This window comes from Trichosurus vulpecula, chromosome 8, assembly GCF_011100635.1.
Source record: "Trichosurus vulpecula isolate mTriVul1 chromosome 8, mTriVul1.pri, whole genome shotgun sequence".
In the NCBI taxonomy this organism is placed as follows: domain Eukaryota; kingdom Metazoa; phylum Chordata; class Mammalia; order Diprotodontia; family Phalangeridae; genus Trichosurus; species Trichosurus vulpecula.
The window spans coordinates 61,684,602-61,756,690 of NC_050580.1; positions in this window are offsets into that span (position 1 = coordinate 61,684,602).

The window sequence follows — 72,089 nt, forward strand, 5'->3', positions numbered from 1 at the left end:
GATGGAAGCTTTTCCAATGATGGCATGAAACCATCCAACTGGGGTCTGCATAGGAGTGTCATTTTCTACCCATGGCACATCAACATTTTCTACGGATCCCTCTAGCATAGGCAATCCAGAAAGATTGGGGCTAGGCACTTTCTTCTGAGTCTCTTATCCCGAAGAGCAGCCAAAATTCCCTCTCATTAAACCTCACTATTGCCAAGGTAAATCAAATTGAATTGTAACCTCACCCATCAGGAGAAGAAAATGGGCTCGGAGAAGTAGCAAAACCATCATTTACTTGATTATTTCAGACACAGGCATCTCACCCTAAGAAGCTGAAGGGCATTTGGAGCAGCTAGATGATGCAGTGCGTGAAACACTGTGCCCAGAGTTAGACAGACTCATCTTCCTGAATTCGAATCTGATCTCAGACACTTAATAGCTGTGTAACCCTGGGCAAGTCACTTAACCCTGTTTGCCTCAGTTTCCTCATCTGTAAGATAAGAAGGAAATGTCTAATAACTCCAATATCTCCGCCAAGAAAACCCCAAATGGGGTCATGGAGAGTCTAAAATACCTGAACAGAAACAACTGTAACATAGACCCGAGGCTCATGCTTTTCCTTGAACACTCCCATCTTCTCCATCCAGTGGGTGAAGATCAAAGTTCACCCACAGTGCTGACACGATGAACTGAACTGGTGAGAGAGGGAGGTCTCTTCCCCCTACTCTCCTCTTTTACTCCAGCTCTGAGGACATCATCCTCTTGTTTCTTTTGCCTCATAATATCATTCATTGTACTGAGACCTCTTTTTTTGTTCTTTATTTAGTTTTTCATTCTCTGCTAGATTGGATTTTGTTTTGTTTTGTTTTGGTGTTTCTTTGGTGGTGGAAATAGAGAATTTTTTCTCAAGGTCACTTTTCTTTTTGTTTTTACTTAATTGGTTGATCACCTACCTTTTGTTTTGAGATGATGGAGGGTGCTGACCTCAGACATGACTTTTTAGTCAGATATCTTGCCATAGGTCCCCCCCCCCCCCCCCCCCCCCCCCCGCCAATCTTGATAAGTCTATTCTTATTTTGATTACCCTATGCAAAGTCTGGGAGTCAGTTTGTAGAATGGAGAAGGGAATCTATGTGGATAAAGCATTGAATGAGTATAGCTATTCCCTATCATTAATAATTCACAGACGTGAAAGACAGTTAATCAGCCTATTAAAAGCTGGTGACATAAAGTAGCCACAAATGTGCTCAGTTATTGAGAGAACAGAATAAGTATATGTGGCTGATAGACAAAGAAAGTAAGGAAGGTGTAGATCACTGATTGTGTACCTGAAGATTGGTGAGTATAGGGGCGTAGGAAGACCCTTTGTGGACTCCCAGAGTCACTTCCACATTGAAGTAGAGCCAGGACACCCCCTGAGTTCAGAAACTTAGAGATGATTTTGTTTGGGTTCATGGAGAGTGATTCCAGACCTCGGTTGGTCTGGGCTCTGAAATTCGTGGATCTATCATGGCATTTCAAGGAGTTTGATGACATTAAGCCCTGGACAGATTTGCTATCTGAGAGGGTGAAGTATGAGTCTTGCAGGCTCCACACAAAGGGAATGAAAGATGTTCCATTAGATTGTGAGCTTCTTGAGGGCATGAAGTGTCTTTCTTTTTTTTTTAAGAATCTTTCTTTTTCTTATTTGCATCCCCAGCACTTAACATAGTGCCTGACATACAGCAGGCCCTTAATAAATGTGTACTGAATTGAATGATTGAATTGAATGTTCTGTGAGTAGCCGAGTATCCCAGAGCAGTTTATGGTCTGATTGCAGATGTTCTTAGCAAGTGCCTGGCACACAGTAGGCATTTAATAAATGTTTATTAACTGACAAGAGTGTCTTGGGACATGATGCATAACACATATTGTCTGGGCTATGCATGTTAGCATTTTATTATATTCAATTTGGTATTTGATATTTTTAAAGTGCAAATCTTGCCAAGTCTCCTCCTGCTCAATAAACTCCAGAGGCTCCCAATCGCCTCCAGAATCAAATATAAACTCCTCTGTTTGGCATCTAAAGCCCTTTTGCATCTAGCCCTTTCCTACCTTTCCACTCTCCTTGCACATCACTCCCCCCACCTCCCATGACATTCTTTCTATCCCGAAGCACCAGCCTTCTTCCCACTCTTCACACACAACTGTCCTCTCTCCACTCTTCCCTTCCACTGACTGTCTGCATGTCTGGAATGCTCTTCCCCCTCACCTCTACCTCCAGACATCCCTGGCTTCTTTCAAGACCGCTCAAATCCTACCTTCTGCAGGAGGCTTTTGTTGGTCTCCACCCCTACTCCTACTCCACTGCTAGGGCCTTCCTTCTAAGCTTCCCTTCCCTACACTGAATATATCTTGTATTGTACATAGTTATTTCAAGTTTTCTCCATTAGACTGGAAGCTCCCTGAGGGCAGGGACTGTCTTTTGCCTTTCTTTGTATCTCCAGTGCTTAACACACTGACTAGCATATAATATGTGATTAATAAATGCTTGCTGACTGACTCACTGTTGAATAGGACTTTCATTTTTGCATCATGTCTAACTGCTTCATTTGTCTTTCCTTGCCTTTTCCAAACAAAATCCCTATTTGTCTCACACAAGACTGGGCACAACTAGATTCTTATTAATGACCTGCTGAATTTAATTGTATAGAAAAGAAGACATCATACTCCTGCATACTATGAATACATATTTTTCATTAAAAAAAATCAGGAGGTGGGGCCAGGGAACACCTGGAGAAGCCTGGAGGGTTCTGACAAAGAGACCAATGGGAAAGTGATGAAGAGGAACAGCTGTCTGTCTCTGGTAATGCAATTAGGAGCTAAAATACTAAATACTTTAGTACAGAACATATATCTACTGCGTAATGAGCTGTCTGTTTGGAAAGCAGTCATTGTCCAGGCCAGGGGCTTGCCAAGTCTCTGATCCAATCATCCCTGCAAAGGGCAATAGGAGAGACAGGAAGGAGAAAGGGTTGGGTTAGTTGGTCAGGGAGGTGATATAGGGGAGAGGGGATAAGTATTTATATTAGGAACTACTATGTGCCAGGTGCTTTACAAATATTGTCTCATTAGATCCTCGTAACAACCATATGATCTAAGTGCTACCTTGGTTTTTCTTGGTCTGTCAAGGGGAAGCTAGTTCTCCACTGATGCCCACCTTCACAGAGGACAGAACAAGGAGGAATGAGCTTGAGTTGTGGGTAAAGGAATTTAATGGAGGCCTGGGGAATAACCACCCTATAGCAACCAGATCAGGCAAAAAAAGAAATAAGCATTTATTAAGCATCTATAATGTGCCAGACACTGAACACTTTATACATGCTGTCTCATTCACTCCCTACAATAATTACATGAGGAAGGTACTAGGATTATTCCCATTTTACAGATAAGGAAACTGATATTGAGAGATGTTAAGAGTCCTGCTAGTAAGTGTCTGAGGCAGGATCAAAATCAGATCTTTCTGATTCCCAAGTTAAATACGTTATCCCAGGGGTGGGCAATCTGTGGCCTCTTGTGGTCCATCCCTGCTCTATCCATTGATCCACATAGCAGAAAGGATTGAGTAGAGCTAGATTGAGTTGGTTTGCTTGGGAAAGCTGCAGTATATCCTTCTCCTGCCTTAAGAACCAAATATAGAAACCCATATTTTATCTGTTGAACCCCCAATAAAATTGAGAAGACAGCGATGTTTGTCACACTGCTCCCCCACCATCCCCTTCCCAAGCCCCTTCTTTATTTTTGCAAATCTTGCCCTCGACCTCAGGCAAATTATGTCCTCACATTCACTCTAACACTGCCTCCTCCCACAAAACAACATGCTCTCTGGAATAAGCTGATAGTTCTCAGTGGGCACAGGTGTAAGTGACTTAATGTGTCAACCTTGAAATCATACCTAATAGACAATTATGTCCTTGCATCACAATAGCCTCATGTAACCCAAAAATACCTCCCCTCCTCCCCCCGCACCACCACCTCTTGTTACTGACACCTGAAATCTCACCTTTTGCTTAAGGAAAGTGACCTGGGTGCCCTGTCTCTTCGACCAATCTCCCTGAAAATGATGAAACCAGCTTGGCCCCAGCATCTGATCTGGTGGCAGAGAAGGCAATATTCCATGGCGCCTGGCAAACCGTGGATTCCCTCGTTCTGTAGCTGATGAGACAAAAGTTGACAGTTCCACAAAGTGCTGGATTTGGAACCACAGGACCTGATTTCAAGCCTTGGCTTTGCCACTTGCTACCTGGATGACTTTGAGCAAACCACTGGACTTCTTTGAGACTCGGTCTCTTTTACTATGAAATGAGGGGGTTGGATGAGATGACTTCCAAAGACCCTTCCATCTGAAAACCTAACACTGTGATCAGTCAGTTGATCCTTCCCAACTCAACTCTTCACTCTCCAAACTTTTCCACCTTCTGGCTGGACAAGCACCTTCTCACCTTGGAAATTCCATCATTTCAGGAGGTGCCCAGGCCATGCTCATTTTCCTCCTAGCTCCACTCTTAAGTCTCCAGACTTTTCCACCTCCTTAGCAGCAGTATTGTCCTGGTGTAGATACCCTCCCCATCCTTCTTAACTCCCTGTTAGATGTTGTCTTCCCCCATTAGAATAGAAACTCCTTCAGAGGAGGGACTATCTTTTTTCTCTTATTTATATCCCTAGAATTTAGTACAGTGACTGGCACATAGTAAACATTTAATAGGTGCTCTATCTAGCAATCAACAAGAGTTCATTAAGTACCCACTAGGTGCCAGGCAATGCTGTGGGGGCAAATACAAAAGTGAAACAACCTGTGTCCTTATGGTCTTTACAATCTAGCAAAAGGAGAAAACATGAGCAAATATAAATATATGTAAACAGATACAAGATAATCTGGAGAAAAGAACAAAGCATTAGAATCTGAGGACATCAAGAAAGGTTCGATGTAGTGGAAGCTCTGCAACTGAGCCTTGAAGGCAGCTCCAAGACTTCTCATGAGAGCAAAATTTCTAGTCTTCCAAAACTGGAGGGAGGAGGAAAGGGGGTGGTTAGAGGGTAGTTTTATAAACATGAATTCTGGATACAAAGACAAAGTATGTTTGTGTTGGAAATTCAGCTAATATCACAGGAATTTCTCTGGGAGTCTTGAGGCATTCCTGGAAGGACTGTGAAGCCTGCCTGAGATGTGAACTAGTTGGCTTTGCTGAAAGCCTCTTTATCTCTCCCTCCCTCTCTCTCTCTCTCTCTCTCTCTCTCTCTCTCTCTCTCTCTCTCTCTCTCTCTCTCTCTCTCTCTCCCTCTCTCTGTCTCTTTCCCCCCTCCTCTCCTCCCATCATTTTTCCCTTCTTCTCCTTGCCCCTACTTTCTTCTCTCTTACCCCCTCCTCTCATATTCACCCTCCTTTCTCCTTCCTTCTTCCTCTCCTTTCCTCTCCTTCACCTCCCTACCATCATGCCACCCTTGCTATTCCAGAGAAGAAAAGAGCCTTCAGGACAAGCAGTCCAGCTTATTGTACCCACCCTTGAAGCTGATGCTATTCATTTGCAGTATCTCTAAGATCCACCAGTGTCAGGATTGGAGAACTTGGTTGGAGTGAAGGTGACACATTGAGCTAGTTGTATTATGCCCTGTAGATACTTTATCTATGATGTGAGGCAATGTCTGTGCCTGTACTGGTGCCTCTGTGTGTATGAACATGTGAGAGTGTGGGTGTTCTTGAGTATAAATATGTGTTCCCTGTGTGAACCTGTGTGTGTGTTCCTATGTGTGATAATGGGGATAACTGCTTCTGTGTGTGTGTATGAGCATTTTTGTACCTACATGCTACATGGGTGTGCAGGGCTCAAAGACCAAGTGTTATCTTGGCTTTTTTCTGCTCCATGGAGCACACAGAGTCAATGCTAAATGATAGAGAAGCCTCATTGATTCTTCTGGTCTGTGAGCTAAAACTGAGTCATCTTTGACTTTTCTCTCTCCTTTCATCCCCCACATCCCATTTGCTGCCAAGTCCTGCTGATCACTCCTCCCAAATGTCTCTTGGATTTTCCCTTCCCTTTCCATTCCAATGGCCACCACCTTAGCCTAGGACCTCATCAGCTCGTGTTGGAATTACTGCAACAGCTTACCAGTTGATCTCCCTGCCTTTTTTCTCTCTACCATAATATGCATGTTTCCAGCTTCCTCTTCCCAAAGCACCCCCTTTTTCACATTACTCCACTGCTCAAGAGCCTACAATCCCTCCCTATTGTTCGTCATATCAAATCTGAGGTTTCTGCATTCTTTTTGTCATATTAGTCATGCCGAAAATCACCTTACACTTTTTCTTCTCTTTCTTTTTCCCCCAAACAAGTAATGTAATGGATAGAGCTGAACCTGGAATTACAGTACCTGATTTAAATACCAGCTCTGCCAAATACTATCTCTGTGACATTTAGTAAGTCAGTTAATCTCTATGGGCCTCAGTTTCCTCATCTGTAAGATGAAGGACTTGGTTTGGGTGATTAATAAGGCTCCTTCCTACTCTATACAAATTATGCTATACAAGTCTCTTTTCTACTTTGCCTCTCTGGCCCCAGACTACCTTGCCAACCATACTTCCTATTTCTCTTTTGCTCTAACCCTCACTTTGCTCACCTTCAACTATCCTCATCGTATATCATGCTGATTCCTGCCTGAGTCCTTGGCTTATGCCATTCCTACTCCTGAAGGGAGTACATACTCCTCTCTCCTCATAAAAAAATCTATATATCCTTCAAACCTCAGCTCATATCCTATCATGCCCAGGAAGCCTTTTGTAATCATTCCAAACCACACTGTCAGGGCTATTCTAGGAATATTTTACTTGGAGGACAATTAAGTGCTAATGTTAATAATAATTGGCATTTATATAGTTCTTTAAGGTTTCCAAAACACTGGAGATATATATACATATATATATATGTATATATATATATATATATATATATACATATAATCCCATTTGAACCTCAGAGCAAATGTCTGAAGGGAGTTCTATTGTTATTCCAGTTTTAATGGTGAGGTAACTGGATCTGAGGGGTTAAGTGATGTGCCCAGGGTAGCACACTATGAAATATCTGAGGCAGGATTTGAATGCACATTTTTCTGAATCTATATACATTATGCCATGATCTTAATTTCTGCCTGAGCCTGTTTCATGTATGTCTTGTTTCTTTAGATAGACTATAAACTTCCTGAGAGCAAGGATATGTTTCATACTTCTCCATCACTCTAAGTGGCATAGTAGGGGCTTGATGTCTGACATTTACACAGCACCGTAAAAAGCACTTTTCTTACTACAACTCTATGAAATGGATTATTTTCCCATTTTACAGAGGTGGACAGCAAGATTCACCTAACCGCTGGGCTAAATGACTTGCCTGTAGTCAAATCACTAATAATTATTAAAGCCAACACTCAAAACCAGGTTTTCAGCATTTGTGTCCAATGATTGATAATAATTTCATTGTTGTTGTCGGGAGAAGGGAGAGATTAGGAAAGAGGAAGCAAACTAGAGGAAATGTCTTTGTAGCTGGGATCTTAAAAGGGAGAGTTCTATGCTATGAGGCTCTTTGGGTTCCATAAAAGGACTTCTCAAGCCCATTAGGCCACTGTCCAGTGACCTTTGGTGGGAATGTTGTGAGTTCTATTATCATTTTCCTACATTCTATACAAGTGTCTTATACAAGGCAGATACCTTCCCAATGCTTCAGTGCAGCTGCCAGCTAACCCTCAAAATCAAAGGAGCCCTAGCTCAGTGGTAAGCACCCTGCAAATCAGAGAAAGGACCAGAAAAGGGAAGGACATTGTAAAATGAGGGTTTGTATCATTATTGCTGGTTTGGGTAATATGGAAATATGTAAAGAGAAGTCACTCAAAACCGAGCAGACACCAAGTGTATATTGCTAGTTCTGGGCCTGATACTGAAAATATAAAAATGTAAATAAACAAAGCACTAGCTCTCCCAGGGTAGAATCAAGCCACAGTTGATCATTCCTTTTGCTCCAAAACCCGAAAGGCTCTCTGGTTTTGTCATTCCACAGAAATCTATAGAAGTGAAGAAAATCATGGTTGTTGAGAACCAGCACTAAATGGAGACATCTTAATTTCTCCCTCCCCTTTCTAAGAATGTCTGAAGGTAATGGCTGTTGGGTTAGTGAATAAATCTGTCAGAGCAGTGAGAAGAAATTCTCTTTCTCACAACATGAGGAGTCAAATTCTGGCTTTCTTCTTGGAGCTTTCTTCTTGATCATTAACAATGATGTTGCCCTCCCTCTTCTCACATGCTACAATATTGTTTACACTACGATATGTGTGATTTTTGCCTGAGTATGTTCCTTATAAGAGATAAGACATGCTAGACCCTGTCTTGCTTTACGTATGGCTTAGTGTCCTAAGCTCTGTATCTGTCTAATCTTGAAAATGTCCCCTCCTTCCATTTCTTTGCCCATCATCTCTCTTCCTTTAACTTATTCTTACTCCCCTAAAATTGCCTCTAAAATAATATAAATGAAATATATATTGTGTTTATTTTTCTGCAGATATAAGTAAAAGGGCCACTTCTGCCTATATAAGCATTGAAAGCAATTCCTTGTATTGGATCTATCAATGTATCCAATAAATAAATCCATGTATTAGATATAGGATGTGTTATTTACTCCTTTCCACAGAAAATTCAGAAAACACGTAAAGGACTCATAGCACCCTGTAAACAATATACACACACAACACACATATATGTTATATATAATCATAGTTATATATAACATATGCATGTGTATATATAGACATATGTTATTTATACTTATAATTACATATAAATTATATAATATATTAATTATAATTATATAAATTATATAATATATACACATACATACATATACATATATATATATAAACTCCTATGCTGAGTAACTATTTCACCCTAGAAATCTGTATAAACACCAAGCCTTTTGGTACTATCTAGTGATTTGCTCTTCCCCCATGACAACCACTGGAGATACTACACAGGCAACTTTCCAATATTCTTCTGAGTCCCACTTCTACTTCCAGAAACTCATGTTATCAGTCAGTCTCATGGTACAATGCTAAAGAACTTGGACTCCCACCCATTGGAAAGACATGAATTTGAGGTTTCTAGAGACAAATACCCAAATTGTTCTGAGTCCCACTTTCATCCCCAAGAGTCACACAGGCATCCAAGCTCATGACTGGACTTCTCTTTGAAGCGGAACATTCTTCAAGCTTCTAGAGAAGCAGCTTGTACTTACTGCATATCTTGTGGGGATAATGAAAGCAAAGTCTGTCTTTTTGCGTCCACCCCCCGAAAGTGGCTTAAATTCTCCTGCTGCTTCTTAAGTTTTGACAGCCAAGCATGTGGTTATCTTCTCTCTCCAAGAGGCTAGTTTCTCATTCTCTCCTACTTTCTCTTCAGAAGAGTGGATCCCTGGTCTCTCAAACTCAAGTATCCTTGATAGATACTCCCAAGAGTCATTCTTCCCAGGAAAGCCCCCTTCTCATACTTTCCAGGGTTGGATGCCACTACTGCATCCCAAGGACTACAAGCCTCTTCTCCAGAATGCTATGTTTCAAGAATTCTCAACACTTCTCCAAAACCCTAGGGTTCAGGAACTCCCACCATTAATACCACATGGTTCCCCTATCAAGAACTATCATCTATTGGACTGAGGAATTATACCACTGCTTCTCCAATGCTGGGGCCAGAAACCAGATGTCTGTAACTCTTTCCCACAAGGGCAAGACCCACATACAACTACCATGAACTTCTACCCCAAGAAAATCATTAAGAGCTAAAGTGCAGGGATTTCTTCCCTCGTTGCCAGCCCCCCAGGACCCTCACCTCCCTCTCTTCCACTCTGCTGTGGCCTACAAAAGAAGAAGGCAAAAGGGACAAAAGACTAAATATTTGATGAAGTCTCCCTTTGATAGGTTGTCATAAAGAGGTGGCCCCAAACTATAGCAGCCAAACCAATTAAATCATCCCTAATAAGATATTCTTAATCCTCTAGGAGACTGTGAATTTGTATGTCCCACATTCTCCATAGAGAGATATAAACAGAGCCCAACAAAATCTCATCTCCTACACTAGCTCATTAAAGTGAGCAGGAAACCCCTTGCTTATATTTTGGCCTTGAGTTGTATTTCTCTTCAAATAGCTTGAGAGTTTCTTGAGGGTAATAATCTTATGGTATCTCTAGAGTACAAGGATACTATACTTCTTGATATCTGCCCAAGAACATAGCACATCGTATTGTTTGTTGGATGAATACATTTCCATTCCTAGATTGTGTCCTTAATTCCATGTTCCCCTCAGCTTAGTTGTAAAAGTCAAAAGTCCAACAGGAGAGGCAAGATCTCATTTTCCATGTCTGAAACTTATCAATCACAGTCTAACAGATAGATTTTTGAGATAACTATCAAAAAAATCAAAAGAGAAATAGATTGGTGATAACCTTCCTCTGCTAGAACCAATTCTGGATCCTTCTGGAGATCTGGATAAACTGACCCTCACAGATGCGATATGGGTTTTGGCATTCTGTAAAGCAGAGATGTGAAACTCACATAGCAATGGGGCTAACCCAGCCATTAATGATTCCTGCATATTGAATTAGAAAACCACATATTAACATTATCTATGTTCTATTATATTTTCTTTATTTATTGTGTTAAATATTTCCCAATCACATTTTAATCTGGTTCGAGTTCTGAACTGCTCTAAAGGGTTAACAGTGCTTCAAGACAAACAAAACTTTCCCATAATCTTTCCTTTCTCTCACTCATTCCTCTCAAACTATAGCTGTACCCAAGAGGATGGCAGAAGTATTGACAGATGTGCTCTTTTCCATGGAGTGGGGAAAACCTCCTTTCCTCTTCTATTTGTAATGGGGGTCTGGTATATGAGTGGACCCATCAGCTTATTTAGATGGTACAACCTCTCCATGAGGAGGATGCTTGGGGAGCTTGCTCCTGCAAGAATCAATGCTGTGTAAGGAGATACTTTGGAGAGACTAATGAAGCACATGTGGGCATTCTGATGCTGGTTCCAGTTGGCTAGCCATATGGTTGGGAAGAGCTTTTTTTAATTGGCTATGTAGCCAGAATTGTCAACATCTTCAAAAGGGCTAGAGTCAGTTTCCTACATCGCCTCAATTCATTCAGCAACTCCTTCACTTGGGCATTCCATGGAAGACCATGAGAGCAGGGGAATAACCTTGGTGCTTCGGGCCCTTCTTCACTCTGAGGTCATATGACACCCAAGAAACAGGCCTTAGTTTTTTGACCTTTTTGTTTATTCTTTTCAGTTCTAGGTTCAGGGCATAGAGTCTTGATTTTAGTTGGGACAGTAAACCACATGAATGCAGGAGTCAGAATCCAGTCTGGATATCACAGCAGAACAGCACTGATTCCCTGAGGAACAAGTGATCTTTGGGAGTCACCCACAGGACTCCTGCCCAGGTGAAGGACTCACCTGGCAGTCATACATCATCTAGATATGAACCTGATGGAACCAATTCTACATAGGAACAGAGCTAAGTTATGTGCTTAACCCCCTCCAGAGAATAAGACCATATAAAAGAGATTATGCCCCAGGGGTATGGGGGAGGGCAAAGAATGTTTTTATGTTCTTTCTATATCCTCGAAAGCAATATTCCTATGTAAAAGCTAATTGATCTCAAATGGTTAAATGGAAGTGGAATTCTATCGTTGGTCCTATCCAACGAGGGGAACACATCTTTGAGGGGCAAGGGGGGTGGGGCATCTAGCTAATGACAGTGGAGAAGGTACACTGACCTTTCATGGAGTTCCTTTGGAAGGCTTGGGGGCAATGCACAAGGGCCAGTTCCTAGAGAAAGGACCAGAATGCACATCATATACATTCCTTTACTGCATGGAGCCCTCCAACTGTTCTCTCTTCAGTCACTGTTAACAATCTCTCCCTTTCTGAAATGTCCTATTTCTCCAGCCTTTTCATGCAGAGGAACCTGTGCTTATTCTATCCCTCTTTTCATCTGAACTGTCTAAGGTTTACAAGCTTCAGGTCAGTGCTGCATGACCAGCGTTGCAACAGAGATACCAGAGAAAAGAACAAGACTGACCATTAGGACCACCAGGGTTCTGCCAGCCCAGACTCAGCCACTAAATACCTATGGGACTTTGAGGCTTGGCAAGGACCTTTGTCTAGTTTTGCCATCTCTAAAATGGTGTAACAAAATATAACAGTCTTGGGGAAGTCTATTGATCCCTACAGGCCTCAGTTTCATTATCTGTAAAATCAAAAGGTTGATTATACTTTTGGTATCAGCTAATATGTTGATTATTTTGTTGAATTATTATCTCTGTCTCTCTATTATCTCTCTCTCTCTCTCTCTCTCTCTCTCTCTCTCTCTCTCTCTCTCTCTCTCTCTTTCTCTCTTTCTCTCTCTCTCCCCCCTCCCTCCCTCTCTCTCCCTAAGTCCCCCCCTCTCTTTCCCTCCCTCCATTCCTCCACCTCTGCAAAATGACACTGGAAAGGGGAGAAAGGGATTATATATTTGGCAAACTATACAAATTTTTACAATGAAAGGGTCAGACCACATGGCCTCTAAGGGCTCTCTTAGCTCATAACATTCTACAATTCTAATCCTATAAGATGGGCAGGATGGACAAGAAGCATGGTGTAGCAGAAAGAGTTTGTGGAAGCAGGGGTCAGGAAGACTTGAATTCAAATCCTGCCTCTGATGCTTAATATCTGTGTGTGAAAGTCTGTTAACCTCTCTGAGCCTCAGCATCCTCATCTGTAAAGTGGGGCTCATAATGGCTGCAGAATCTTCCTCACAGGAGTGCCAGGAGGCTTAGATGAGTGATGTTTGCAGTGCTTTGCAAGTACCACCTAGATTCCGGCTATTATTATTTAATGAGATCCTCACATGATGCGAAAGTGCTTCACAGAATGTAAAGCGTCCTCCAGTGGCAGGGAATCATCCCTACCTTATGTGTCTCTGGTGGCTCTGCTCTCTTTCAGGTCCCTCCTCTGTTCCCTGCCTCACTTTCCTTTCTGCCTGAGAGAACCCTCATTTTCATAAATAGATTAGGACCTGGCTTTTCCTCTCCGCCCCCTCTACTCCTGCCATGTGCTATACAGCCCACAGACAGTTTTACAAGGGTGCCATGTAATGAAAAAAGGTGGGTAAGCCCTAAACAACTCCATGTGCATGGGCGGTCTTTCAGGAAAGCCAGGAAGGGAGTGAACTTGGAAACCTCAGCACATACCTTATGATGGTTCTAATCCCATCCCACCAGAATCCATTACATCACTCTAGTAGGATTGCCTAGGGGGCAATGCTTACAGCCAGGGTCCCCACTGGGTGACTGAATTCAGGGGAAGGTGACCCCCTTTTTATTACCTCATGTCTCCATGCCTCAGTTTCTCCTCCTGTAACCGTGGCCTAGTGACAGGTAGTATCTTTTCCTACGTCACCTGGCTCTGAGGAGGATGGATGAGCTAACGTCTGGAATGGGATCTGGGCTCTGGGAAAGAAAGACTCTTTATAAGGGCTTGGGTTTTTCCTCCCTTTCTTTCTTATTTTTTTTTCCAGCAGTCAACCCATGTTGTTGGGTAGGGGTGGGGGGAGAGTGTTTCTCTCTACCTTACCTTCTTTTTGACTGCCTGGAAATTCAGAGTAGCAGAAACCCAAAGCAATTTCAGGGAAAACTAAAGTTCTGTCCATCTGAGTAATATAGGACCAGAGATGTACAGCTAGAGAAGGACCTCTGAGGATATCTAGATCAAACCCCTCCTTTTCTAGATAATGAACCTTGGGCCCAGAGAAAGAAATGATTTATTCAAGGCCACACACACAGTCGATGGCAGAGCCAGGATACAAACTCAGGTCCTCTGACTCCAGAGTGAGCCTTCTTTCTACTTTACCACAAAGTCTATGAAAGCCCAAGATTGCCCTTTTAACGAAGGGTGACTGACCCTTCAGATTATCTACTCCACCACCACCACCCCCCATTGTAGATATGAGGAAACTGAGACCCAGAGAGGTCTCGATTGCCTGGGGTCACATGGCATGTCAGCAGTCAGAGCCAGAGCTAACACCCTGCACAACTGATATCCCAGTCCAGTGGTTTGTGGCGAGCCAATGGCATTGTTGAGGTCTGACTCACCCACTATACCACCTGAGGCTGTACTGACTGATATGGGCTACTGGGAGAAACTTGGAGTGAAGGGACTAAGTAGAGCTGAAATTTGGTCACCTATGGATTTATCTGTAGGAGGACAAGGAAAGTTTGTTAGTGACTGCTGTGATAATGGGTCTCATCAATATTCCAGTGTAAGACAGGACTACATCCAGAGAAGTGACCAGTTCCCCTCATCTGATTGCAGCAGTTTGCAAGAATACATCCAGGTACCCACTGGCTCCTGCTTTTAAAAGTTTATAGCTGTTACTTGGGGCTTGTAATAAACTTACCTTGCAAACCTCACCATGAATAGGGGCTATTCTTTGCTGGAACCTCAGTTCCCTTCACAGCCTGGGAAGGGAAACAGCCAGCTTCACCAGGAGTGTTAATGCTAAAACCACACATGCAGAGAAACCCAGCACCCAGGCTATAAATCCAGACCAGCAGGCTCTCCTTAAAGCAGCAGAACCTGTGGGAGACACCAGGGGCAAAGGGGCCTGCAGTATTCTGGTGGAACTCGAAAGGGTTAACCTACCTCCCACATTCCTTCCTCTTCTCAGTTCCCCCTACAAGAGAAAAAAGAAAGAAAGAAAATTTTTAAAAAGGAAAGACTCCTAGCCACAAGCCACAATCTCTCTTCTTTGCTTTATGTCTGACTGTTTTTTCCCTTATTTCTGTCCCTGGGGACAGGATAACGAGACCTACCAGTCGGAATGAGTGAATGATAAATTTTCTGGATATTAGGAATACTGGGCATCTGGGAACAATAATCATGGCTCGGTTCTTCACTTCCTGGGGATAGTGGACAGGAATGGGTGGGGAGGGAGAACGAATAGAGGGGAGAAGGGCTGGAGTCTCTGGGCAAAAAGCTCAGTAGAAATCGGAGGCATTCGGCAAGAACACCAACCTCAGGAGGGAGTCATGGGCTGAATATATAGGTTTTATGACAGTCCAGGAATGAAGAGCTTGTAAAACAGTCAAGAGCATTTTCCCATTTTTTAAAAAATATTGATGATGCTAAGTGATACATTGAGAAGAATGCCTGAATTTGGAGTCAGGAGGTCTGGGTTCAAATCTAACCTCTGTTGTTTATTGTATGACTTTGGGGCTCCCTGGACTTCAGTTTTTTTCATTTGTAAAATGAAGGGATTGCCTAGATAACCTCAAAAGCCCTTTCAGCTCTAAATCTATGATCTTCTGAATGTCAGATCTGTCAGGGACCACCTCATTTCATAAAGAAGGACATGGAGGTCAAGTGACATGTTTAAGATTACTTGTATAGGTCCTTGCATAGCAGAACCTTGCCCCCAGAGATTCAGGTTTGTTCAGGCCTTCATTCCTCTCTGGGCCGCATTCCTTGTCTTCCAAACTTCTTCTCAGGCATTCCCACGCACCCTGGAAACTGCCTTTACCACCATGGTCCAACAGCCTTGTCACGCTAGAAGAAATAAAGCCTTCTCACCATGGAAGATCTGTCTTCTTCTCCCTCCTCCACTAGGTTCCTCAATTTTAATGAAGGGTTAGGTGTTCATTTCCCCAAGAAGTAGCCCTGGAGTTGGAGTCTGGAAGAACCTGGTATCCAACATTGAAAAGCCGTGTGACCATAGTATTTAATCTCAATGAACCTCATTTTTTTTCTGAGCTGCAAAAAGGAGTTAATAACATATTTAGTATGTATTTCAGAATTGTGGGTATCCAAGGAGTTCATTTATGCAAAACACTTCATAAATACTGGAGCTCTGTGGCTTAAAGAAGTAGAAGGGTCTGTAGAAATCATCTAAGCTATTCTGGTTTTATAGATGAGGAAACTGAGGTCCACATATGTCAGATTTGTCTAAGGTCATGTAGGCAGTATGTGAAAAACATGTCTTATTATGAGATGCTTAGGGAATGTTTGTTAAGCTTGATTCATGGGCAGGTGGGGGCCAGGTAAACTTTGGATTACAGAATACTGGATTCTTGATACTAAGTTACATTTTCCTAAGACACTGGTTCTGATCAGAGAAACTACTCTCTTGTCTTCTCTTTAGACTCTAAAAGTATTGATAACATAAGGTCTGTGAATTTGTTTTTTCAAAGATTATGGTAACTGTACTGTAATATAATTTGTTTCTCATACTCCAATGCATTTTATGCATTTGAAAACATGGTTCTGAAAAGGGATCCATGGATCTCATCAGACACTGTCCAAGGAGTTATCCATGACCCTACAAAGGTTGTGAACCTCTGCTGAGGCACCTGTTTATTATCCCAGGTTAGGCAGCTGTTGAATATGGGAAATGGACAATGGATGCTTTAGTCTCAGTTTAGAGAGAATGATTAACTTCTAAACAAGTAGCCTAAGCTGGGAATCACTTGGGTCACTGGGCAGTCAGCTGGTCACTTGCCCACGCAGAGTTCTGGGTAGGAATGAGAAGCCCTTTTTGTTCCCTGGATGAAGGAGAGGCTTTTTGCTATGCTGTCTTTCACTTGGGCGGGGTATTGGGAAGATCCTGCAGAATGGGGCCAGATACATTCTCACAGACTCATAGCTGCCAGGGTCATTATAAACCATCTAATTCAAACCCTAACCCAACCTGGATGCTCATTACAACAGCCTCAACAAGTGCTGTTCAGCTTTGATTTGAAAACTTCCGAGTGGAGGCAATTTTAACTCACTGAAATTGCACGTGGCAGGCTCTGTTTTGGGGTAAGGACACAGCAGAGGAGAGAACAGGACCATGACCCTGAGTTTCCATCCCTCCAGAGAGTCCTGGGGCCAGTGCTGTGCTGGAGGCAGCTCTTAACAGCTCCTAAGAGCCGATTGTTACATTTTTAGTGTGAGCATTTGTGCCTCAAAGATCTACAAATCAGGGCTTGATTTATTGTTTTGTTGATTATTTAGACTTAGGAGATGGAAAAAATGTTAATAATGGAATTTAAGCTTAAATGGCCTGTTTATAGTTTTGTTTTGTTTTTTTGAGAGCTGACTTAAATATTTGCCAGCACACCCCTGCCTGGCCCTCAGTTTTTCCATGGTTACTAAGGGCAGGGAAAAGAAACGGAAAGGAACCCTTGGAGGAGAAAACCATAGCAATGGCACCCTGGGGAATTTAACCCTTTAAGGTGAACATAAGTATGGCAGGCAAGAAGACCAACAGGGAAAATAAGGTACCTAGATGATATATTGAAGTTCAGAAGACCTAAGTTCAAATCCTGCTTTGGAAGCTTACTGACTGCAATTCTGGGCAAGCAAGTCAACCTCTCTGTCCAGTTTCCTTGTCTATAAAATAAGAATGATAATGCTATCACCTACCTCACAGTTTTGTTTGAGAATCAAAAGAGATAATATAAATATATGCTAGTTATTATCATTATTATTATTTGGGGTGCCCTAGGGAAAAGCCTCATGCCCAATCAAAATAGCTATGGCTCTGGTGGTGGGGAATTCATTACCTCCTGAAGCACCTTAGGAAAGCTTTGTGGACTCACTGGTAATGAGTCTTCCCTCAGAAAGGTTTCCTTTCCATTGAATCTAAACCCTACTACTTCTCCTTGACTGCTCTCTGTTGCTGCTGGTTTCACCCACTATGCCCAAAACATAAAGTGAATTCCTCCTCCCTTCCACAAAACCAGCCTTCACATACATCACAGAATCTGAAACGTACCATTTCAGAGCTAGAAGGGACCTTGGAAGCATCTAGCCCACTGTATCCAAATGAGAATCCTGTCAAACACAGTTGATGGGAGATCTGGCTTTGCTTGAAGACCTAGATGGCGGTGGAACCCGCTCGCGCCTGAAACAATCCATTCTACTTTTGGGTAGCTCTAATTGTTAGGAAACTTCCTGTTACACGGAGCCTCTTTGCAAACCTCTATTCCCTTCCCACCCCCACCACCACTTCCACCTCTTGCTGCTAGACTGACCTCTGGAGCTAAGCAGAACTAACCAAATTCCTATTGGGTGAAGCAGCCTTTCAAATACGTAAAGACAGCTCTCCTCTAACCTTGCTCCCTTTATCCAGGCTAAGCATAAACATCCTTCAGCCAATCTTTGCACCAGATTTATTTGAGGGTATGGAACTGTCTTCTGAAGATCTATAAACTAACTAGCTTGAAAATACTTTCCAAGCTCTCCCCTCTTCCTCTGGACCGTATCCTTCTGAATGCTTCCTTTATGTTCAGTTCTATAATTAACAATAATAATAATAGCTAACATTTACATAATGCTGACTACGTACCAGGTCCTGTGCTTTACACATATCTCAATTGAGCCTCCCAAAAACCCTGGGGGGTAAGGGCTATTATTATCCCCATTTTGTAGACAAAGCACAAAGAACCAGTCAAGTGACTTATTCAGGGTCACACAGCTAAGACATGTCTGAGGCCAGATTTGAACTCAGACTTTCCTGTCTCCAGGCCCAGTACTCTGTTCCTTACTGTAACATCTGTTTCTCTGTACTAGGTACCTTAAAGAAAGAAGAGGAAATACCGAAGAAAAGTGTAAGGGAGCAGATCTACTTGCTTACTTCTATAGACCAGCACAAAGGATGGCATCTCTCAACAGAGTCCATCCTTCCAAGAGGCAACACATTCAAGCATTGAGACCCATACCTGAGGAGTTACCAAAAGGGTGACTCTAAGACAAAACAATCCATTCACCTTGGAGTAGCCCCAGTGGCTGCTACTTAATCTGGAGTGGTTTTTGTTTTGTTTTGTTTTGTTTTTGTCTTTCTAGACACAGGAGCTTAGCTGTAGGGGGATCTGGAGATCATTTCGTTCAACCCCATCATTTTACAGATGAATTGTTTCCTCTACTTATCCCCCTGTTCCCCCCAACCCAGGGTGCATCCATAACTGAGAAGAAACCTTGTCAGAGATGCCATGTAGCATTAGTTCCTTCATTACGTGTGTCTGGGTTCTCCATCGGGTCTCCTGCAGAGAAGGAGGCCTTCTCCCAATTACACTTTGAGTTGCCTGAGGTAAACCAAATCATACGTGGTGAACAGTGGGCAGGTTCCAAAGGGACAAAAAACACAGGATGGGAAAAAGAGACAGCCTTGCACAACCCTTTGAGTTGTAAGAATTATTGGAAATCTTCAAAAGGCCAAGTTTCCTTGTGAGATTTCGACTGCTTCCCCAGCTTGGGGTGGTGGGGAATTAAAGCTTTGTGGAAGAATTGTAGAACGATTTAACTCTGTTTTCCAAAGGGTTGCATTTTAAAAATTTTATGGTCAGGGAAAGATGTCCTGTGGGGATGGTGCTGCAGCTAAGTGTCTCTCTGTTAACTGTTTTATTCCCCAAACCAAGAGGCACATGTCTTTGCCTGTTTACTTTTAAGTCATTTTCCCTATGTTTTGCTTTTTAAAGCATGAGTTGAAGGCCTCTTGTGAAGGTCTCTTCCCCTTCAAAGGATTCTCTTAATCCCCAAACTCCTAAGTCTCACTGACTCACTCCTTCCTCTGCACACATTTCTAAGTCAAACAGGGAAACAAATCTGAACACTTACATGTTTCTCATGATAAAGGCATGTTTTCCTGCTGGGATGGAGCAGGTCCAAGGCATCCTCAGACAGGACGTTCCCCTGATTTTTGCCTCTGGAGGAGGACTCCCCCTCCCAGTGGTGGGAGAGGGGAGAACAGAGAGTTCCCAAAGATCCTGCCCTTGGGATTGTGGCTCCCTCTTTGTCTTTTCTCCCCTTCAGGACCCCTCCTCCAGAGCGCCTTAAAGAGCGTTTTGTGCTGGGCAGTCAGAGAGCAAAGTTATTGGAATGTCATATGTGGAGATCTCACTGTACAAACTATAGACAGCTGGCATCCATTAGAGTTTAAAAGTCTAGCACTATTACATTCCAGTTCAGCTCTTTAATCATAGATATTCAGACTTGGAAGGGCCAAGTGTGTGTCTATCTAGGCTAAAACATGCCCTACTACAACATACCCTCCAAGAGGTCAACCAGCTTTAGCCTGAAGACCGCTGTTAATAGGGAACCTACCACATCCCAATGCAACCTGTTCTGCTTTGGGACAGCTCTGATTGTTTAAAAAAGAAACCTAAATTTGTCTCGTTGTGGCTTCTACCCATTAACTCTTGTTCTTCCCCGTAGAACTAAGAAGGCCTGACCTAGTCCTTTCATGATAGCTCTTCAGATATCTGAAAACAGCCATCATGCTGCCCCCAAGTCTTCTCTTCTCTAGGGCTAAATGTCTTTATTCCACCCTTTTAAAGGCTTTCACAACCCAACCTCAATTGACCTTTCCAGACTTTTTGTACTTTATTAGTTTATACTTAATATCCTAAGTCTTCTACTTGCTCAGCCCTTTCTTACTGGCCACCATGTCCATCTCTAGATTTCAGACTGAAATTTCTTTCTTCCTCCTTAGATACCCAAACCCCAGCTCTGTGGTTCTAACCTTCCTTTACTCTATCTGGGGCGGGGGGTGGGGAGCGGTGGGGAGAGAACCTGCAGCCTCAAGGTCACATGGGGCCCTCTAGGACCTCAAGTGCAGCCCTTTGACTGAATCCAAGCTTCACACAACAAGTATATGTATATATATATATATATATATATATATATATATATATATATATATATGCATCTCACATTTAACTTGTCCAGAGTTATAAAAGTAGATATTGGCAGAGTTGGAGTTTGGATTCATGTATTACACATACATACATACATATATACATACACACACAGAGGCACTGTAGGCAAAATCAAGGGGATGTATATAATACTCTTTTCATATATGTGTATATATATATATATATATATATTCCATTTATAAATACGTATGTATATACTCCATTTATTTATATTTATAGGTGTGTGTATGTATCCCTTTATGTGTACTTTATACTCTCTTACTCCTACCTTCAGTAAATAGTCTTCCTGATTCTAGTCTCTTTCCTTTTAATTCCTCCTACCTATGGATGCCAGAATAATCTTTCTAAAGCACAGTTCTTATCATGTCATTGCCCTGTTCCAAACCCTTCAATGGCTCCAGTGTTTGAATATGAAGTGGATGAAGTTTGGCTGTTCAGCCTTGCTTTCACTCAAGGCTCTCTTCAATCTGATCCCAACCCATCTTTCCAATCATACTTCATCACTAACCCCCTCTGTGTGTCCTTTATCTAAACTGGAAACTGGCCTGTCTCTGAATTTGTCTCCTCTTTTCCTGCCTCCTAATTTTTACTTCTGATGTTCCTTTTGCCTAGAATGTCTCTTTCCTCACCCTCCTTTCCTCATTCCCCAGCCCTGATTCTACCTGATAAAATATTACTCATTATTCAAGGCCAACACAGATGCTACCTTGTTCATGAAGCCTCTCCTGATTCCCCATAATTGAATTTGATCTCTTTTCACCCCCTCCTTCTAGACTATCAGCCCACTGAGTGTAGGCATTAACAAAATGCCATGAGAATTTGGAGCAGAAAAATTACACGTAAAACTCTAATAGGTGTCATATATCATACATATGTATAATTATAATTACATATATAACTCGTCTTAGAAGTGTCTTAGGTGTCTTAGAAGACACTTAGAAGAAACATGGTACCTGACTTGTATAATCTATAATTCCTCTAATCACACCTTTCACATTTTACTTTCCAGGTGCAAATTAATTCAATTCAACAAATATTTCTGGAGCACTTGCTCCATACTTGCTACGCCAAACACAGCTCAATGGCTAATCCTCCCCTGGATTCATCTGAGCTCCCTTATTAGTCTCTCTGTCCAGACGGAGAGAAAAAACCTGGACAAAAGTTCCCTGTGGTGATGACCATTGCTTCTTACCTTTCTGTTTTTGTTTTTTTTTTTTTATTTTGAATCATATTTGCTAGTTATGTTCCATTTGTCTGACTCTCATGATGAAGGCCTGCTTTTACATGTACTCAGTGCACAAATAAGCACATGCCTAGACTGGGTTAAACAGAACTTGCAATGATTTTAGAACAAACATAAACAGGTCTAGAGAGCTCTGCTGTGAACCAGGCCATTATATGCTTACCTCCAAAGCATACTCTCTGCCCCCTGAGGTGAACTGAGTCCAGTGAGGGAGGGGGCTGAGGAGGGATGGGGAAAGTGGCATGCAAGGCATAGCAGAACAGACAGAGAGCTTGGATTTGGGACACCTGGATTAAACCCCCAGCTCTGTCAATAACTACCTTTGTGACTTTGGGCAAGCGTCTTTCTCTCTCATAGACTCAGGTTCTTCATCTAAAATAAAAATAACTATAATTTATATCATTTTAATGTTTGTGAAGTACTTAACGTATGTTATTTCATGTTACTATCCCTTTTTTACAGATGAGAAAACAGAAGCTGTAAGGTTAAATCACTTACCCAAGGTCACATAGCTAGAGAGTTATCTGAGACTAGATTTGAAGGCAGGGCTCCCAAGTGCAACGCTGAAGGAGTTGGCTAGGTCATGTTGAATGCTAACATTCTGTGATTTTTACTCACCATGGTGACCAGCCAAGAACATGTAAGAGGTAACTGTGGTGGGAAAAAGCCGAACCTTGCTCCTCAGGGCTGACCCACTGCCCCAGAGCCAAGGATGCCTGGGCAAGATTCTGCTGGCTTGGCTCCCTGCAGAACAATGCAGCCAGGTCCCATGATGGCCTGTGCTGCTCCAAAGGACTCAAGGGTTTGCACGATGTGAGGCTCCAGCCCCCAACAGCAGCAGCTGGAAAGAGAAATCAACTGGGTGCCAGTTACTGGGAAAGTGAGACCTTTTTTTACTCATTTTGTGAGGAAAGAAAAATGCCATTTGGTCCCAGAAAGCTATAGCTGCTGCCAAACACATGATTTTGCACATGGTAGAGACTTGTGATTTTATATATAATATATATATATATATATATACTCTCTCCATATATATTTTTTCCCTCTGTCTGTCTCTCTCTCTCGTCTCTGTCTCTCTCTCTCTGTCTCTGTCTCTCTCTATGTGTTTGTGTTTGTGTATGTATATGTATATGCATGTATACATGTGTGTATTCATATATGTATGTGTGTATACATATATACACATATACATGTGTGTGCATGCATATATATAATATATATATTCTCTCTGTGTCTCTGTCTCTGCCTGCCTGCCTGTCTCTATATGTCTGTCTCTATATACATATTTCTCTTTGAGCAACAACTTTACCTGTAGGCTACCAAAGAAGAGAGAGTGCATCTCTAGAGCCTCAAGAGGCAACCACACAGGCAGGTCTTTGGGATCCATAGTATCAATTATATTAATTTAGAGCTGAACCTTATTATCCTCATCCGTTAAGTGAAAAGGCTGGAGGAGGCAACCTTTCCCTCTATACCCCACAGCCTATTCTCAGTACCTAGCACGGTGCCAGGCATAACACGGGGGCTCAGTGAAGGTTTTTGATTCATTGGTTGATTGATCTCTGAGACTCAGAGTGAGGAAGTGTCTCCAGGATGGTCACTGGCCAGTGGCTCCCTGTTCAGGGCTCTCTCCTTGGCACTGAATTGTGAGTCTGTAACATTGAGTTGATGAGCCCAATGGTCCATCTGGTTAGCTGTGAGAGGGTTAGGAAAATCATCTAATGTTAGAGCTCAAGGAAGCATCCTGCTTTGCTCCCAAACCCTAATTCTATCCCCCAAAGAAGAAGTAGGGTTCTGGGAAGCTTTATTCATCCATGTGGAGGATATCATGCTGCCCTCTGACTACAATTCTGAGTATCCCATCAATGTCCTGGGCAAACAAGTAGTTTCTCTGAGAAACTATTCCTATCCACCAACTGGAAGGCCTTTGGACTGCTTCCTTAAGGTTAAGACAACCCATCCATCTCTTCCAGTTTGAAAAAGACCTGGAAGTTTTCACACAATCACAGAATTTGAGAGTTGGAAGGGACCTCAATGATTATCTATTTTGTACTCAAAGGAATCCCCACTATCATGTCCCCAACACAAGGTCATCCAGCCTCTGATTCAGACCTCCAGGAAGAAGAACTCACCATTTTTCAAGGCCACTTCTGTGTTGACACTCCCACAGGCCACATTCCCCACAACCCGAGGCTTTGCCTCATCTTTCCCACTATATCTTTCTGCGTCTTTCTTGCCATATTTTGGTTCTAGCCCACCCTACCCTATTCTTAAAACTCCCAACCGAGACCCAGCCGCACACAAACAAGATGTTGTATCCTCAGTCCATCTCTGGTTCTCACTGATCTCATCCATTTCAAAATGTTCAGTACAGACCCCTCATAATCACTGGACCAAGAACTGAGTGGGACCTTCCCAGCTGCCATTTACTTTGGCCATTCCCATCTGGTAATTACTCATCAGGGATGCTTTAAAAAGGGTGTTCCAACCACTACCACCTGCTAGCTGACCTCCACAAAACCATTTTCTTCTTAGTCTCCTTGCCTGTTCCCTGACCATATGCCCAAATCATAGACTTGTAGAATAGAAAGGACCTTTGGTGAAGGCTATAGTTATGTCAGGCCAGTTACCTAGAGAAGAAAGAGTGACAGATAGAGTCAGCTAGAGCAAGAATGCTCATACATATGTGTCTGCTCATGTTTCAGTCATATTTGACTCTTCACGATCCCATTTGGGATTTTCTTGGCAAAGATACTAGAGTGGTTTGCCATTTCCTTTTCCAGCTTATTTTACAGATGAGGCAACTGAGGTAAGCAGGGTTAAGTGAATTGTCCAGGGTCACACAGCTAGTATCTGAAGCCAGATTTGAACTCAAGAAAATAAGTCTTCCTGACTCCAGACCCAGCATTCCACCTACTACACCACCTAGCTGTCCTTATATCCATAAGTACAGACCTTTATTCTAAAGGAACCCTGCCAATCCCTGATTTTAGCCATATCAGACTTATTCATGGTTGGTGTAATCAAAACTGACCAGTGTGTCTCTATCCTAGAAAAGAGCCCCAACTACTTTTGACTAACATCACAAAACCATGAGTCCTAATATCTGTGGAGCATCCATAGCATCAGACTCTGGCTCAAGCCAATTTCCCAGTAGCAGTTATATCATCATTTCCCTGAACAAGGCATAAAACATGGTGGTTGGTAGTCTCGCATTCACTATCAAGAGACGGCCACCATGTTTTGTCAGTTCCATTTCACTGACACCTCTCCTATCTGGGCCCCCTCCTCTGCTCAGACTTTTCTTTTTGCATCCTCAGAACTTAGTATTGTACTTTACGTGCAGCAAACACTTAAGAGATGTTTCATCCACTTGTTTCATCAGTACCATGGTTCTGGCCCTTCTCCTCACTCTCTCAGATGACCGCCATAATCTCCTCTTTGGTTTCCCTGCCTGCAGCATCTTCTCTTGACAATCTAGCCACCATTCAGCTCCCAAATTAATATTCCTAAAACACAGGCCCAATCATTTCTCTCCCTCGTTCAATAAGCTCCTGTGGTTCCCTGTTGCTTCCAGGATAAATCACAAATTCCTATTTGGGTTTGAATCCCTTTATAATCTGGCTCCAATCTACCTCCTTCATGCACAATATATTCCAGACAAACTGGCCTATATGCTGTTCTTGAAACATGGCATCCTAGCTCCCATCTTGGTGCTTTCGTGTGGTTCATGATTCCCTCCCTCCATACCTGAAATGTGCTCCTCTAAACCTGCCTCTCTTGGAATCCCTCTCTTCCTCCAAGTCTCATCTCAAAGGCTACTGCCATGACAATTTCCCTGGTTGCTACCCTACTTCTGCCCACTCCTCCAATGTATGAAAATCATTCAGTGTTTTCTTTATATTTTGTATTTACTTTTCTGCATTCAAGTGCAGCTAGGTGGCTCAGTGGATAGAGTGCTAGCCTGGAGTTAGAAAGACCTGAGTTCAAATCTGGCTTCAGACATTTACTATCTGCATGACCTTGGTCAAGTCACTCAGCCTCTGTTTGCCTTGATCCACTAGAGAAGGAAATGGCAAAACACTCCAGGATCTTTGCCAAGAAAACCCCATGAACAATCTGATCCCTGGGGTTGCAAAGAGTTAGGCATGACTGTGCAACAACAAATTCAAGTTGTTACTGCCCAATACCATGTAGGCTCCTTGAAGGCAGGGATAATAATCATTATAGTGACAATAACATTTGTGTGGTGCTTTAAGGTTTGCAAAGCTCTTTACAAAAATTATCTCATTTCTGTTTCATTTTTGTGCATATATTTCCAGGGTCTAGTAAAATGCTTCCTGACACATTATAGGTGCTTAATAAATGCTTGTAGAATGGATGAATGAATGAATGAGTGAATGAATAAATGAATGAGTGAATGAATGAATGGATGGGTGAATGGATGGATGGATGGATGAATGAATGAATGAATGAATTTCTCTTTGACTCTTGTCCAGGGTTTCTCTTGGGATCATAAGAATTTAGCTTATCATCTAGGTCCAAATAGGAAAAGTAAAAGGGGCCCTAGTTACTATACAAATGCTAACAAGTTATTAAACATAGAAGATGCCTTATTTCATCCAAAAACAAACAAAAACTGCAAGGACGTCACCAGGTTATGACTCAATTCTTCTTTCTGGCTTCAAGATTTTGAGAGCCCCAAATTGCTTCCATGGCTGAGAGAGGATATTTGTTCCTTTAGACTACAAAGTCTAGGATGCCAACTAGTTCTCCAGTGTCTGTTACCCTTGAATGCGCATTTTTACGTTATCACTTCACTAGTACAGGTGCAAACCCAAGTGTTATGTGAGGTCTAATGGTCTAAGTTGCTCCTGGTGGATTTTGCTCCCAACCCTCCCCCTTCCCCACCCTCTTTCTCAGAAGACTTCAAGGAAGAGAGAGGAGCTGAAATGGGCTTTAAATGATGAGCAGTAATTCAACAGTCAAGGAGGAAGGATATTTCAGGAAAGACAGAACAACGTTCAGCAAAGGCCCAGACTTAGCGAATGACATGTTCGGAAGACAGAGAGTAGCATGGTTTGGCTAGAGCAGATTGATGTGAGATGATGCTGGAAAGATAGTATGATAAAAGATCGTGCCATGCTTTGAATGCTGGGAAAGAATTGGGAATTTCATTAGTGACTCAGTAGCGAGTGACTGAAGATTTTTATGACCCAACAGCTCTATTCATGATGGTGATGCATCTTGTACCAAATGAAGGATGGACTAGAAAGGAAACAAACCAGAAGTAAGAAGATCTGTTAGGAGGCTATTCAGAAAATCCAAACGAATGGTGAGAGCCTTGATGGGGTGGTGACAGTGACTATGGAAAAGAGGCGATGGATGCAAGAGATGCACAGGGAGGTTGATAGAAGAATATCATTGATTGACGTTTTCCTTTTCCTCACTTCTCACCCAAAAGAAAATTCCAAGATTTCATTTTTTTTAAAAAAATAGTCCAACAGAAGGTGTTTTTGTTACAGCTTTACTAATCATAGAATCTTAGTGCTTGGAGGCATGTCAATAATCTAGTCTCACCAGCCACCACATCATGGATTCCACCTACACCTTGCCAGACACCTGGTCATCCATGGTCTGCTTTGAAGATTGTCAGTGATAGAGAACTCTCTCCTTCCTGAGGTAGACCATCCGATTATTGTCCAGTCCAAATGGTTTGAAAGCTTCTATATTCAGATGAAATCTGCTTCCGTTGCTTGGCCAGGAGAAACAAACTTTATGGGGAGATGGAATTTCTCTTTCTTCTTTAATTCTCAATCTTAAACACACGCACACGTGTATACATCCTGCACGTGCACTCACATTTGCTGGTTTACAAGCAAGAAGACCCATCATTCTGGATTGGGAGGGAGGGGGGGATGCACTCACACACACACACACACACATGCACACATACACACACGTGTATGTGTGTGTGTGTGTGCAAGAGTTGTCCCACGTGACTGCCAGCTACTCAGCCAGATGAATGAATCAGTGAGCAATTTAACTTGCCCAGGAAACATTTGGCTCCTTCCAGTCACGTATGAAAAATTATTTCCCTTTCTTGCAACTCTTTCATTCTCCTCCCCCATAGTCCTTTCATCCCGAGGCAGATTATCTCACATTGCTGTCCTTCTAACTCCACATTCTAGCAAAACTGTTTCCTGATCTTAAGATCAGAGATTTAGAACAAGAAGGTGCCCTAAAATAACAATAACAATAATAAAAATAGCTAGCATTTATATAATGCTTTACTGTTTGCATGAGTTTTAAACATATCTCGTTTGATCCTCACAACAACCCTGGGAGGTAGATGCTTTTACTATCCCCATTTTACAGTTAAGGAAATTGAGATATAAAGAAATTAAGTGCCTTACCCAGGGTTACACAGCTTGTAAGTGTATGAGGCAGAAATAATCTGGTCCTGCCCCCTCCCTCATTTTGTAGGTGAGGATATAAAAGCCCAAGCAACTTTTCCAAGGTCGCACAGAGTAAGAAGTGCCATTGTCGAAGCTAGATCCTCCAACTTAGGCCAGGCTCTCCTTCCAGTGCTTACTATTGCCTCCTCCTAAATCTAAGGGATGTCCATCAATTGGGGAATGACTAAACGAGCTATGGTATATGACTGTAATGGAATATTACTGTGATTTAAGAAATGGCAAGCAGGTTGATTTCAGAGAAACTTGGAGTGACTTCCATTGAATTGACGCATAGTCAAGTGAACAGAACCAGGAGAACGTTGTACATAATAACAGCAATGTTGTCTGATGAAGAACTGTGAATGACTTGGCTATTGTCATCAGTAAAGAATCCAGGACAATCCCAAGGGACTAATGATGAAGCACGCTATCCCCGTCCAGAGAAAGAACTGATGTCGATTGAATACAGGCTGGAACATGCTAATATAATATAATATAACTTCCCAACGATGGCTTAGGCCATGCTAGGAGGTAGTGGGTTCCTTTCCTTTGCAAGTCTTTGAATGGCAGCTGAGTGATTCCAGGTCAGGAATATTGTAGCAGAGATTTGTTTTTGAGGTATGGATTGGACTAGAAAGTCACTGAGGTGCCTTTCAACTCCAAAATTCTGTGATTGGTGAAATGAGACAGAGACGCAAATATTCATTCACTAAGTATTTATTAATTGCCTACTGTGTACCAGGCACTGAGTCACCAGAAATAGACAAAATGAAGCAGTCCTTGCCTTGAAGATACTTACATTTGATAGGACAAAGGGTGATTAAAGATATGTCTCTAGCCCAGATATCCAATGCTTAATAAATAAGTGGAAAAAAAAAAAACAAAGGAAAGACCATTTAAGTTGACCATGCCAAAAACATTCTTAACCTCAGAAAGTTTCCATTCTACTTAGGAGATATGACATGTACACAGATAAATATAAAATACACACAAAGGAAAGTCAAAGTAATGTCCACAGAGGGCGTGGGGTGGGGGACATTAATGACTAAGTTGATCAAGAAAGGCCAAGTATAGAACATTTCTGTGCTTTGAAGGGAGATAAGACTTCAAAAGTGAGGAGAAAAAAGAATTCCAGGCATGAGAGACAACCTGGGAAAAGACATTGAAGAAGGAATGTCCTCTCTAGGGATTAGGAAATGCCGGTGCAGTTCAATCACAGCATAATTCTAATCTTTCCTCTAAGATCCTGTGCTTGTTGAAGGGAGAGATTGTACCTGATTTCCCCTTGTTTCTACGGTGCCTCAGAGATCCTTGAGTAAAGTAAGCACTTGATAAATGCCTGAATGGAAAAACAATGGAATATGGTACTGTGGAAATGCCCTGGATTTGGGGCCAGAGGATCTGTGTTCATATCCCACTTCTGTTATTTACTAGTTGTATGTCCTTAAGCAAATCACTTATCCTCTCTTGTCCTCCTTCTTCCAATCCATAAGATAAAGGGGTTGAACAAGATGGTGTCTAACACACCTTATCTCAATCCACAATCTCACTGATGAGTGTCTTATACATTCTATTATTCTTTCTTTCCCAATGATAATATTCTCCCTAGTACCTTCCTTGGTCTCTTTATCAAGCCTCCCTCACCTGATGTCTGTAGCTACTGGGCAATGGAAGCCTTAGAAAAATCAGTGACCAGAAATGCAAGTTGTGAGGCTGTTAAATTCCAAAAATTAAGGTTGGTGAAAAGATGTATGAGACGGAAGTTTTAATACACTGGAAACACTTTTTTCTGTATCTGATGGGCCAAGAGAAGTCATGTTCAGGGCCAAGTCTGGGCAAGCCTAGCCTTAGCTAGGTTTATGTCTCCCAAGTTGCTAACTTTCTGAGCCAACTTGCTACATAATGCTGAAGGAAGGAAAGGAAGGGAGGAAGAAAAAAAGGAAGGATGGAAGAAAAGATGGAAGAAAGGAAGGAAGGAAGGAAGGAAGGAAGGAAGGAAGGAAGGAAGGAAGGAAGGAAGGAAGGAAGGAAGGAAAGAAGGAAGGAAGGAAGGAAGAAAGGAAGGAAGGAAGGAAAGAAGACACACGCAGATTGAGGAATGAAGTCTCTCCATCAGCATAGAAGAGATAAAAGAAAGAAAGAAAATAAAGGGGAGGTCCTACCTTGAAAAGACAAAAATATCACTCAGATAATTTTTCCCTCTTGAGGTCAATCATTCAGAAAGCATTTATTAAACATTGACAATGAGCCTAATAACCCTATTAGGGGAGGGGGTGTATACAAAGACCTGTTATCTAATATCCATAAGGGGGCAAGATGGAGCAGACACAGTTTTGTGTCATTAGAATCTGGGTTACTATGTGGCCCTTACTTGAAAACATCACCAAATGATGTAAACTATAAGAGGATGGAGAGGTCATAGCGGGCTGGTCCTGAGTGATGTCTCAGGCCAATCTAACTGAGCTCTCTTAGGCATGCAATCAGTATCTACCTCGTACTCTAGGAAGTTGAATGCATATCTCATCACCCCCCTCCCCAATCTCCCCCCCCTTCCCTCTCACACACACACTCTAGGCTTCTCAAAGTCTGGGTCTGTGTTGGTTCTACTGTTCAAGGCTTTGTGGTGCAGTCACAGAGGGCTGAATGTGGAGTCAAGGCTTGAGTTCCAACCCTGCTTCAGGCACTTACTAGCTATGTAACCCTGCATTGATAACTAAGGTGGGACTTTCTCACTGTTTTAGAATGATAAATTAATTAAGCCTCTTGAATTGAGTCTTACTAGATGTTAAACCCCAGACCCACACCTTTTTACTATTAAGTGCAAAGCCCCAGGCTGGTTTGCAAACTAGTTCACTAGTTTGAGAGAGGCGGGAAGTCCCCAGGGTCCTAATGGGAGTTGCTAAGACCAGAGCCAATAGTAGGAGCCTAAGTTCTGGTCACTCAGATGATGTTTGATGATGGCTAAAGAGTGTATAAAAAGAGAGAACAGAGCTGTTTGCTTGAGGCTCTCGCTCCTGGAGGAGTGTTGGCATGGGACTCTGGGCAGCCCCTCTAAGAGCCTCCAGCTCATCAACCCAGATGTTGTTGGTTTCTTGGTAACTATGAATTGTATTTGGTCTGTTTATAATGTATGTTTGTAATTTGTTTGTATTTGCTCTGAAGTTCAGGGTGCTGGCTTTTTCCCCTGAACTAAGTGAATGATATGTGTATGTTGGATTGAAATAAGATTGTTAACCCCCTAACGTTACTTTCCTTAGTAAAGCAGATCAAAAGATCCTGTGCTGGCAGCGTTCTTGTTGTTGGGCTTGTGCTGGTCTTTCACCCCCACAATAGCTGCTAGCCAAATTGTTGCAACAAACCCTGGGCAAGTCACTTCTAATTCTGTCTCAAGTTTCAGTGTCCTCATCTGTACCATGGGGATAATAACAGTGCCTACCTCCCAGGGCTGTGAAAATAAAACAAGATAAGGTAGGTAGAGCCCTCCACACATCTTAAAGTTCTATATAAATGTGAGTTATCTATCATTGCAACCCCCATGACCCAGCCATGATGGAACCCTGCTTTTCCTCCTTCTGAGCTGGTCTGCTATCTACTACTTCACTACACCTCTAAAAATAAAGCTCACGTACTCCTAGCCTCTAGAAGCTTCCAGTCTACTGGAGGTGGTAGGGATGAGAGAGCCACAGAAATCACTACAATACCAAGTAGAGAAGGATTAGGTGCGTGTACATGTGTAGTTCACTACAAGCTGCCTCAGTAAATGTTTGTTGAGCTGAATTAAATTCACTTGAATTCAAATTGAATTACAATGAAATGAACTGAATTGAATTGGGGTCTTCTGGAGAGTCTTTATGAAAAGGTAAATCCTGAATTATTTCTTTAAAGAAGATTAGGATTTAGATAGGTGGAATGGGAGGAGCAGACTAAATTGTAATCTCTTTGTGGGCAGGCACCGTGCATTGTTTACTAAATGTCTGTTGGGTACAAAGGGCTGGAATAGGTAATGTGGGGACTACAAATATAAATGTTTGTGTAAGGAAGGAAAGAAAGAAGGAAGGAAGGAAGGAAGGGAGGGAGGAAGGAAGGAAGGAAGGGAGGAAGGAAGGAAGGAAGGGAGGAAGGAAGGGAGGGAGGAAGGAAGGAAGGAGGGAGGAAGAAATTCTGGCAAAAGGACTGGTATATGCATATTATTTACAAGGCCATCGCAGAATCAAAACTTGCTTGTACTGTATTTTCTCCTGTTAGGTTCTTGCACTCTGATGTTAGAAATAAGGAATTAAGAAGATCTAGATCCCAACTCATTCACCTAATGTCTTTGGGCCTCCATTTTCTTATTAGTAAAATGAAGACATTGGACTCAAAGACCTCTAAGTACCTCTAGCCCTGGATTTATGATACTATTCATTTAAACCAGTCCGATGCATTACTAGCTGATAAAGGAAGTCGGCATTCCATTCCTTTGTGTTAAAGCACTCTAGAGCTCTGCATTTAATATGCCCATTTTCCACTGGAATAGAACTCTCCATTGGTAGACTCAAGGAAAATTGAGGCTAAAGGCAAAGCTTTCAGATGGTTCAAATCACAATCTGAAGCTAGCCACTGGCTCTACCTGTGCTTAGGACCTACCCCCGATGGAATCAGAATGTGTCTCTCTTGGGCCAAGCTCTTCAAGGTGGTTACTGCTTCCGAGTTTTGCCTGGTTCCCTTTAAATTTTGTCCCCTGAGAAAATGACATAATCAGGCCTTAGGACCCAACCTTCCCATTTCAGGGAAAGGAAACCACTTTCTTCTGGCACCATTCAAGAGACAGCTGGTTTGCTGTCTCTTGGCTAGTACGTGGGCTGCTGGGGACTGTTGAAAAGGAGAGTTATGTATCTCTAATTTTCCGTTAGCTACACCAGCAAGGGAAAGGAGGAGCCCAGATCATTCAGAAGAGCAAACTCAGTTTGACAGCCATTCATTCAACAAACATTTATTAAGTACTACTGTACTCAAAGTGCTACTATACATAGCAGAGATATAGTAACAAAAAACAAAAAGAGTTCCTCTCCCCAAGGAGCTTATATTCAGCTGGGTGATTTCTTATTCAAAATGGAGTTTTATTTGTAACTGAGCCTTCCTTGGCCGGCACCTCATTACAAATTCAGTGTTGGAATGAATCATGAGATCATATATGCTTTACATATAGGAAGGGCTGAATCAGTGGTTTTTCATTCATTCATTTACTCATACCTTGAGTGGATCTTAGAGTCCATCTCACATGACAGGCTTTCACGATAGACCCTCCTAGGGATGGCTGAGATCCCATGATTCTCTTAGAATAAGTCAGAAAAGAATTCATAGTTCGTCTGCTTCGGCTTGTAGCTCAAAAGGAATGCCTTCTGCATTGTTTCAGACAAGTTGTTATGGACATGGCCTCCACTCAGAGACCTCCAGGGATGGGGAACTCATGCCTTGGAGGCAGCCCATGCTACCCTTGGACAACTCTTGTTGCGAGGAAGGTTTTCTTTGCCTGAGCCCAACATGGCTTCTCAACGATCTCTACCTGTCACTTCTATTGGTGCCTTCTCAGAGAAGGGCCCAACTGGCTCTCCTGGAGACACTCAAGGATGTGGGAGGGAGGAACAATAAGAGAAAGGTCCTCAGGAAGGTCACGATGGAGCAAGGGCTGACACCTCCAAAGTAAGGGAGTCCACTGACCTCTGTTACACTGTGGAAGGACTAAAGCTCTAGAGTTATTGGGAAGGAACAAGAAAGGGATGTTTCTAGAAAGCCGCAGACTTCAGAGCAACTTTGTCAGTTCCAGGGTCAGGTCTCTTCCTAGATTAGTTAAACTCAGGTATCATGGACAATCCCAAATCAGATCCACTGAGGGACAGGGAAGAGTTCTACTCTGACTGATTAGCTTGGTTTCCTACCCCTGAGATGACAAACACGAAGCCAGGGAGATTCTGGACTTTGGTAGTGGTAATAGTAGTAGTAGTAGTAGTAGTAGTAGTAGTAGTAGTAGTAGCAGTAGTAGTAGTAGTGGTAGTTGTTGTTGTTGAATTGTTATTCAGTTGTGTCCCATTCTTCATGACCCTATTTATGATTTTCTTGGCAAAGATACTGGCGTGGTTTAGCCATTTCCTTCTCCAGCCCATTTTACAGATAAGGAAACTGAGGCAAACAGGATTAAGGGACTTGCCCAGGGTCACCCGGCTAGAAAGTGTCCGAGGCTGGATGTGAATGCAGGTCTTCCTGATTCTAGGCCCAGCACACTATCAGCTGCATCACCTAGCTGCCCAGCCTTTAATGATCCAAGTGTAAATGTATCCAAATATGGAATTTCCATAAAGAGGAGGCTAAATGGAGCGGATACCAGGAAGAAAGAGAGGGCAGGAGTAGGGAATAAGGCTATTGTTTAAGGAAAGACTAGAACAGGAAAATCAAAGATTTTTTAACTGTTACATACTTGGAGACAGCTGTCATGTCCCCTTCCCCACCCTCCCACCATCTTCTCTTCTCCAATGCTAAACTGATCCTTGGATAGCATGTTCTTCAATCACTTCATCAACCTGGTTACCCTCACCTGGACAAGATCCGACTTGTCAATCTCCTTCCTAAAATGTGAAATGATTCTGGATCCCAATTATACGTCCAGTGCCTTAGCTATTCCTCCTAACTCTATGCTATCCACCCATTTGATAAGCATGTTTAACAGTAATGTTGCTAGCAGCTGTCGTGGGGGTGAAAGACTGATAACACCAGCACACAGAAGGGCTGCTAGGACAGGTTCTTTGATCTGCTTTTCTAAGGAAATCAACTTAAATGGGTTAACAATCTCACTTTAATTAAACATACATATACCATTCACTTAGTTCAGGAGGAAAAGCCAGTACCCTGAACTTCAGAGCAAATACAAACAGAGGCAATATAAACAGACCAAATCACAACATGTAGTTACCAGAGAAGCACCAACATCTGGGTTTTTCAAAGGGGCGGGGTGCTGCTTCAATTAGCCTCCCAGAGTCTCTTCAACACTCTTTCAGCGAGTGTGCCCCCAAAGGCAAAAAAACACCAACCTCAGAGCTCTTATACCTTCTTCAGGGCCCTAAGGGCTCAGAGCCTACTTAGCAAAAAGGTGTGGGGCCTCACACCTAGTTAGTAAAAGGGCTTGGGCCTGCTTCTAATCTGTCCTCCCTTTGTTGGCCCCACCCGAGGCCTATTCAATGGGCAGGGAAGATCTTTCACCTACAGGTTGGCCTTACAGCATGCTACTTATGCCTGCCTCCATGTCTTTAATGAAGAATATTGAATATGGTAGATCTTATAGGCACTCTACTAGAGACCTCCCTCCAGGTTAACATCAGCCCATTAATCACTACTCCTATAGTCAAAGGACCGTGTTCTCTGAGCACACTTGGACAGTTCAGATAAACCAGAGGTCTCAGGAACCTGTAGTTTGACATGACATGGTGCCTGCTAATGACCTCAAGCATTATTTGGTAGAATTAGCACTGGACAACAAGAGGCCTGGGTTTGAATCCCAGTTCTATGACTTATTAGTTACGTGAACATGAGCAAAACACTGTCTTCCTTGGCCCCAATTTTCTCCTTTATCAAATGAGAATGTCAGACTAAAGGACAAGGCAGTACAGGGTAACTTTGTCTCAGACTCGGGAATATCTGGGTTCAGATCCTGCCTCTCATGTCTACTGGCTATGTGACCCTTGACAAGTCACTGGAACTGTTTATGCCTAATTTCCTCCAGTAAAATGAAGGACTCTGAAGGATTTAAATAAAGACTTGATTGCCTCTAAGATCCCTCCTTAGGGCAGCTAGGTGGTGTAGTGGATACAGCATCAGGCCTGGAGTCAGGTAGTCTCATGGTTCTGAGTACAAATCTGGCCTCAGACACTTACTAGCTGAGTGATCCTGGGCAAGTCAGTTAACTCTGCTTGCCTCAGTTTCCTCATCTGTAAAATGAGCTGGAGAAGAAAATGGCAAACCACTCCAGTATCTTTGCCAAGAAAACCCCAAATGGGGTCACAAAGAATGGGTCATAACTGAACAACAACAACCATAGCTCTACATATACATCACATATGACCATGTTTTCAAGCCGAAGAATTTGAGTTCCTTGAAAAGATGGATTATTTCCTTTTTGTATTTGTATCTGCAACATCTAGTACAGGACCTGACACATAGTAGGTGCTTGCCTTTTGATTGGTTGAGTAAAATGTATTAAGACCTGGCTAAAATACTCCCTATGTAAACTATTCCCCAAATTAAGAGAGTGAAGCCATATTCCCTTCAAGGACATTTTAACCTCCTTCTAGCTACTCATTGTTTCCAAGTAAAACTCCTTTGGGGACCTGCTTTAATGGATGAATAAAAACAATTTATAATTGCATATTAGTGAAAACAAGATTATAGGAGAGATGTTTCATCTACTTAAGAGACTAAATTGTTTCTAAGCATTGTAGACTTATTATTCTACAACTCTCATTAACATAGCACTTTAAAGTTTAAAAGTACTTTAAAAGTGCTTTCATTTTTTAACCTCTAAGAGATTAGCCTCTCTCTACCTTAGCTTTCCCACCCATAAAATGGGAGTTAGTTACTTGCGCATAGTCACAGAGCTAGAAAGGAACAGAGCCATGACTGGAACCCAAGTCCCACACTTTCTCCTACTCCACACTCATGAGCTTTTTCTGGCAATAGTGTGTTTCTTTCCCAATGAAGCAATCAGCCAAAATGTATTTATAAAAAACTTGCTATGTGCTAGGCACTGGAGATACTACAGCATTTGCACAGAAAGTTCTATTTTAACCCAGTTTGCATTCATATTATCCCAAATTCTGGAACCAGCAGAACTCAAGTTCATGAGATTTTTTTCTCTCCACTTGGGTGCCAAAGATGAGCTCCTTCCTGTGCCACAATTGCATTTTCTGCATCTGAGAATCTATCAGAAGTGGGCAAGTTGGGGAAGCAGCTTTGATGTCCTGCCGCCATCATGCTGAGCTGCAGAAAGCCCTTCTTGTTGTCTTATATGGGGAACAGTTGAAGATATCAAAGGGAAGATACGATGTTAAATTTTGATTGATCAATGTTTAATAGTCTGGATTGTAAGCTGTCAAAAGTAATGCTGTAAAGGGATTCTGGGTGAACTGCAGCATTTGCCATGTGGTGGGCTGGATGTGATTAGTCTTTCAAGGTTTCTGGTATGTACATAAGTATGTATGTGTGACTATAGCCAGGCAGATGTACAGGGCTCCGCTAGCCAGTAGGGCAACTGCTCCATTTTCTAGAGAGCTCCCGGAAGGGTCAAGTGATGATACTGTCTTTATCAGCATTGTCACCAGCATTCAACATCAAAGCTGCCTTGTGCCCGTGGTCTTCCCAGAATGTTATGTTATATACACATAGTTCCTGGCCCGCAGAAGCTTGCAGTCAAAAATGATCAACATTGCAATTAGACATCCTTCTCTTTATTCTGTTTGGTAATCATTAAAGTTAGACAAATTAATCTATTAATAAGCATTTATTAAGTGCTGTGTGCCACATATTGTGCTAGGTTCTGGGCACATCCATTCAAAAGTGAGACTGTTCCTGCCCTCAAGGAACTTTAGGGATTGACAGACAAATAGATACAGACACATAGATGTATATATTTTCTGTCTATCCATATGATATGCAGGGTGTTCCTAAAGTCTGGATACATAGGCAATTGAAGGCAATGTGGAGTTATTGCATCTAGTTCATTGAATCTTGCAAAGCCCATCAACCTTTGCATCACAAATGATGGAAATCATATTGAAGATGTTATTTGTTAGCATTCCAATTAAATAAAAATTTCATTCACTTAATCTCTTGAAAATATGCATTAGATATAGCTATACGGAAGGTAAGACTATACCGATGAATTCACTAGTATAAGAAACTGCCAGATGAGGTAATTCCATCAACCAATGCAGGTTGGTACCTCCTCTACAAGTCTTAAAGAGTAGCCTAGGCTACTGAGAGATAAAGACTGAGAGTCACAAAGAAAGTGTCCATCAGATACAAACTCAAACCTGGGTCTTCCTGGCTTCAAGGAAAGCTTTCTAACCACCACACTAAGACATACATGTATACATAGATATGTGTATAAATTTCAAATGTTATATGTGCACATACACGTGTATATGTATACATACATATTATATATATATATGTGTATATATATGTGTGTGTATATTGGTTTAGAACCATTATTTTGTCAGTATAAAGAATATCTTGGTGTGGAAACTTCTTTCATAGATTCAGATTGCAAGTTACCTGTAATTTATAGGCCTAGAGAGTTGCCTTGGCCACTAAGAGGTTAAATAACTCGACCACGGTCACATAGCTAGTGTCTATCAGAGGCAGAACTCGAACCCTGCATTTGTAACTTTTAGTGACTCACCTTCCTGAATTCAATTCTAGCCTCGGGCACTTACTGACTGGGTGACCCTGGACAAGTCACTTAACCCTGATTGCCTCAGTTTCCTCATCTGTAAAATTAGCTGGAGAAGGAAATAGCAAACCACTCCAGTATGTTTGCCAAGAAAACCACAAATGGGGCCATGAAACATCTGAACAATAAATCATTTCCTGGACAAAATTCAATTCCATGGCTCTTTGGATATGTGTGAAGTGGGGTGAGTAGAGGTGGTGGGGGGAGGTTTGTTTCTTTATTTGTTTTTCAAGAAAAAAAGTTCTAAATTCTCCTTGGACATCAAATAACTCCTGGCAAAGAAATCTTCATGATCAACATGTCAGTGAAACAGAACCAGATGGGCTTCACTCACTCTGTGCACACAGGAGCTTAAGAAAGAAGGCTAAGGGCCCTCAAGGCCAAACACATTTGGAGCTTCAGTGACCTCCAAACACTGGAAAAAACAATGTTAGGAAGGGGGAGGGTTGTAACCATCAAAGCTGAGGGCTCTGGGTCCCAGGCTTCGTGAGCAACTTGAACCTCCCTCCTCCTGGTCTACTGGAATAATCTACGTCTACATTCAGCTCATTCTCTGTGCAAAAGCGAAGGGAAAGACATAAATCAGACATAATAGCACGAGTGCTTTTTGCAGGTCTAGGACAGGGATTTATTAGAGTTATGTGAGCTAGAACATTGAGATAGGACATGTGGCTCATTCAGTGAGAAACAGAGGGCATCCTTGCACAGAGATGACAAGGGAAACCTGTTTACTCTTTTTATAGCTCCGGTTGACAACTACCCTGGGATTTGAACACAGGATTTGTCAAACTAGTCTTGGCAAGATCTTCCCCGAATACTTAGCCTTTCCCATTTCTGAGCCTTTGTCCATGTCATTGCTTCAACCTGGGGTGAGTCAGCTAATCAGCAAGCATTTATTAAGCCCTTATTATGTGCCAGGCATTGTGCAGGTTGCTGGGAAGATGCAGATTTTTTTAAAAGAAAAAAAAAGACATCTGTCCTTGAGAAACTTTCATTCTGTTGGGGGAGACATATGGACACACTAAGTATGTGGGAATGCTATCCCCCTTACTCTCTGTTTATTCATACTTTAAGGAGAGGAATAGGAAGACTTGAAATCTCTTGCTGCCCAAGTGGCCTTGAACAAATACATAATTTAATCTCTTTGAGCTTCCATTTACTTATCTATCAAAATTATTCTATTCCCCACAACAACCTTGTGAGATAAACAAGACAGGTATTTCTTTAAGCACAGGAATTTTGAAAATTATAGAGTACTATGAAAATATTGGATGGTGTTTCCATTTAATTTTTTCATTATTCGTATCTTCCCTTTCTTCAAGACTATATTCATAACTCGCTTCCTCTAAGAATTCTTCCCTGACCGCCCCAGATGTCTGAACTGGCCACCCCACCTCTGAACTCCTGTAGCAGATAGAAATGGTTGGTCCAGACAATACAAAGTAGTTTGGAATATGTGTGTGTTCTGCGTCCCCAACTAGACTATAATTATCCTGAGGGCACGCATGAGGTCTCTTCCCCTACCCGGTCAGAGCAAAGCAAAGTGCCAAGCACAGAGTAGGAGCCCAACAAAAGCCAAGGTGATTAACCAATCTACCACATTGCCAAGGAAGCACTGAACTGAGAAAAGAGAAGGCCTTGTTTCCACCTGATATATTCTCCTTTCTGATCTGTTTGGCAACATTCAGTGTAGCCCTTGGCCCTTGAGAGTTGGTGCCTCCCACTCAACAGATGAAGCCTTGGGGCCCTTGGGCTGCCACAGCAGCTGTTGCAGCTGCTTCTAGGTCCTCCAGGGTTTTCATTCACTTGCTGTTATTTCTTTCAGTCATGTTCAGGTCCCACCTTTCCCACTTTTCTTTCCTTCCAAAGTCAAACCTGTGGCCAAACCATACGGGCATGTTCCATCCAAGAATCCCCTCTCTAAAACCACCAATAAGTCTTTAAAGACCTCAAGGGAAAGAGAACCCACTACCTCTCTAGGCAGCCTACTCCATTGCTGAATAACTTTAGTTCTTAGGAAAATTGTTTTTTCCTTTCATCCAGCTGAAATCTCTCTATGACTTCTACGCATTGTTCATGCTTCTACATGCTAGGGCCATGCAGAAGCCAAATTAGCTTTGGGGGATTTTTGGTCAGTCCCCCTTCCCTTTCTACAGAAATCAGTGATCATATAGAAATCAGAAATCATACATTTAGAGCTGGAATAGATCTCAAAAGGTATCTTGTCTAGCTCCTTCACTTTTACAACTGGGGAAACTGAGGCTGAGAGAGTTTCAGTGACTTGACCAAGGGTCAAACAGGTTGAACCCAGATCCCCACCCCAAATGTCCCAATTTCCTCTGTGTTATTCTGTCTCTCCAGTTCTCTGTAGTTATAGATGCCAGGCCAGTAGATTCAATCTCAGGAGTGAACAGAGCAAAGATAAAAGCTCTCCTGCCTCCTCCCAACCTTTCTCTGTTCAAGGCTAAATATCTCTGGTTCCTTCACTAAAGTCCTGGCTGGCATCCTGATAGCCTCCTGTCCTTTCATGACCTACCTACCAAACATACAGTATTGCCTGATATTGCTTATACAACTCCAGGTGTTGCCCAGCTTAAGCTTCTAAGGCCCCTTCCAAACTTCCATCCAAATGAGGAATCCCCTCTACTGCATTCCTAAGTGGTCATCCAGATTTCATTTACTTATTCACTCACCTACTCATTCATTCATTTATTCATTTAAATTGCAGATTCTTAACCTGGAGTCTGTGAACTTGTTTTTGAATATATTTGGACAATTGTATTTCAATGTAAGTGATTTCTTTTGTCATTCTATGTATTTTATGTGTTTAAAAACATTATTCTAAGAAGGGGTCCATGGGCTTCACCAAACCTCCAAAGGGGTCCATGGCATAGGAAAGATTTAAGAGCCCCTGATTTAAATCATTTAACAAACATTCATTTCATGCTTACTGTGGACAAAGCACGGAGCCAGGCACTCTGGATGACACAAAGCTACATAAGATGTGTCTGCTGCCCCTCAAAGAGTCCCTTTTTGAATATATCAGGGAGCCATTGCAATGGACCACAAGTAGAACCAACAGAAGGCACTTCCTTGAGAAGCAAAGAAGCCATTTCTAGCAATCTGTGTCAAAGTAGCTTTCATGCTTCAGTCCTGGTCCTCCTGAGTAGGGGTAGGGATTAGATCTGTGATTTCATTGCTTAAAAGGAACTCCTGGGTGAGGAAACCCTCTCCCTGACCAGGACAGTAAGTATCTTCTCTGAAACTTATAGGCTCAGATTGTTGCTAGAGCATTAAGAGATAAAGTGGCTTGCCCTGGGGTCAAACAGCCAGTATAAGTCATGTCTTCCTGGCTTCAAGGCCTGCTCTTCAGCCAGTAAGTGCCAGGATGCCTCGGCACTATAGAGATACATAAACAGATATGATATGGCCTATAGGAGAGAGCTTAAATATTTGGCTGAAGGGACTGAGATTGGAAAGACTGGAGAAGAGAAAAAGAAGGAGAAGAAGAAGAAGAAGAAGAAGAAGAAGAAGAAGAAGAAGAAGAAGAAGAAGAAGAAGAAGAAGAAGGAGAAGGAGAAGGAGAAGGAGAAGGAGAAGGAGAAGGAGAAGGAGAAGGAGAAGGAGAAGGAGAAGGAGAAGGAGAAGGAGAAGGAGAAGGAGGAGAAGGAGAAGGAGGAGAAGGAGAAGGAAGAGAAGAAGAAGAAGAAGAAGAAGAAGAAGAAGAAGAAGAAGAAGAAGAAGAAGAAGAAGAAGAAGAAGAAGAAGGAGGAGGAGAAGAAGGAGAAGAAGGAGAAGAAGGAGAAGAAGAAGAAGAAGAAGGAGGAGGAGGAGGAGAAGAAGAAAAAGAAGAAGAAGGAGAGAAGAAGAAGAAGGAGGAGGAGGAGGAGAAGGAGAAGAAGGAGAAGAAGAGGAAGAGGAAGAAGAAGATGAAGAAGAAGAAGAGGAAGACGAAGAAGAAGATGAAGAAGAAGAAGAAGAAGAAGAAGAAGAAGAAGAAGAAGAAGAAGAAGAAGAAGAAGAAGAAGAAGAAGAAGAAGAAGAAGAAGAAGAATACATGGAGTTTACTATGTGCCAAGCATGGTAGTAAGCACTTTACAGATTTTATCTCATCTGATCCTCACCATAATGCTAGGACTCAGGTGCTGCCATCATCCCCATTTCACAGATGAGGAAGTTGGGGCAGAGATAATGCTCACACTGTCCCTGCTATGTGCCAGGTACTGCATGAAGCCCTTTACAAATATTTTCTCATTTCATCCTCACAGCAACCTTGTCAGGTCAGTGCTATTATTATTCTCATTTACAGATGAGGAAACTAAAGCAAAGAGAGGTGAAGTGACTTGCCCAGGGTCACACAGCTAGTAAATGTCTGATTTGAATTTGGGTCTTCTTGACTCCAGGTGCAGTGCACTATGCACTACTCTACCTAGTGGCCCAAAGAAAAAACATGGGGGAAACATGGGAGCAGATTTCCCTCCTTACCCGCCATAGTTTCACTTTCCTAGTTACCTTCATCTCAGTGCACTTCTGTTTGTCCAAGAGCCATGCCAGGGTAAGTAAGGCACAGAGCCTCCTTGGGAGGAGAAGACTGAAACCCCAGAGGGCCAGGACGTGAGCAGCTGGAGTGAAGTATTTAGTTGTATCACACAGTGTGCGATATGGCAGTCCCGAGGCCAGGGAGGTCAGTGAGAGCTGGAGCAGGCGGGTAAGACTTGGAGGACCTTGGAAATCACCAGTCTTTAAAGGATGGACAGGGTCTGAACAGGCAGAAGGGAGAGGGAAGGGCCTGATTCCTGGAGAGAACAATGCCCTCCCTCCATGTACTCTGCTCCAAACAAACTGGATTATTGTCTGTACTGAAGCCCAACTCACCGGTCCATCTTCTGCCTCTGTTTGAGCACACTCAGTCTACACGTGGAAGCCCTGGTCAGCACCTGGCACCTAGAAAGTACTATAGAAACGTAACATTAGCAGCAGCAGCAGCAGCACCAGCAGTCGTAGCAGCAGTATCAGTAATGGTAGCAGGAAGAGGAGGGGGAGGAGGAGGAGGAGGAGGGGGAGGAGGGAGAGAAGGAGGAGGAGGAGGACGGGGACGAGAAGGAGGAGGAGGGGGGGAGGAGGAGGGGGAGGAGGAGGGGGAGGAGGAGGGGGAGGAGGAGGAGGAGGAGAAGGAGGAAGAGGAGGAGGAGGAGGAGGAGCAGTAGTGCTTCCCTGCTTCTCAGGGTGTCCACCTTCTTTTAATGCTCAGCTCAGGTGCCACCTCCTCAGGCAAGCCTTCCTTGGCACCCTCACTTGTTAGGGTGCTCACTGTCCCTCCTCACGTTATTTTGCCTCTACTTAGCCGGGTCCGTGCTGTGGATTCCCCACCCGTCCCCACTCACCCCCACCAATAGAATGAAAGCTACAAGAAGGCTGGGGTTGTTTCATTTTTGTCTTTATCCCAGACGCCTTGTCCAGTGTCTGGCATCTAATAGGTGATTCATTAATGCCTTTACAAAACAATAAAGATTGATTGGGGCAATGGGAGAAATGAATCTCGAATGATGAAACTTCAGACACTGTGGCAAGCAGAGGAGGTGAATGAGAGACGTAACTGAGCATGGGTGAATTTGGGTACCTTTCCCAATACCCCTCAGATCACACCATGGTGGGGACCAAACTACTCTGTTCCCACCTGAGATTGAATCTACTGGCCTGGCATCTATAACTACAGAGAATAGGAGAAGCAGAGTAACACAGAGAAAATTGGGACATCTGGGATGGGGATCTGGGTTCAACCTGTGTGACCTTGGTCAAGTCACCGAAACTCTCTTGGCCTCAGTTTCCCCAGTTGTAAAAGTGAAAGGTTTGGACAAGATGACCTTTGAGGTCTCTTCCAGCTCTAAATATATGATTACTGATTTCTGTAGAAAGAGAAGGGGGACTGACCAAAAACCCCAAAAAGCTGATATCTGACCACCAAAGAGGCAGACAGGCATCCCTCTGTCTGACCACATTTCCTCGGACAGATGCTGAGAAAACAGAGGAAGCAGACATAGCCTGGAGGAAACAAAGCCTCACCACGGTCCAATAAGGATAGATGTGACACAGCATCCTTTGAGTTACAAAAGGCTGATGTCCATTCATGGTCTTGGACCCCACTTATCACTCATCGCATTGGGGGAGTTGGGAGGGAAGATCCCAGAGAAGGGAAGAAAAAAACAGCCTACGTGTACCTGAGTGTCATTATCACTGCTCCGTCTCAAAATTATTTGTTTTTCTCTATTGATCTTGGTTCGACACAAGGAAAATGTATTCTTTGTTCAGCATTCCCAAGGGCTTAATTTGTCCAAGTTCGCAGCGGTTTTTAATAGGATTCTTCCCCATTGTTTATTCTGAGCATTGAGTTCCAAGAGTTGAGATTCGGTTCTTTTTATAGAAGCTCATTACAAGGCCTCCTTGTATCCACATGCTGATGTCTGGCACGATGTGGCAAGGTGGGAGGAGAGAAGCTAAATTAAGCCCCCACCCAAGTCTCCCATAGGATCCAAGGATCCCAAAGGGAGGCTCTTCTTCACAAGAGGCCCAGCTTGAGTGCCACAATAGCATTTCCCAATGCTCTCCCAAGAGCCCCTTGGTAGGTTTGGCTCCAAGGAGAGAAAGGCCATAATGGTTATTTACTTCATTAGTTAGGGCTTGCCCTCCCATGCCCCCCTAGCAAGGGACCTCACTCAGAGGTGTCCCTTCTGAGTTGGCCACCTGGGGGGCCAATTATAAGGTGAGTGCCAAGTCCCTGGGCAGTGTAACTGAACCCTGTCTTCTTCCTTCCAGGAACTACTTAGTTACATCTGGATGGGTTTGGATCAGATAAGAACCATAACCATGCCTGCTTCTGGGTCACAGGTCTCTCTATTCTTTTCTCTACCTAGAACAAACCCTGGAGTCTCGTAGTTTCCTGTTCACCAGTTCCTAATGGAGGCTTCCCAGTTTTGAAGCTCAGAACATCAGCAAGAGGGTTGTGATAGTGGAGGGAGCATTGAACTGAGAAATCATAGGATAGTAAAGCAAGAGCTGGCAGGGACCTCAGAGGCTGTCTAGTCCAAATCCTTCATTTGTTGGATGAGCAAACTAAGGTCCACAAGTACAGGTTCAGAGCTAGGATCCCAACAAAAATCTTTTGACTAAAAATCCAATATTCTTTCTACTGTTCCAAGATGCTGGCCATTTGGATTCCAGCCTTGGTTCTGCCATTTTGTTGCTATGTGATCTTGGGCAAGTCCCTTCCATTTATCTGGGTTTTTAGGAAAATGAGGGGTTTGGGCTAGATGCTCTCTACAATTCTTCACAGCTCTAAAATGTTTTAAATCTATAATTTCACCTGGTACCTAAGGAAAATGGTACTTTTTGATCCTGCTCTTCAACCCCATAACACTGATTTCTGCCAGTACAAAGGAAAATGATTGGAACCCAGTCTCAGGTATGGTGTACGAAGCAGCCATTTTCGAACGGTCATAGCTTTAAAATATTCCTGATTTTTTAGGTGAACAGAATCTGGCCTCTTCTACCAGCAATGGGAAGCAGAAAGAGATTTGATCTGTCAACTCCAGATTCCACAGTGATTTTCTCCTGGAGCTTTTCAAAGGCACAGGCTCCAGTGAATATCCATTGATTGGCCAAGAACACTTTAGCCAATAATGCAGAGTGCCAGGGTTAGAAGCACATCATCATCACCATCCCATCCATTCATTGTCAAGACCGAGACATCCGTTTCAGGGCAGGTGAAATAATAAGCAGTCATTGACTTAAAATCAACTATTGACCTCAGCTTTTTTATTGGTCAATATCTGACCTTGCAAGTCAATAAATCCTGATATGCAAGGGACAATAAATCTTGCAATCTGTCAAGAGGAACCATCAATACGCGCATTGTTAGGGAGGGTCAGAATGCTGGCTTCCTTAGATGAGTCATATTGTCTTTTCTATGATTCACTAGGTGAAGTTTGTCTAAAACCTTCTGGGGCTGATTGGGAGAAAACAGAGGGAGCAGGCTCTCTCTTTCTGTGTGTGTGTATGTGTGTATGTATGTGTGTGTTTCTGTGTGTGATGTGTTAAAGAGAGACTGCACTATTTATTATATTATGTTTTGTTTTTGTTTATTGTAATATTATATATTTTATAATAGCCAGTGCCATTCATAGATCATAAGTTTAGGACTAAAAGAGAACTTAGAAGTCATTTAGTCTGACCCTTTCATTTTACAGTTGAGGAAACCGAGGCCCAGAGAGGGGAGTGATTTGCTTAAGGTTGCATAGAGAAGATCCAGAAGTAAATAATTATTGAACGAATGGATGGATATATGGATGGGTGGATGGATGGATGGATGGATGGATGGATGGATGGATAATGTGTTTCTTTAGCGCATACTATATCAGAGCTTTCCCAGAGAGGTTTTAAGAGAGGGAGAAAATATGGCATAATGGAAAGAGCTCTGGATTTTGTGTCAGAGGGCATGGGTTAAAATCCTGGGCTGACCACTTTACTTCTCTGAGTCTGTATTCCCCCATCTGAAAATTTACGAAGTTCTAGATAAGCTAAAGTCCCTTCCACTCCAAAAATCTATGATGCTATGAGGACACACTCAGAGCCAGCATTAGGAAGATAGTTACTGAAGAGGGCAGGATGGGGTCCAGAAAGGGAGGCTGGAAGCATTGAAAACAATATTGATAACTTCTGCTATTTTGAAAATTTGCCCTGCTGGTGTTAATCAGGCCTGGAATATGTGGAAAGATCAGTCCACTAGGTTCTTTTCAAGTTCCCTGGAATTCAATGAGGTTGTCAGGATCAGCACAAGAGTGGAAAAGAGCAGGATGAACGAATCTGGGCTGTCAAACAGAGATGAATGAGCCCAGTGGTTTCCATGTCATTTTTCAAGCCTGACAAATGCCACCTTGGATCTCCCGGGCACCTTTCACATCCAGTGCTCTCAATTATATCCTCATTTTGCACACTGAAGAGCTAGGATTTCTCTTCCCATTTTCCAGATGAGGAAACTGAGAAATGAGGATACATCATGCATGTATCTGTGACAGAGATGATGACAGAGCCAGGTCTGCTAATTAGTGGAGAATTTTACTATTTCTTAAAGCATGTACACGTACAGAGCTCATCTAATCACTGCTCCCACTCCCAACAATAACCCCATGAAATAGAGATCAGGCATTGTTGTGCCAACTTTATAGAGATGAAAGTCAGAGAGGTTATGAGTTGCCTAAGATGTTGCAGCTAGTGGGGAGGAAATTTGTGGTCAGATTTGGTTCACTAAAAAGCAGGAAAATCAGATTAACTGCAGTGAACCACATTCCAATCTCTGTTCCAGAGAACAGAGTGTATAGCACACATCACTGCTCCAGGTAGAGACTGGGAGTGGGTGAAGGATGCTATAGGTGTGGAATGTAGCACCCATCGTTACACTTGGCCACTCTGTTGTTCAATTATGCTTAACTGTTTTACAAGGGAAGGTTCAATGGGAAAGAAGGGGCATATATTGGGAAATTAAGATGATGTTAAAAAACAAGCCATGGATTTTTTTTTTAACGGCTTAAATTCAGTCCTCTTCCCACAGTGCCACACTGCTTCCGATCCTAGTCTAGTGCTCTTCACAGCCACCATACCCCACACTCCCTAAAAACATTCCCATCCCTTCCCCTCCTGCTCTTTGTCCTCCCCTCCCCCAGTCATCCATCCACACACTGGACCCAGCCCGGGAAGGTTTCCTCTCTCCCTCATCACTCTGGAATTCTGAGTCGTTGCAGGCTGCCTGCATCTGGCCTGTGGCTCTTAACTGCAGCAATGTGCCTTAGGAAGAAAAAAAAAAACACAATCCAGTGGTGAGCCTTGGCTGTAAACAAAGGACTAATTAAATTAGCATAAATGATTTTATGTAAATTAAAAATACATGTTACAACTATTTCTTGGTGGGAGCATCAAGTCTTGGTGTTGCATAAGCATGTTTAAAATTAATGTGCATAAACACCCCAAATATCATATTATTAATAATGATAATAATGTTGATGAGGATGATAATAAGAAACACATTTTCATAACAATGCTTCCTGGCTCCCGAGGCAATAGCAGGAATTTTTGCTGAGTGTCAGAGATCCCAAAGGAAGCAAGAAGGGATTAGATCTTGTGAGCTTTCATTATCTGTGGCTTGTCAGTCAGTGCCTCTAGATTCTTGGCCTTTTATCCATATCCTGCCTGTCCTTCAAGGCCCAGACACAAACCTCACCTTCTCCATTAAGCCTTCCCCAATTATTCTCATTCCCAGAGCATTCTTCCCTCTCTTGCCTTCTATAGCTTTCCTTTGCTCTACTTTGTTTCATGGGGCACACAGATATAGGTACTGGACAATTGGAAGAGTTATGGATTTGGAGTCAGCCCAGAGGGTCTGGGTTCAAATCCCATCTCTGGGCTTCAGCTTCCTCAAAATAATAGGTTTGGACGAGGTGGCTTCTAAGAGCCTTTCCAGCTCTAGATCTATTATTAAAAATGACTTTAAAAAAGAAAAAAAATGACTTGATTTATTGACACGTCACAAGGTAATATACGTCAGCGATGATAATGGCTCCTGTGGTGTTACTTAAGATTCTATGATTATTTAAATAATACTACAAGACTTCTTAGACTCCTCTAGTGGACAAGATAGGGGCAACTAGGTGGCACAAAGGATAGAACACTGGGCCTGGAGTCAGGAAGACTTAAGTTCAGATCTGCCCTCAAATAGTGTGACCTTGGACAAGTCATTAACCCTGTTTGCCTTGGTTTCCCCATCTGTAAAATGAGCTGGAGAAGGAAATGGTAAACCATCTCCAGTATCTTTGCCAAGAAAAGCCCAGACGGGATTACAAAGAGTTGGGCATGACTGAAATGACTGAACCACAACAGCATATTAGGCACATCGTTGAATACCTCTGAGCCTCAGCTGCCTTTTCTGCAGAGTAATCATAACACCACACAGAGTCCACATAGGGAAGGCATTTTGTAAACTCCATTTGTAATAATCCTTCAGATTTGGGTCATATTTTATTACAGTTGAGAAGCAGCATGATGGAGACAACTGGGGTCTGGCCTTGGACCCAGAGAGACCCAGGTTCAGATCCTGCCTCTCACACTAGCAGGTGTATGACCTTGAGTCAGTCACTAACCTCTTGCCCAAAGCAGCTCTCTAAGCTTACAGCCTCTGGACAATTAATTAAATTGTATCACTAAGAGCTCCCTACACTGATAAAGGCAAAAATATAACCTACATTCATATGCATCGTTATTTCAACTTGAGTATCAGCTCCCTAAGGTTAGAGTTCATAAGATCATAGGCTTAGAGCTGAATGGGGCCTCAAAGGGGAATCTAATTCAACCTTACCATCTTACAAATGAGGAAACTGAGTCACAGAGAGGTTAAGTGCTGTGTCTAGCAACACACAGCTAGTATGTCTAAGGCGGTACCCTAAACACACTGCTCTATACTGCTTCTTACATTTTATACCCTTATACATGGGCCAAGTATAATGGGGAATACACAAAGTAAATATTCAATTAACACTTGGTAATTGGATCCAGGCAGCACTGGTTCTTAGCAGCAGCCTTAGATGCCAAAAATCAAGTCCTGCCCATCTCACCCACTGCTTCTCCCCAGCTTTAGGCGAGTGAATGCTTTGAATTTTCAAACTCTCCCTTAGCCTGGTCTACGTGAATGCATGCTTTCCACTGATTCTCTATATCCACTTTCCTGTCCTCTTAGTAGTTCTACTTCCTCCCAACATGGGCAAGACCATGGGGAAAACAGGGACATTTTTGCTTTAATTGATTGATAGAAATTCAAAAAGTGGGAGTCATTGACACTCTCCTACATAAAGGATCCTTTCCTCCTTATACAATTCCTATCTCAGCTTCCAATGTTCAGTCAACAAAGATTTGATTGCCTGCCAGTTGGAAAGTATAGAGTAAAATGTGCTGCCTGGAACAAAAGTCGGGCTTTCCATTTGGGCCAGGGGAGGAATCAACACATCTAAAGTATTATGTCTTATTCTGGGCACCGCCTCTTATGAAGTAAGGAAACTGATGATCTGAAGTATATCCAGCTGAGACCAACCATCATGATTTTGTTGTTGTCGTTCAGTGATTTCAGTTATGTTCAACTCTTTGTGAACCTATGGACCATAGTATGCCAGGCCCTTCTGCCTTCCACTATCTCTTGAAGTCTAGTATCTGTTGCTTGCTTGACACTATCTATCTAGATCATCCTCTGCCCTCCTCTTTTCCTTTTGCCTTCAATCTTTCCCAGCATCAGGGTCTTTTCCAATGAGTCCTGTCTTCTCATCATGTGACCAAAGTATTTGAGCTTTAGCTTCAGTATTTGACTTTCCAGTTAGTAGTCTGAATTAATTTCTTTAAGTATTGACTGATTTGATCTCCTCGCTATCCAAAGGACTCTCAGATGATGATATGAAGACTTAAAGCCATGCCATATGTAGACATCTAGCCCAGAACAGGAAAATGTTTAGATTAGGATATGATCACTACCTCTCAAATTCTGAAGGCTCTCACATAGAAGAGAGGTTTGATTTATTCTATATAACTCCCAAGGATAGAATTAAAATCAGCGGTTTGGAAACTCCAGGAAGGCAGATCTCAACTCAATATGGCATTTGGAGCTGCCCTACCATGGAATGGGATGTCTCATAAGGGAGCGAATTTCTCATTGTGGGAGCATTCAAGAAAAGACTGGATGGCCACTTCCTCACTTGCTGTTGAAGGAATTCCTGCACTGGGAGGAGGTTACAAAATCTCTTAGAGTTAAAAATCTTGGACCAGACAACCTCCAGGGTTCCGGGTATCAGCATATTAGGAAACCTTAAGGTCAGGTAGAGCAAGAATGAGACTTGGCCCCTCAGTTTCTCTCTCACAAGAACACTTTCTGAAAATATGAGAGAGAGAGAGAGAGAGAGAGAGAGAGAGAGAGAGAGAGAACAGTGAAGACAGAAAGGGAAGGGGAAAGAGAGGGAGAAAGAAAGAGAAAGTGAGGGAGAGAGAAAGTAAGAGAAAATGAGTAAGAGAAAAGAAAGGGAGAAAGAGAGAGTGGAGAGAGGAAGGGAAAGAGAGAGAGTGAGAAAGAGGGAGAGAGAAAGAAAGTGAGAAAGGGGAAGAGAGAAAGAATGAGAAAGAGGAGAGGGGTGGGAACAGAAGAAAAGTCAAAGCCTGACAGAGAAACACAAGGGCTTTGAATAACATTTTGCAATTGTCTATGCAGAATTCTTAACCATCACATTTATTTAGAAATTGCACCGGGGGATGAAGAGAGAAAGGGAGAGAATTGGCTGCCTTTGCCGCAGAGCTGGCTGCTGATGCTGCAGATTTTAAGAGCACAACTTTGCACAGTTTGTAAAAGCACGTGAACCTTGAAATGGAAATATGGACCTCTTAATTCATCTCTCTGTTATTTTATAAAGTGCAAAGCCAATGAATGCAGAACATTTTCCCTTTAATTACACCAGGAGAAATGAGGTGGGGGTGAGGAGGGAGGAGTGGCTCTGGGGTGAAACCCATAGCTCAGCATTTGCAGGAGGTCAGATTGAGACTATACAGAGCCATCCTTTCCGAGGATGGGATGAGTGCTGGTCTGTTGTTTCATCAGTTGTCAAGCACATTGTCTAAGTGTAGGCCAACCCTTGTGGAGGCCATGATGTAGAAAATATGGTGCCTGCCTTCAGATAGGTTATAGTCAGCCAACAAGCATTGATTAAGTGCCTACCACATACCAGACACTGTGCTAAGCATTAAGCAAACAAACCAACAAAAAAATCAAAGGAAGCAAATAAAAAAATCAACAAAACCCAATCCCTGCTCTCAAGTAGCTCGTAACTTAATGGGGAAGACAACATGCAAACAACTATGTAAAAACATGACATAAGCAGAATAAATTAGTTACAGTCGAAGAATCATGGAATTTCAGAGTGGGGAGGCATCTCCAGGGCCATCTGGCCTAACCCACATTTTAGAAAGAATGAAGATTATAAAGCACCTTCTAAGAGGTCATTCAGGCCATAGCGAAAGCTTCCAGTGGCAAGAAACCCACCACCTCCCAGGGGCAGGCTATTCTACTTTTTTGTCGTTGTTCAGTTGTTTTAGTCGTGCCCAACTCTTCATAACTCCATTTTGGGTTTTCTTGTTAAGGATACTGAAGTGGCTTGCCATTTCTTTCTCCAGCTCATTTTACTGATAAGGAAACAGAGGCAAATAGTGTTAAGTGACTTACCTAGGGTCACACAGCTAGTCAGTATCTGAGGCCAGATTTGAACTCAGGAAGATAAGTCTTTTTGACTTCAGGCTCAGCACTTTATCCACTGTTCCATGTAGCTACCCAAAAAAGTACCCTCCCTTTGAATAGCTCCAATTGCTAAGACAGGGTGTATGGAGTATTAAAGGAGGACTAGCACCTCTGATGTGAGGGCTTGCCAAGCCCTTTTTAGAACTGCCGATCTACTTTGATGTCCAGCCAGTCACTCAACTCTCACCTGGGGCCCTGAGAAGCAGTAGCACATGCATCAGCCAGACCCCAATAAAACCTGCTTGGCAAACAGACTGACCTAGGTGGAGAATAACTGACAGGCATAAAACCCATCGACAAGGTAGGGGTATGTCTACCTCAAGGATTTGAAGATTTCTCCCATCAGATTGGGTGAATGAGAACAATTTGTTCCAATGGTCATGAAGGTGGTGGGAGCAGGTGCTGTGGACTGCTTAGAGCTTGGTCAGACCTTTGAAGACACCAAGACACTGCATCCTGGACCATCACCAGTCATCTTGACTTTTGTCCTGCCACTGGCCTTCAACGATTCTGGAAGAGTGAGTGAGCTGATGACTTTGCACAACTCTGCCTCGTTCAAATCCAACTCACATCACCCATGAGATTGGTCCTCTTCAGAAATGAAGGATAAACAATAATTGCTAAGATGCTGTTCCTGGAACCAAGCCTACATTTGCCCCTTTTCTACTCTCACCCACTGTTTCTAGTTGGGCCTGCTGGGGCCAAACAGAGCAAGTCTGATCCCTCTTCCTTGTGAAAGTCCTCCAGATACTTGAATTTAGCTTTAAGGACCCCCTTCAAACCCCTATTCTTCTCTTCTCTCAGCTCAACATCTTCAGTTGATACAGCTGATTTTCCAAAGACCTGCAGGTGACACCTCTTATCTTCCTTGCTGCTATTCTCTGGAGACTCTCCAGTTTACCAATATCTTTCCTACACTGAGCAGCATAGGACTGAACACAGCACTCCAGGTGAGACCTGACCAGGACACATATCTCAAGATGATCACCTCACCTCTTCATTCCTGGACATGGGGACTGAGAGATGGGGCATGGTCAGGATGGGGGTGGGGCAAACTTCTTTTCATTAGTTCAGGATTGCAGTCCCTGTCTTATATTCTGAGGAAAGAAAACAGGTTGGGCTGACTAAAGTGGCCATGATAAGGAACCATGGTAGATAAAGCTATAATGGGAGGGTGGGACCAGACTACGGAGGCCAAATACAAGAGTTTGGACTACATTGTATTAGCAGCAGGAGCCATCACTGAGAAACATGGCAAAAAAGGAGAATTTTAGGGCAATTATTCTACCAGCATTACATAGGATGGATTAAAAGTGAGGAGATACGAGAGTTAGAGAGAGGAATGAGTAGCCCATTTATTACAGCAGTCAGGAAGCGATTACAACATGTTTCATCTCTGGTCTTCTACAGTCATGGTTATTCATTAATCAGAGTTCTTGGTTGTTTTTTTTTTCTTTTTCTTTATAATGTTGTTCTTGTGTTATTTGGATTCTGCTTACTTTACTCTGCATCATTTAATACAAATCTTCTCAGGTTTATCTGAAACCATGTCTTTCCTCATTTCTTATGGTATAAAAAACATTCATGTATGATAATTGTTTCAGCCATTCCCTCAAATAATAGGCACCTCCTCAGTTTCCAGTTCTTTGCCACTACAAAAAGAGCTATTGTAAATATTTGTGTGCATATGGGTCCTTTTCTTTGTCCTTTGAGCAAACAAGCTAGTTGGGGTATCACTGGATCAAAGAGTATGCACAGTTTAATCATGGGGTGGGGGTGGGGGGAATAGCATTGTTCCAAATTGCCTTCTTGAATTCGTGGTCCAACTCACAGCTCTACCAACAATTTATGAGTGTGCTTCTACTCTCTTAGTCCCTACAACAATTATGATTTTCCTTTTTTGCAATTTTTGCCAGTCTGATGGCTGTCAAGAGGAAATAGTAGTTTTCATTTGCATTTCTTTAATTATTAGTGATTTAAAGCATTTTTTCATAGGCCTGTTGATAGCTTGGATTTCTTCCTTTGAGAAGTGTCTATTCATATCCTTTGACCATGGGTGCATTTGGGGAAGGGCTCTTGTGCTTACTTTTTGAATGAGCTCTTTATGGATTTTGGATTCCAAAATTTTGCAAGAGAAACATACTGCTGTCTTCCCCCACCCACAGTTAGTTATTTTCTCTTCTAATTTTAACGGCACTAATTTTGTTTGGACAAAATTTTTTTTTTTAATTTGTGTAATTCAAATTTTCCATTTTATTTTCTGTGATTTTCCCTGTTCCTTACTTGATCATTAACTCTTCTCCCATCCATAGTTGTAATAGGTATTTCCATCCTTGCTCTTAAAAGTTGTTTCTTATGTGACCTTTTGTCTCTAAGTTTGTTCCATTTATTCATTAAGAATTTATCTTAGAGTGTGGAATAAGATGTTGGTCTAAATCTAATTTCTGCCCCAGTGATTTCCAGTTTTCCCAGCAGTTTTTGCTAAATAGTTAGTCCTTGTCTTAGTAGTTGGAGTCTTTGTATTTGCCATTTATTTCAGTATGTTGTATGCCTAATCTGTCCCACTGATCCATTTCTCTACCCTTTAACTAGTACCAAGTAGTTTTGATGACTACTACTTTTTTAAATATTGTTTGAAACTTAGTACAGCTAGGCTCTCTTCAATCCTGTTTTTTTTTCACTATTGCCCTCAAGATTTTTGACCTTTATTCCCACCAAATGAATTTATTACTTTTCTCTAGTTCTATGATCTAATACTTTGATACTTTAATTGATACTACATTGAATAAGTAAATTAACTTTGATAGTAATATCCTTTTTAAATGTTGGCATGACCCAACTATGAGCAATTAATCTCTCCAACTATTCAGATCTTTATTTCCAAACTGTTTCATAGTTGTATTAATATAATTACTATGTATATCTCAGTAGTTAGACTTCCAAATAGTTTATACATTCTGTAATTATTTAAATGCAATTTATTTTTCTATCTTGTTCTTTAGAGTTTTGTTGGTAATATATAGAAAGGCTGATAATTTATATGGGTTTATTTTAAACCCTGCTACCTTGCCCCAGTTATTAATTGTTTCAATTTTTTTTTGGTTGACTTTCCACCATTCTCTAAGTAGGTCATCACATCATTTACAAAAAGCTATGATTTTATTTCTTCTTGCCATATATTTATTAACTCAATTTATTCTTCTTGTCTTTTGCCAATTATTAATGGTCAGTCATATGATTTGGTAGAAAGTCCTAGCACTAACGTCTGAAAATAAACAGAGTAGATATCTGATTCCTTTCACATGATGATAAGATCATAAATTTAGAGCTAAAAGGAACTTTTAGAGAGTGTCCAATCTAACTCTCTCATGTTACAAATAAGGAAACTGAAAGACAGGAAGGTTCAGAGACTTGTCTAAAGACACACAGATGACAGAGCTTCTGATAGCAGTCCTTTAAACACACAAATCAACTCTAGGGTTTGGCCTTGTGAAGTGATGCTAATAAGATACGTCATGTTCTTTAATCACATGTTTTGAATACAAAACACAAAAAGACAATTGGGTAAAAACAAAAATTGGGTTCATTCACTTTGAAAGAAATCTTCTGACTAGCGGATATTTAAAGGGCCATGCATATTGACTGCACGACAGCTTAAATTCATAAGCAAAAATATTCTTGGGACTAAAAGTTCACAGTTTCAAGCATGAGCCATTTTGTAAGATGCAGGAGGCATTTTAAATATCTGTGACTAAGGTTGTGAAGCAAAAATGCTAAGTGGGGGGGTGGAGCCAAGATGGCGGCTGGTAAGCAGGAACTCCTGTGAGCTCTGTACCAAGTCCCTCCAAAAACCTATAAAAAATGGCTCTGAACCAATTCTAGAATGGCAGAACCCGCAGAACAGCAGAGGGAAGCAGGGCTCCAGCCCAGGACAGCCTGGATGGTCTCTGGGTGAGGTCTATCCCACACGGAGCTGGGAGCTGGGAATGGAGTGGAGCAGAACCCAGCCTGAATGGCGTGGACCATCCAGACCAGAAGCCAGGCGGAGGGGGCCCTAGCGCCCTGAATCAGTGAGCTGCGGCAGTTACCAGACTCCTTAGCCCACAAACACCAAAGACTGCGGAGAAGGTTAGTGGGAAAAGCTGCGGGAGTTCGCAGTTCGGCTTCCAGCCCCAGGGGCAGTGGAGGTGGGGCAGTTACAGCTGTTGTTACTTCCAGCTCCAGGCCCACCTGGTGGGAGGAATTAAGTGGTGGATCAGAGCAGGGGTGCACAGCCTGCCAAAGATCTAAGCCCAGTTCGGGTTGGGGGTTCTTGGGGAAGGAGCAGTGCTGGTGTGGCAGAGCTGGCACCTCCCCCCAAACGTGGAACATAGAACTCTCTAGTCTACAAGCAGTCATACCCCACTGAAAAACTCAAAGGTCAAGTTAGTTGGCTGGGAATATGGCCAGGCAGCGAAAACGCACCGAGATTCAGTCTCAGACTTTGCATTCTTTCTTTGCTGACAAGGAAGACCAAAACATACAGCCTAAAGAAGTCAATAAAGTGCAAGAGCCTACACCAAAAGCGTCCAAGAAAAACATGAACTGGTCCCAGGCCATGGAAAAGCTCAAAAAGGATTTGGAAAAGCAAGTTAGAGAAGTAGAGAAAAAATTGGGAAGAGAAATGAGAAGGATGAGAGAAAACCATGAAAAACAAGTCAATGACTTGCTAAAGGAGACCCAAAAAAATACTGAAAAATACACTGAAGAAAACAACACCTTAAAAAACAGACTAACTCAAATGGCAAAAGAACTCCAAAAAGCCAATGAGGAGAAGAATATCTTGAAAGGCAGAATTAGCCAAATGGAAAAGGAGGTCCAAAAGACCACTGAAGAAAATACTACTTTAAAAATTAGATTAGAGCAAGTGGAAGCTAGTGATTTTATGAGAAATCAAGATATTATAAAACAGAACCAAAGGAATGAAAAAATGGAAGATAATGTGAAATATCTCATTGGAAAAACCACTGACCTGGAAAATAGATCCAGGAGAGATAATTTAAAAATTATTGGACTACCTGAAAGCCATGATCAAAAAAAGAGCCTAGATATCATCTTTCAAGAAATTATCAAGGAGACCTTCCCTGATATTCTAGAGCCACAGGGCAAAATAGAAATTGAAAGAATCCATCGATCACCTCCTCAAATAGATCCCAAAAAGAAATCTCCTAGGAATATTGTTGCCAAATTCCAGAGCTCCCAGATCAAGGAGAAAATACTGCAAGCAGCCAGAAAGAAACAATTTGAGTATTGTGGAAACCCAATCAGAATAACCAAAGATCTGGCAGCCTCTACATTAAGAGATCGAAGGGCTTGGAATACGATATTCTGGAGGTCAATGGAGCTAGGATTAAAACCTAGAATCACCTACCCAGCAAAACTGAGTATCATGCTCCAAGGCAAAATATGGATTTTCAATAAAATAGAGGACTTTCAAGCTTTCTCAGTGAAAAGACCAGAACTGAATAGAAAATTTGACTTTCAAACACAAGAATCAAGAGAAGCATGAAAGGTAATCAAGAAAAAGAACAAGAAAAAGAAATTGCAAGGGACTTACTAAAGGTGAACTGTTTTGTTGACATTCCTACATGGAAAGATGATATGTATGATTCATGAGACCTCAGTATTAGGGTAGCTGAAGGGAATATGCATACATATATGTTTATGTATATATATGGTTGAATGTGTATGTATGTATGTATATATCTATGTGTGTATGTGTATATATATATATATATATATATATATATATATATATATATATACAGAGAGAGAGAGAGAGAGAGGGAGAGAGCGGACACAGGGTGAGTTGAAGATGAAGGGAAGATATCTAAAAGAAATAAAATCAAATTAAGGGATGAGAGAGGAACATACTGAGAGAGGGAGATAAGGAGAGATAGAATGGGATGGATTATCTCCCATAAAGGTAGCAAGAGGAAGCAGTTCTGTGGGAGGAGGGGAGAGGGCGGATGAGGGGGGAATGAGTGAACATTGCTCTCATCAGATTTGGCCTAAGGAGGGAATACCATACATACCCAATTGGGAATCTTACCCCACAGGAAAGAAGAGGGAAGAAGATAAAAAAAAATGAGAGGGATGATGGAGGGGAGGGCAGATGGGGGTGGAGGTAGTCAAAAACAAACACTTTCGAAAGGGGACACGGTCAAGGGAGAAAATTCAATAAAGGGGGATGGGTTGGGAAGGAGCAAAATATAGTTAGTCTTTCACAACATGAGTATTGTGGAAGGGTTATACATAATGATGCACATGTGGCCTATGTTGAATTGCTTGACTTCTTAGGGAGGGTGGGTGGGAAGGGAAGAGGGGAGAGAATTTGGAACTCAAAGTTTTAAAAACAGATGTTCAAAAACAAAAAAAAAATGTTTTTTCATGCAACAAGAAAGTAAGATACACAGGCAATGGGGCGTAAAAATTTATCTTGCCCTACAAGAAAGGAAGGGAAAAGGGGATGGGAGGGGAGTGGGGTGACAGAGGGGAGCGCTGACTGGGGAACAGGGCAACCAGAGTATACGTCATCTTGGAGTGGGGGGGAGGGTAGAAATGGGGAGAAAATTTGTAATCCACACTCTTGTGAAAATCAATGCTGAAAACTAAATATGTTAAATAAATTTTTAAAAAAATTTAAAAAAATTAAATTAAATTAAATTAAATTAAAAAAAAATTAAAAAATGCTAAGTGATATTTCCCTCAATAACCTCTGCTGTAGAAAAGACCTCTGAACTATGGCCAAAGGGCTAATAAAAAATGTGCATGTGCTTTGACCTAGCAATACCACTGCTAGGACTGTAACCCAAAGAGATCATCCAAGGAGAAAAAGGACCATATGTACAAAAATATTTATGGCAGCTCTTTTTGTGGTGGCAAAGAATTAGAAATCAAGGGGATGCCCATCAATTGGGGAATGATTAAACAAATTGTGCTATATTAATGTAATGGAATACTATTTTGCTACAAGAAATGAGGAGCAAATGGACTTCATAAGAACCCGGAGAATCTTATATGATCTGATGATGAGTGAAGGGAGCAGAACCAAGAGAACATTGTATACAACCACAGATACATTGCTTCTGTGATGACTAACTTTGATAGACAAAGCAAGGTTCTAAGACAGTTCCAAAAGACTCATGATGGAAAAGGCTATCCACATCCAGAGAAAGAATTATGGAATCTGAATGCAGATTGAAGCAAACTATTTGCTCTCTCTTTTATTTTATTTTTCATTTTGTTACATCTTTCTTATGGTTCATTTCATTGGTTACAATTCTTCTTTATAATTTGATTATTGGGAAAATAAGTTTAACGTGAAGGTACATATAGAACCTATATCAGATTACATGCCATCTTTGGGAGATAGGCAGGAGGAGAAGGAGGGGAAGAAAATTTGGAACTAAAAACCTTGTGGAACTGAGTGTTGTAAACTAAAAGAAATTAATTAATTAATTTTTAAACATTTTTTTTTTAAAAAAGAAAAGACTTCTGAGCAGAGAAGGGTGATGTATAGCCATGTACATAGACATGAAGGACAGGCAAGCATAACGGATAAAAAGTTGGCCTTGTGATCAAGAAGACCTGGGTTCAAGTTTTGCCTCTGAAATACCTAAATGTGTGACAACAGGAAAGCTTCTTAATTTTTCTGTGCCCAAAGTAAATAAAGTTAAAACTGAAGACTCTATGGTGCAATGGGAAAAGTCATTAATAGATCTGGAATCAGAAGACTTTATTTCAGATTCTCCCTTTGCCATTTACTGCCTGAGTAACACTATGATTTGAGTCTTCATGTAATCTCTCTGGATAACTCATTTAAAGTCTCATTGCCACCTCTATTCAGACCTCTTTTTCCTCTTCACAAAGTACCTGGACTTTACTCTGCTAGGTCAACTTTTCCTTATCTTAACAGGGACCAGGCCTCCAAGCCATTTCCTGGACCTTCAGGAGTCAACTGAGGCCTACATGGTCCTCCTTATACTACTCCCTTCCATCTTTCCTTTATGCATTGTCTTCTCCATTAGAATGTAAGCTCCTTGAAGGCAAAGACTGTTTTGCTTGCTTATATTTATAGACCCAGCACTTAAAAGAGTGTCTGTTACATAATTGTCACTTCATAAATATTCTATCTATCTATCTGTCTACAGATCTACCTACCTACCCATCCATCTATCCATGCATCCCTGCTTCCATCCATCCATCTATCTATCCATCTACATATATATCTACCTATCTATCTACCTATCTTTCTATGCATCTATCTATCTCTCATTAGCTTTCTTCCCCAGACAATTCTCCAAGACTCTAAGTTGGAGAACAACTGCTGAACTGCGTTGACAGAGGGAGTTTCCTCAATGGAAATTCCCTACGCTGATAAAATCACAGGACAAAAAACAGAGCAATACAAAGAGCCCAGGAAGAAAGCTAGAATACTTTGTCCTCTGAGTCCCTTAACATTCTACTTCTAACTAACTAGTTCAGGTCAGGGGACCTTAGCTAGCACTATGAAGAGTTATCAGAATTCAGTAAGAAGAATAAAAATAATAATTTGCAGTATTAAAATAGTCATTGAAAAATAAGAAGCAATGTGGCTGAGAAAGACAGACAAGGATAGATACAAAGATAGACAGAGACAGATATTAGAGACAAGTGGTGTTTGTGGTTCATTTTTAAAGTTTCACTTTTGTTAGAAATAAGAAGTGTGCCCTTCCTCACAGCTCACAGAACACATTGTAATTCATTTAAGATATGATAATTACGTGGTATTGCCTAAGAGCATAACTATAAAGTATAGTGCAGAATGGTATAGATTATTTGTATATGGGCTCTTCATGAGGGCAGGGGATTTAATTATCTTTGTATCTTTCTTGGTGACTAGCAAAGTATGTAAATGTTTATCATTTGCATGTATATTTATTATGTATTTGCCTGGTATATATCAGGCATTTAATAATGCTTGTTGGATTGGCTTATTTATCTTGGGGTATGGGCTTGTAACTTCAGTAGTATAGGGAACTCTCAGTGTTTAAATTCCCTGTACTGTTGCAATTGGTGACTCATCTATAACTTAGAGTCTTAGAAAGTTGCCTAGGGCAGTAGGAGGTTAAGTCATATCTGTATAGATCAGAGACAGACTGGGACCCATGTATTCCTGACTCCAAAACCAACCTTCCATCCACTCTGCCAGGATTAGTCACTCTTTAATGCCTGTGTGTAAATGGTTTGCAAAGTTGTTATGAGCTTCATAACAACTATACTTTATCCTCCTTTTACAGATAAGGAAACAGGTTTAGAGAGACTCCCAGAAATAGAGTTGGAAGAAACCTCAGTGACTGCCTAGTCCAACCTCTACTTGAAAAAGCATCCCTGATACAATATACCCAATAAATAGTCATCCAGCCTTTGCCTGAAGAACACCTTTTAGGGTGAACTCTATCTTCCAATTCCCTTGCAGTGACTTGCATCATACAGCTGCTGTAGGAGAAATTAATTTCAAATTTGAATATAATTCTCCTGACCCAAAATGGTTTTGCTCAGCCTTTGCCACGCAGTATTTAGCACCATTTTTAGCAACCTCCTGAGAGGCAAGCTGTAATTCTTTACCACATCTTCCATACCCCAATTAAGAATTCTTTAGTCTCACACAATAGTAAGTGAAACCCCTAGGACACACTCAATGAAAAGACACATCGAGCTTTATCATACAGGATCTCTGTTGCCACTCTCATTTCATTGACACCTCCACCCACCCATCTAATATAAGCTACTTCTACCTTCTAGTTTCTGTTAAAGCTACTGCCCTCACCACTTCAGTGACAAAAAGGTTTGATCCCCTAAGCACATTTTTAAATGGCTTTTGGTCTAAACTACATAGCCTAGACCATTCTTAAGGAGGCCTATTCACTGAATGGGCATTGCCTCACTCACAGTGATCACCTGAGAAGACCTTACCCTAAAAGGGCCAAGGTCTCCCAATGCATCCTGGGCCATCTCCAGTTGCCTTGATGAGCAATATTTACCACTAACTCACTGGTCCCAGATGGCTCTGGAGGAGAAAGTGAGGCTGGTGACCCTGCACAGCCCTCCCTCACTCAGATCAAAGCCAACTGCAAGTCCTGTCATCATTTCCCTGATATCATGGTCCTCTTTGAGAATGAAGGACAAACACAACTCTTTGGCATAGAATCTCCCCATCTTATTCTCTCTATAAGATCATAGTCAGAGTTGGAAGGCTTGGAAGTCATCTAATCCATTTAACAGGTGATGATATTGAGGCCCAGGGTAATTATGTGCTTTGCCAAATGTCACACAGGTAGTAAGCATCAGAGGTGGGATTTTAACTCAGTTCTATATGATTCCAGAACCAATGACCTTTCCAACTTCCCATGTCATATCAAGACCCTAGACCTAGAAAAAATGGGCAGGAGAGAAGAGCAATAACTCAAGCATAGGAGGTAATAGAAGGACATAGCTACCCAGCTAGAAACTGGGGCCTCAGATAGAAGGGAAAAAGGTGAGAACAGGGCAGGCTGAATAAGAAGGCTGACTTGGTACTGAGTCACTAAGCTATGAATCCCAGGAGTCAGATCCATCCCAGAGACTGCAGGGGAGTGAGGCAGCAGGTGAGGCCCCAGCCTGGGAATTAAAAGGATGAAAAAGCAGGGAACGCCAAAGATTATTACATTACTTACCTGTCTTCCCCTCCCTTTGGAATAGTTTATCTATATCTTTAAACATGCAAGAGGGAAATAGCCAATGGAAACTGTCATAGAACAGGGATCTCTTCTAATTTCAATCATTTAGACTTGGAGCCCTACCCACCATTACTTGAAGTGTTCTTGAAACAAGCCCAATCTGTCCTATCATTCCCTGAAGACTTGGCATAATTAAAAACTTTGTGATTTTTTTTGCAATATTTACCACTAACTCACAGCGGGGCTTGTTGAAACAGATTTTCAGTGTTGTGTTCAGAGCATCATGTGTTCGTGATTATTATCCAAAAACAACAACGACAAAAAATATCCAACAACAGCCATCACAACAACACAACCTGCCAGGCAGAACTACCAACTGTTCCTGGCCAGGAGTTACTAGAAGCCTGAACATTCTTGAGTCGCTAATAACAAGACTCAATGATGTGGGTAATAGAACTATGGAAGGTAATTCAGCAGTCATTTCAACTGGGTCATGGAAAGTCTATTATAATGACTAGAATGTAAGTGGAAGGGAAAGGAAAACTAGCAACTTTTGACAGTTGTCAAAGGGTGGTCCAGAAACATTTTGGTGAAATAGATCAATCAATACATGAATTCAAGTATTTGTTGACTCTATTCAGGTGACTCAATGGATAAAATGCCAGCCTCCTGGATCATAAAATTCATAGAACAATAGAAGATCATAGATCAAGAGCTGAAATTCACTTAGGGATGAGGAAACGGAGGCCCAGAAGCCTAAAATGCCTTGCCAAGGGTCACAGGTAATAAGAAGCAAAATTATTATTTGAACCTAGGTCCTCTGACCCAAAATCCAATGTTCTTTCATTTGAATTCACAAAGAGAGTATAGATTCAAACCCTACACTGGATAGCTTAGAACGCAGTAAGGCATAGGTGGATAGAGTGCCAGACCTGGATTAGGGAAGATTCATCTTCATGAGTTCAAATCTGGCCTCAGACACTTACTAGCTGTTTGACCCTGAGTAAGTCACTTGCTCCTTTTTGCCTCAGTTTCCTCATCTATAAAATGAGCTGGAGAAGATAAATGGAGAACCACTCCATTGTCTTTGCCAAGAAAACCCCAAATGGGGTCATGAAGAGTTGGACATGACTAAAACAACTGAACAGCATCTCATGAAAGGCGCAGTGAAAAGAACAGTCTTCTCTGACTGAATATGTGATGGGCACAGCGACACAAGACCAGCCCTGGTCGAGCTTAGGATCCTAGACAATCCTATAGATCCCTTTCCTCTAATGTCCTGATCTTGCCTTGGTTCAGTGGCCTGTACTGGCATACTACTTTTCAGTAGGAACACTTGACTTCCCATCCTAGTTCTGCTGTGTGAGTTTGGGCAAGTCATAGAACCACAGATCCAGAACTCAAAGGGTCGTCAGAGGCCAGTGGCCTCCTCCCACCATTTTACAGAAGAAAAAACTTGAGGCCCAAGGAGGCTAGGTGGCTCAGCCAAGGTTCGTTAGGAAGCTTTTGAGACAGGTTTTAAACCCAGGTCCTCTGACTCTAGTGCTAGAATCCATGGCTTTCCACTATTCTCTACTTCACCTCTATGGAGGCGGTGGGCTTGGGATGAATCAACTAGCCAACAAGCACTTATTAAACTCCTGCTAGGTGCCAGACTCTGAGCTTTGTGCTAGTGATCCAAATAAAAACAACCAAAATAGTCCCTGCCACCAAAGAGATTATACATTATCAAGGAAAACAACAGTCACACATGACCAAGTAGAAAATATATACAAAGCCAACAGAAGGTAATTTCCAGAAGGAGGAAAAGGGGGGAGGGTGGGCATCAAGAAAGACCTTGCACTGGGCCTGAAAACAGGAGGACCTGACTTCAAATCTATCCACAAACACTTGTGATCCTGGGTAAGTCACTCAACCTCTCTGCCTCGTTTCCTCAACTCTGAATAGGAATAACACCGACATCCCAGGGTTGTGATGAGGATCAAGTGAAATGATAGTTGTACAACACTTAGCATAGTGCCTGGCATACAGTAGGTGCTTAATAAATACTTGTTACCTTTCTTATTTATATAGGTATGCTTTAGCTGAACTGCGAAGGAAGCTACATAGTCTAAGAGGCAGAGGCAAAGGGGGGGGCATAAAGGGAAAAGAAGGGAAGGGAAGGGAAAGGAAGGGAAGAGAAGAGGGGGAGAGAGAGAGAGACAGAGAGAGGAGAGACAGAGAGAGACAGAGAGAGAGAGGAGAGAGACAGAGACAGAGAAGGAGAGAGAGAAAGAGAGAGAGAGAGAGAGAGAGAGAGAGAGAGAGAGAGTGAGAGAGAGAGAGAACCTGAGTTCAAATCACTACTACTTGGGCCACAATCTTCCCTCAAACCTTGTTGGAGACAAACCCAGGACCCTGAATCCAAGACCTTTGGGAAGAACAATGCTTCTAGCCTGGTGCCCTTAGCCATTATCCTGGGAAGCAAGCCTTATAGGAATGTAGCCTGGCATCTTTTCCTACAAGTGTTATGGTCCCTGCTACCAAAGACCCAGAAAAGAAAGTCCTTGTCATCAAAGTTCATTCATTCAATAAACATTTATTAAGCACCTACTATGTGCCAGTCACTGTGCTAAGCACTAGGGATGCAAAAAGAGTCAAAAGACAGTGCCTGCCCTCAAGGAGCTCACAATCAAATAGGGAAGGCAAAAAATAAACAAACATACAAAGCAAGCTATATACAGGATAAATAGGAAATAATTTGAAACTAACATGATTTTATGAGTGGAAATGACACTAAATAATATATATTACCATTTGCTTTGTTCATACACCCTAAGGACCATGGGCCCTTTCCGTATGACTTGCAACTGAAAGCTAACATGCTGTCTTGCCCCTATTAGTATATTGAGCTCTTTGCCACCAAAGACCATCCTTTTCTATTTGCATCCCCAGTACTTAGCACAGTGTTTTTTCATGCACAGTAAGCCCTTAATAAATACCTTTTTCATTCATTCTTTTTTCCTTCCTTCCTTCCTTCCTTCCTTCCTTCCTTCCTTCCTTTCTTTCTTTCTTTTTTTCAAAGGCTTGCTTTGACACTTCCTAGCTATACAGCCCTAATAAAATCACATCACTTCCCTAGATTTCAATCTTCTCATTAGTAGGATCATAATCCTTGAACCCCAAAGATGTTGGGAAGAAATCTTGGTCAGTAGCCTCTTTCTTGAGGAAAGTCCTTTGGAAGCCTGAAAGCACCACAGAAATGGGCAGATTTGCATATGAGACTGTGTTACACTGTCAGCTCTGTAAGTAGGGACATGACAGACAAATGAGTGAATGGGGGGATTCCTTCCTGTAGGGCTTTCAGGGATGCAGAGAGTCATAGACGAGCAGAATTGGCAGGATGCCTCCTCCACCAGGGTGGGTTAGGCTTTTTCTTTGTAGCAGAAAAAATGGCCTATGTTCAAATGAGGTAGAGTTGGACAGACTTCCATCCCTTTACCTACTAGGGACCTATGTCCTCACCCTGGAGATGGTCTCCTTTCTCCCCACCCCCATTCCTTGTAAAATCCTTCTTGCCCTCCCCCCCTCCAAGTATCTTAAGGATTTTTGTATCTTTATCCTCTAAGAGCTAAGGAAGTTTCTTTCCTCTTAAAATTCCCAGGGTCTCTCTGCTAATCTAAATAGGTCAACAGGTTGTAAGTCACTCAAGACTTACCGACTTGGAATCAATTGTCTGCTGAAGACAAGAGACAGGAGGAGCTGGAGTCTGATGTGTGTTGGGTTATAAGAGCCTGAAGGAGCCTCAGAGGGCATCTAGCCCAACCCATCCATTTTGCAGATGAGGGAATTGAGGCTGGGAAGGTTTACCCAATGCAGGGAGAAAAACAGGGAGAAAAAAAGAAAATGAGCAGAAGGCCCTTTGGTTCTAGACTTGTTGCCATCTTTGCTTTTTGCCTACAGAGAGAATCACTCTCTCTAAGAAACTCCAGACAATTTCATCTCTTGGCTACATTCAAAACATTCATCATTTCACCAAAATGGGTTTGTTCCTTCCAATGCTGCAGATCACATTCTTTCCACGACTTTGTGGATAATATTCATGAATTGCTGGGGTCAGAAAAATTTATCACCTCCTGGATCTGAGTCTCTCTACATTTAGCAACATTTAGCTGGGCTCTAGCCTAGTCTTTGGACAGCAGCCATGGATCTCATTGTTGGACCTATACTTTCCAGATTGGTGGTACAAGGAAAAAGATCACTGGCTTGTAGATCATTGGTCTCAAGCTGGAAGGTTGCTGGGAGTCTATGCAGGCTAACAGATGAGGAAACAAATGTCTAGAGCAGGAGAGTGACTTGCCCAAGGTGACACAGGTAATAAACATCAGAAGTGGGATTTGAACCCAGATCTTCCAACTTCAGAGCCAATGCCTTTTTTATGCTATCACTCCAACTCCTCAAACTTATTTTAGCTACTTTCTACCTATGGCAGTGATAAAAGTCAGAAAACTTGACTTTATGACCCAGCTAGGCCACTTACTACCTGAGTAACCCTGGACAGATCACTTTTCTTCTCTTGGTCTCAGTTTCCTCATCCACAAATGAGGGGGTTGCGTTACATGGCCTCTCTGGCCTCTTCCAGCTCTAGATCTAAGATCTTGTCAGTGAAAATACCTGCCAAAACTTGCATTTGGTAACAAAACCTTCAAAAACTCAGAATACTAGATAACTAGATAGATGATAGCTAGATATCTAGATAGATAGGTAGATAGATAGACAGATAGACAGACAGACAGACAGATAGAGTAGATAAAGACAGATAGATAAGGAGGTAGACAGATAAAAGATAGAGAGAAAGATAGATAAACAGAGAAAGACAAAGATAGACAGTAGAGATAAATGGATATAGAAAGATCAATAGCAAGATAGAGAAAGAAAGAAAGAAAGAAAGAAAGAAAGAAAGAAAGAAAGAAAGAAAGAAAAGAAACAAAGAAAGAGAAAGAAAGAAAGAAGGAAAGAAGGAAGAAAGCCCAGAAAGGAAAGAAAGAAAGACAGAGAGAAAGAAAGAAAGGAAGGAAGCACAGAAAGAAAGAAAGAAAGAAAGAAAGAAAGGAATGGTAAGGGAAAGGAAGGAAGGAAGGAAGGAAGGAAGGAAGGAAGGAAGGAAGGAAGGAAGGAAGGAAGGAAGAAAACGAAAGAAAGAAAGAAAGAAAGAAGGAAAGAAGAACAAAGAAAAGGAGGGAGGAAGGGAAAGAGAGAGAATTTCTTGTAAGTTCTTACTATATTCCAGGCACCATGCTAAGTGCTCAGGATACAAAATCTAATCCCTCCAAGACCTTATAGTCTAAAAAAGGGAACAAACAATGCATGAAGGGATACTAGAAAGAGGGAAGAGGCACCTTCTTGGGAGGGTAGTGAGGGAACTCAAGAAATTTTATAGCTACCTCAGGCCTGGCAAGATAAGGCAGAAAGCTCCCCTATCATAGTCAGGGAATTCAGGGGTTCAGCCCATTTCTTCTGTGGGATGGAGATAGTCAGAGACAAAGGTCATGACAATGAGCCTTCAGAAAGGATTGCCTCTTTACCACAATAAGGCATCTAAGTGCAACTTACACCGAGGGACTCAAGCTACCATGACAGAAATCTGCACTCAGAGAAATGTATTAGCCCATAGGGTAAGCCATATTTTAACTGGGCCAATGAAAGGGATCTTGGTGTTCTCTTCTGAATGTGGCAGACCTACCCATATCACTCCAGGGATAATGTGTCTCCCAGAAAGACAACTGTTGACAGCATGATAGCACTTTTAAGTCCCGCCAGGCATGAAGCTAATACCGATGTACATTGCAACCAATATTTATCAAGCAGCTAAGTGAACACCCAGTCCTGAGCAATGTACTGTGGGGTTGCCAATGGGGAATAAACCTTGGGGCCCAGAGTTAGCTGAAGACGTAAGACTACTACGTTTGTTAACGTTTTTCTCCTGCCTTACATTTTCTCCTGATACGTCAGATATGTTCTTGGGACCCTCAGAGAAGGGAGGCATTACCATAGGCTGGAGTGTCCAAGAAAAGCCTGGAGGAGGAAGATTTAATTAAGTGGAGTAAGAGGAGAAAGGAGAACAGCATGAACAAAGAGCTGAGCAGGAGCATGATGGTGTGTAAGGAAGGGTGATGATAAAAGCACTCTAATTAGAGTTGGGGACAAAACCTAGGAGAAGTCTATGTTGGGGAGCAGCCAGAGGTAAAATTGCATATTAAGAAGGGACACAGATATTGAAGCCATTAGAATCCAGGATGAATACTTTGGATTTATGTTGTGCATCCATACCTTGGATTTCTATTAATATGGAACTACTTATTTTTCCAAATATCACCAACACACGCAAGGGAAAAATTTTTATTTCTTTTACTTAAAATCCCAAGAGGCCCCACTAACCATTTCAGCAGAGGGGGAACTAGCAGTAGGAAAAGCAGTAAGGAGTATTATGGATATGTAGATGGGGTAGAAGAAGGAAGAGTGAAACAAGGGACATTGTTTAATGTGATTATTAATTATTTAAAAAGCTCTATGATCTTTGGGGCGGGGGGAGGTGTACTTCTTCAGTGGCCCAGATCATAATCCATAGCTTAATAGATGGTAGTCTGAAATCTAAACCTTATTTGTAGGTGACCCTAGGTTCCCAAAGTCTATGCCAGAAGGCCCCAAGCCCTGACAGGTCTTAGATAGCTGAGAGGTCTCTGAGGATACACCTGCAAACAGACTGTGTATCTCAGCAGGTCAGCCTGGCAAATGTCCAAGGAGCCTTGCACCAAAATGTTTGCCACCAAGCAATAAATTTTCTGGGCTTCAACAACTAAACTTTTAATAAGGAAATCACATATTTCTAACATTAGAAAACCAGATTTTCAATGGCATAAAGGTATTTCTTTTGCTATAAGGCAAATTGCAAGTTCCAGTGAAGGATCAAAGCCTTTGGTTGACTGTAAATAACACATGGCTGACTCCAATTTTTGACCTTGACCAAGGTAAAAACTCATGCCTTAGCCCCACCCTCTTGTGCTGATGTTGACATTCTAGACATCTCTGTGGTTCCCTGCATCTCCTCCAAGTGCTCTGAAACTGTTGCTGCCTAGGATAGAGTTGTGACTAATCCTGGGATTTATTGGAATTTTGGCCCATGATGCTGAGGTTCAGGGGGCACTCTTTCTTCTCATGACTATCCTTCAGCCCTCCAGCCTCTCACTGACCAGCATCACCCCCAGAGGGGCCCACCCTTCTCTGTCTCTCCTCTGGGACCTGCTTTCCCCATAACCACATGCCCTGCCATCCTCTTCCTCCTCTCTCTTTTACCAATCATCCCACACTGAATTTAGCCCAGGTGTTAGAATTCCTAGTCATAGCTCTGCACCAAAAGACATATACACAAACTTGTCGAACTTGGTGGAATGTTTGAAATTTCACTCCACAGCCCCTCCATCGGATTGAGGCTGCATTTCAGACTTGAGCAAGATTCTGTGCTTCCCATGAAAATGTTGAACTTTGTGATCTCTCGGGGACCATTTGGGCAGGTGGGCAGCTCTGCATGGAGCTTGGCATCAAGGATTAGACCAGTGAGTGAGCCTGGATCCCTGGGAAGCCACTCTCCTTTTCAATATTCAGAGCTGTCTTTGTGTGGGTATACATTCACCCAAATGTATATGTGCATACTTAAACTGTGTGTGCGAAAGAATGTGTGTCCGTGTGTGTATACAGACTGCATACATACGCACTCTCCCCAACACAAATATATATTTAAGATTTACTGTTCTGGAAAACCTAGTGAATAATGTGGATGATTAAAACAGATGCCTGGCAGGAAATATTGTTGAAACTCCTCATTTAAATTCAGCCTTTTATTCACACTTGGTAATACACACTGCGGTATGAATTATGGATTCCTGTTTTTATCTCTCACACGACACATGAATGTTTGATAAAGATTGGTTTCCAATATTATATTTTGTCAAAATGCTCATTGAAAATT